Raw genomic sequence first — 72089 nt, forward strand, 5'->3', positions numbered from 1 at the left:
TTGTGCTATGTTGTAAAAAAAAACATAAAAGCATGCATTTTGTGGGGGAAAAACTGTTTTGAAAAGCTTTAGGACGGAATATTGAGTCATAATATGAATTGAGGGCTGGAGTAGTGATGCAGTGATTTGAGCACCATGCTCTGAGCCTATGTATGTTCAAACGGCAACCATAACTGACAGGGCATGGGGAGAGCTTCATCCAGTATTGGATTGAAAAAGAGCCGTGATTTTTATTTAATATTTTTTTATCCAATTAAGCTTTCATTTAGTCAATAATCTATTCTCTATTTAGCAGATATAATTTAAAGTAACTTTTAACTTGCAATTGTGCTACATATATAAATACAATTGATGTTGTATTTTGCATTTTATTTACTTTCGGTTAAGTTTAACTGAGTGAGCTGAGTAATACACACAGTGTTCATGAAGGTGTCATTATTACAGAATCATTATTTCTACGCAGGTTTTTTTCAAAATTAGTTTCATCTGTATAATCCTCCACAGTCCACGATGGCGTTGGCAGACTTGTGGAACCAGTCTTGATACACGTCATGATAGATAGTCCCAGGTGTTTGTCAACCATCCCAGATTGCTTCTGTTACTTGTGCTGTGGAAGATAAGTTAAGCTTGTCAGTTTAAAAATGTAAAAGTAAGGAATATGCTGCCAACATTTTAGTTGCACAATTCAAACTGCAATATAATATTTTTTGTAAACGTGGATAATATTTGACGAACACCCTGTAGTATACTATTGTATGCACCATCAGAATGGATGCCGATATTAAATCGTCATAATTTAATTTTGCTGAACTCCCATTTATTCCGATTCTCTCTCATCCCGTAAGTTACTGGATTGCTTATGTGCTCTTGCTCAACGTATTTTTGGAAATGTCCTCGTGCGCTCCAGCAGAAGCAGCAGCAATTGGGACCTCCGCAAAGTTGTCATAACTCAAGCGCATAAAAAACGATAAATTACCGCAATTTTATAATGGGCAGAGTGGCCTCGTTAAAAGAATAAATTGGAAGCGGAATTAAGGAAGTCGATTCTGGTGAGTCCTTTGGGTGAAGTGGCGCAAAGGGGGAGAAGGGTAGGCAGAAAGCCAGGCCTATGGAGAGGCCTGTTCCCTGTGACAAATAGTCACACTTGCTTGTTCCATTTAAATGCAATTTGTGTCAAATGCAGCATTGCCCTTGAGGAGTGAGCTAGCATAAAATGAGCTTTGCCCATTAGTTATTGGACAAAAAAACACACTCCGTGCTGCTGATGTTCTACATGTCAGCAGGTACCACTATCGCTGCTAACCAACCCTTTCTGTCGCCTCATTAATGGGCCACAGATTTAATATTGACCACAGTATTTTAAATAATCAGACGTTTCTGCACAACATGCGTTTACATTCAATTTTGAACCTACAAGCAAAGCACATTGAGCTGACAAATGAGCATCCGTGTGTGGAAGGTGGCCGTAAAGAGCTTTTAAATATCTACCAATGTAGGTACACTGCAAGGCTATAATCCTGTGTTCACCCACTGAAGGGAGATAATTGTTGAAAACTCAGAAGTCATTGTTCGAATGTATTTATTTGCTCCTTTGATAAATCCGGCTCCTACAGCAATAGGAAGCGAGTCTTTGCCTTTGGATATGACGATGGCCGGTGTGGTGTGACACATGGAGTTGTGGCTTAATTGCTGCTTCAACCTTGAATCTCATTTTTTGCATCTTTCCCATTGTCTCTATGTGGCTGAGGAGCCTAGTGGTCAGCTCATGACATATAGCCACACTATATGTAATTAGCTTGTTCAAGCAGATAATTACGTATGGTTTCATAGACATTGTAGCTAAGGACCAGTTGTGGATATTTATATCAACACAACTGACGGTGGTAGTATTGCCTTGTGGGGGAATATGAAGTTTAATAATTGACTTTCAATTACTATGAGTTTCATGGTCTCTATTTGCAAAATAGATAATGCACCTCAACAGGCTCATACTTAGTTAAGATACATTAATAAAACATGGTAATTAACTACTCTGTGCTGCTTATATGCTCCCTCACTATATATATATACACAAACACACAAGAATAAAATAATTATTTTCAGGTCATATGCCAGTGAGTAGAAATTCAGTATATCTGAATTCTACATTAATTTCAGTTACAGGATGGACATTGTAACTATTCCACCCAGTTATCTCTGCTGCTGACAATAATCCCATCACTGGTATTTCTGTGCGGAGACATAAATGATTTAAAGGCAAAAGTGCATTTTTATAAATGTACCGTGAGGCACATTTTGCATCAAATTTTGAATGAAAATTTTATTGCCTTGGTTTTTTCTTTTCATCCAAGACACTCCGATGATTAATTAATGACACCAGGCATAGTTCCATTAACAAGACCACAGAGACAAAATTAACATACATGATTTACAGATGTAACATTACATGTATATTATATGAATACCGTGTGTATATGCAGTATGTATAAACTTGAATTAGTACTGCTTCAGTGATCTTAAACGATTTTAATTAAAACACATTACAAGAAAACTAAATTAACACTAAGCAAACAACGTAAATCTGAAATTGTATATTCAAAAGTAAAATTATTACATAACATCTAAAGCAATGCAAACGTTTACTTGACAAGGAGTGGAATGATGAACACTCCCTCTCCAGGGATTGGATGATTTTTTTTGCAATTTAGGGCCCATGATTCACTTCTCTTGTTAAACATTGAGGTGTCTGGTAACACCCCCACAGGCCATCTGGGAGACATAAAGCCATTAGAGTACGTACAACACACCGTCCGTCGTACATGTGTAGTGAGATACTTCCGAGACACGTCGAGTAGAAGGTTTCTTATTTATTAAGAGCACACTGAGCGATACATTGTGAAACACAGCTACACATAGGCGATCCTAACACTTACAGCCTCATCACCGGCATACAACTACGCAGCTGTCCGACTAGCGTAGCGACAGTGGCGGAGAGGGTCTTGCAGCAGATCAGCCACGTGGTCGGAGAACGAAGAGATGATGACGGGCAGTGACGCAGCCAGAACCCAGGACTCCAAAGAGGCCCAAACCTCTGGTTCGGTCCTCCTTATATCTGCCCCGGCGCAGCCACGCTCCACCTTTGGCCACGCCCCCTTCAAGAACCGTCGAGCCGGTTCCCGGAGCTTCTCGACTGACTCCGACTTTCACCGTTACCCCAGATACTCCTCCCTTATAAGGCATTACGTAATGCACCCATAACCGCAATTACCACTCCAGGCCAACAGGTGTCACTCTGTCATTACACATGTACACACACAGCCACTTTTTTTCGATCCGTAGCTGGATGAGGGCCTTCCCAATGCCTCTGTACATTGTGAGGGTCATTTAACCACATGTCACCACGCTGGTCAAGTGTGGGTTGTGGAGCTTACATATCTAAACGGAATCTACAATGTAACAAATGGATTTTTCTGCACTACCTTCTGCTGCTCCCCTCATAGCCCCACAGGTGCATCGTGCACAAACGAACTGTGCATAATGCATGGTGGTCTCCCCATTCAAGCATTATCCAGCCAGAGCGCTGCTTGGCTTGAGAGATCTGAAGAGATCGTGGTGCATTCCGGGTGATTTGGTTATAGGCCACACCATCATTGTTGGTGCCGGCTCACTGCCTGGCTGCCTTCCTGTTTGTCTGTGGTTTCTTGTGCCTCGAAGTCATTCCCTTTGTCTCTTCGAGAGTGAGTGAATACTGTGCGGCACGTTACAAATTTAAATCATCATCATAATTAGGCGGTATGTAGAACGAGAACTGCATTTTTGCTGAAACTGTAGAGGCCCTACTCAGAATTCAAACAAAGACTTTGAGAGGTTTGAAGTGGAGCAGCTAAAGCATTTTTACCCGTTTCAAATAGAATGGTGATAATCTTGTCCGTAAATAGTTGTGACCCATTCAATCTCCCATGCCAACATGCATAATGGGATCTCAACTATTTTATCCGCCCCTCATAAAGAACTGTCAGGGGAATTTCTCACGAAGCAGATCCTGCACACGGAGTTTATTTTTAACTCCCCAGTTCTTCAATTTGGAATTGTGCTGGGAACTGTGTTATGGTTGTTGCATAAGGTAATGCGATGGATGCATTGTTGCTTATGGAGTAATGGCTCACCCACTCAGCTATAAACCTGGCAATGTACATTCTTTTTTGGTCCTGGGGCCCCCTTCACAAACCTGTGCTGAGCAGTGTGTTGAAGAATAGTGAAACAATCCTCATGACTGACAGCATGGGGAGGTCTTTATCTAGTAATGGGTTGACAAAGGACTGCACTTTTTTAAGTTAGTAGCCATGCGTATTGGAAATTGCAATATTCATAATTGCCTGAAGCATACACATTTCCTCAAAAGCCTATGGGATAAATAACCATAGCTTACATACACAACCAAACTTCCAATTGCATTTTGAGGTTTTCATTAGACAGTGCTGTTCTCCTTTGGTGGCCTCATTAAGAGATTGTGAAGAGGGCAGTCCTGACGGATCACCATTGCTACCGATAAGCACCACCCAGAGGTGTGACTCCACTCGCCCGTGTGCTAACTGCAATGTGGAACACACGGTGACAGTGCGCCAGGCCCCAGAGGTCAAAGTATTGAATGTTTCCAGTACAGAGGGTCACTGGAGCAGTGGCACAGGGCCCCAAGAGTAAAATATGTTTCTCCGACGGCAGTTGAATATCTCTGGTGTGTGTTTGTTTTCAAATGCAAACAGCTGCCGAAGGTATTTCCATATTTATATGGCGGGCACCAGTGGTGTTCAGCTGCGTAATGCTCCTCCAACTGCAGCTGCATAGGCAAAGTACGCTGCAGTTACATATCGATTGTCATCATAAGTTATTATTTACTGCCCTTTATCAGTTCAATGCTGGACGAAGGCATCTCCACACCGCATCGGGACGTTGACACGGCCCATCGGTAGCGGGTTTTGCCGCTTATTGCAGAGGTTTGCGGATTGATGCTGGCAGATCACACCGGTTATTACCGCGGCTGTGATGACCATCAAATGCCCGCCGTCTGCTTCACGGAGGACGTTAAAGATCCGCTGACATCATTGGAATCGAGGGTGCTGGTGTCACAGTCCAACATTTTGCCAAATTCTTAGAATTACACCGCGAATTACTCAATTTAGATGACACATTACTACGTCACCCCCTATTGTGAAACTACTGCAGACTGTGTTTGCGACGGGTATAACAATCGCGATAGCCTTGCGGCCCAAGAATGGCACGAATATCAAGTGCGCTAAATTAATTATTACGTCAGTAAGTTGAGTTCGGTGACCATACTTCAGTGCTGGGGGGGGGGGGGGACAGAGCTGGTCTCTATGTCACTCGCCACGTTAGCCATGGCCCAGAATCTAACTCAGGTTTCCGGGTTCAAAACACAATGACCGGACCACTGCACCGTGCGTGCTCAAAACCACGTACAAATGTGCTCAAAGTAAATACATAAATATATCGGGTTATGTGTTTCGAATATGTGGTGGAATTGACTACTCGTCTAGAATTAACAGGCACTCCTAGTTTTGCATTGCAATTGAATTGGCACAATGGGCTTGTGCGTGGAAGACAAGTATGCACCACGTGTGGAGTGTGAGGGCGAAGAGAGTGCAGTCGAGAGTGTGATGTCGAAGGTACGTGTGTGTGTGTGTGTGTGCTTCGAATTAATCCCCGGGATTTTTAAGCCCCCAATGATGAAAAACAAGGTCATATAACAAGCGGCTCTCCTGTGTTAGCAGCTTACTGTGAATTAATCTTTCCACACCGATGGTTTTCGTTTGCCCACTGATGAGAGCCTGGTGTTTATAGTATTGGAAGTGGCATCCGATCGCCATGGGCCCATTGCTTTTAACAGCTTTCAGATTCTATTATCATGAAACACATAACATGGCTGGCAACATTTGTGCTTGTGTGTGCAAATGTGCGTGTCTGTGGGAGGCGGAAGTGTAGTGGTAAGCGCGCTGCACTACGAACCCGGTGACCTGAGTTTCATTCCGGCTCATGGCCAACACCAGTGACGATTATCTGAACCGGTCTTAGACCTCCCCTCGTCCGGCTCTTGGCCAACACCAGTGACCATTATCTGAACTGGTCTTAGACCTCCCCTAGAACAACTCAGCCTCACATGAGTACCTGGTGTGGCATTTTGCTGGCCACCGACCCTGTCGTGTGCCATTATGGCTTTCGTAGGTGCTCGCTAACAGCACTAGCTCCAACAATCTGTTGACGCTATATGGGGCATCTTTGTCTTCATCCTATTTTTGGTAAGGATGTTTTGTGTGTAGGAATGTGCTTGAATGTTACGTGTGCATACGTGTTTACTTTTATACTGTGGTGCAGTGCCACAATCCAGTCATCCAAGTTCAATCCCTGGTCATGTACCACATGAGAGGCAAATGGTATGTGAACATGTGGTGGTCGCCTGTAGGTCGATTCATTGAGTCTTAAAAGAGAGAAAAAGGCAGCCAGGCATGCTCTGAATCCAACCACTCCCACAGGTGCCATTCCAGCCTTAATAGGGACACTTATTTAGGTTAAAATGGGCATTCTTTTCTTCGCGTGGATGTGCAACCCCGTTGCTTTTATCCATTACAGGTAGTACTATAATGACTTTACTTGCCAAAAATGCGTTTGGCAACTGCGCTATATGGACTTTAATTGGACATTCCGAATTTAATCAAAAACGTTGCCTTAGAATATGCACAAAACATGCTCACTGTTTCTTCTACAATGAGGAATCCTGTTGTGGCACTAAGGCTTTTTTTATTTGAATAGGTTACTCACGTTTCCCGAGAAAATAACTTGGCACTTTTTCATCTTGCTGGAAAAAATGGGAACATAATTGGCCTTCCATAAAATGTATTCTAGTACAATTAAGAGACACGTTTCTCATGACATAGTTAATGTTGAACAAACGAAAATAACACCCTGACTATATTATCTGAATTTCTGAACAGTCTCAAAGTTGTTATTACAGAAAACTCCAAGCTGGAGGCCAATTAAGTAACCACAGATACTGAGCTTCCAGCTTGAAAGAAGTGGCCCAGTGAGCTATCAACCTGATCACCAATTAATTTTTTTTTTTACGGCTACCTCTCGTTTTACGCGTGGGTTGTGTTCATAAAAAACGGCACGTAACTCAAAATCGCGTAAATTTGACGAAAATATTTTCAATAAGAAATAAAGGAAATAGTTGGGAATCGGCAAAGTATGCTATTATCTTACCCCAGGGCACATATGCCCGCCCACTTCGTTCTGACACCGAGACGTTTTATGGCACTACATGTTTCGTGCTTCACATTGGTGCTCTCTGACCCCAGGGCACATATGCCCCGCCCACTTCGTTGCGCCGCAGGAGCTCTTGCTCTTGTGCCACGCCCATTTTTGAAACCTTTATAAACGGTTGCCTTATGTGACCATCTCCCTCTTTCCTCCTGAAGACGATCGCTCGTGTTGTGATTGAAACGTCGTGGTTTTTTTGAGTTTTTCTTATTTTTACTTAATTTTGTATTACCAAAAGAACCAAGAAAAAGTCTACATTATAGACTGCCAGTACACTTACTTAGTTTAATAACCATTGTTACCAGAGGTGTGGACTCGAGTCATGTGACTTGGACTCGAGTCAGACTCGAGTCATGAATTTGATGACTTGCGACTCGACTTGGACTTGCATAACAATGACTTTGTCCCACCTATGAGATGTGGACTCGAGTCATGTGACTTGGACTCGAGTCAGACTCGAGTCATGAATTTGATGACTTGCGACTCGACTTGGACTTGCATAACAATGACTTTGTCCCACCTCTGATTGTTACAGTCTACATTATAGAATGCCAATACGCTCACCAAGCTTAAAAACCAGGCTACAGCCTACATTATAGACTACCAGTACACTCATTCCGATTAAGAACCAGGCTACAGTCTACATTAATGGTTTTTATCTCTTTATATTATAACTTTTATTCACTTTATTATTTTTATATCTACATGACTTTCCCAAAAGAACCAAAGAATACAAAGAATATGTGACGTCACATCAAAATGCGCAACTTTAAATAAATATCAATTAAATACAATTGTTATAACAACACTAATTTTGATTCATTTTCATTATTATCTATTTTATTATTTAAATTTACTAAGGTCACCTTTTATTTATTCCATGAAGCAGCATTTTGCTTCTCCATAGGAGAATAGAGAAGCATACATTTTGTAAATTATTTGAATGCTTGTTATTAAACATTTTGGTTCTAATGATTTTATCAGGGCTTTTAATTACGTGGAATTAATATTTGATTATTATAATTGTACTCTACATTTTGCTTAGTTCGACTACTAAATTTAAAGTATTTTTTATAGTCATAATCAATTTTAATATTTTATAATTATAAGATAATTTCAATATAATATTCTGAACATCTGCAGTTTTAGTTAGACGATTAATATTTTCAAGTGAATTTTATGCTAAATTTTAGCTTTCCAACGCCTCCTTTTTAATACGTGTTTTCTCCTACAACATCAGAGTGCAGCGCCACATTAAATGCGCACGACAATGACAATAGTTTAAATTGATTTGAAGCATGTTTTATTTTCAAAATGGAATTTTTTTGTGACGCCGTGTGACGAGGGGGGGAGGGGGGGTCAAAAATCGGCCAAAATCGCGTGACGTCATTTATGGACGGCCCCTTAAAGAAAGCAAATAATAAAGAAAGTAAAACAAAAATATTTTAACACGGAGTGAGATGTTTACCGGATATTGTTAAGCAAATGTGTGCAGAAGACAAAGTTCACGTGGACAAGATCTTCACAATGGTGCCCGCGCTTGTTGTTGTAGTACTGTACCTCAGGGATCGCTACTGAACTTTGCTGCCTGACTCACGATCAGCACGCAGCGCGTTCTGTACACCGTGGCCAACGCGCATTACAACAATGTGTAAATTAATATAGCGCGCTATTTCAAAATCGCGTTTCGTAAACGTGTGTAAAATGTGAAGCGACTGTGCTCTATCTTTGGTGGAGCGGTGGCACAGTGGTGAAAAAACCGCGCCATTCACCCAGTTACCTGAGTTTTAGCTGGTTATGGTTATAATCAACAGTGAGTGATAATATGAAGTCGCTCTGGGACGCCTGTCTTCGCCAATGTTCACTGACCAGACTGGTGAAGCGTGGTAAAACAACCCCGATAAACAAGAAATCATTGGTTACCTTCAGTGGATTGACATAGGGATGCAAGTTATCATGATTCATTTATTCCATCCGGGATCTTTATAATAACATCTGTAAATTACAATATAACATGTACAGAGCTTGAATGAGGGCTATCTAGTATTGGACATAACTGGCGTCGTCACTTGTATCTGTCCGTGATGAGTACTAGCGCTTTATTGTAAGTTCTCGGTGTTTGATGGTAGCTGAACATGCTCCTGAGACAGATATTGCAGTGGCGTCGGGAGATGGGCAACTAAGGTGGTGATGAGGCTGTAAGAGTACTTCTTGTAGGCTACGTGGTAACTAACAAATCAATATGTCATCATGGCCAAAGCCTTTAATACCTCAACAACTCACCAACACTTTTTACTTTCTACCAGACCATGCAGCTGCTGCACAGTCGACACGCAGACTCCAAGATCTGCCCTGACGGTATCCTCTCACCATCTGGTCTTAGGGCCTCCCTTGGTCGCCAGACTCATGGAGACCACTCCAGTGCCGCTCTCAGGAACCAGCCCTCCCCCATCTCGCTCACACGTCCTACCCAGCATGATCTTTGTTGCCTTAAACTCTCCTGAAACATATTCTTGGTTCTTTCGGTAAAGTCACGTAGAAGGGAAATAATAAAATTATATAAATATAAAACAATTAAAAAGCTCACGACGTTTCGACTGCAACACAAGCAATCATCATTAGGTGTGAAATCCACAGCAAGATTTTTTTTAAAAAGTGGCGGTTTTTCTTAACGTTAGCACCAAGGACAGCGATTTGGCAGTTGGTCAGATGGACGAGTCCATCTATGTTCGGAAAAGAGGAGGGGGGAGCAGAAAATGGAATACGGTCTGAAAGTCACCATAAGCGTGAACACAATCAATTAAGACCTGAAATGGTTGATCAAATCCTTCCAATGATTGCTAAGCCAGAATCCATCTTCTCGGTTGAAATTGTCTCTGTGTTTGTATATGTGAATAGCCTCATGAACGAACCTCTCATGGTAGCCAGATGGCTTGCAAAGAACCTCTGTCTTGGAGAAATCAATGTCATGTGAGCCCACTGAATTATAACAGTGATCTGCCACGGCCGAGGTGTTGGTCCTTCCGTGTTTTAGGTCTGCTTTGTGCTCACGGATGCGGTCAGAGACATGTCGTTTGGTTTCTCCAATGTAACTACTACCACAGAGGCAACTCAGTTTGTAAACGCCAGGGTACTGTATGTCCCGAATCACATATTTTACAGACGGAACCAGATCACGGATTTTATGTAATATGTTGAATCGGACCTGGATCTTGTGTTTATTCAAGATTTTGGAGATCTTTTTTGTGATGCCCGCAATGTAGGGTAAGGTGATAGTTTTGAATGGCTCCTCAAGAGGGTTCTTCTTCATGGTTGGAGTGATGGCTTTGCGGATTGTGTAGTCGGAGTAACCATCAGCCTTAAGAGCTTGATGCACGTGCTTGAGTTCATTGGCAATGTGTTCCTGGTCAGAGATGCATTGGGCTCTATGGTGCAAAGTCTTGATTAGGGAATTCTTCTGGGATGGATGGTGGTGGGAATCCGGTTTCAGGTAAGCATCCGTATGGGTAGCTTTCCTGTAGACAGAGTGGCTCATTGAACCATCAGGTCTCTTTGTATTAGGACATCCAAAAAGGTAGCTTGCCATCTTTTTCGACTTCCATGGTAAATCTGATGGCTGGGTGTATGGAATTGATGTGGTCGAGGAATTGGTCTAGAGCAGGCCGGCCATGTGGCCAGATGACAAAAGTGTCATTCACGTACCTCTTCCATAAGGTTGGGCACAAAGTGGCAGTCTGGATGGCGTCAGTCTCAAATTTCTCCATGAAAACGTTGGCTACAACCGGAGATAGGGGGGAGCCCATTGGGGTGCCCTCAGTTTGTTTGTAGAAAGTTCCATTCCAAGTGAAGTATGTATTGGTTGCAACACTTGCCTGCCAGGTTCCCTTCTGGACTTCCGCTTTGCTTATCATGCCTATCCAACCTTCCGGCATTGTAGAATGAGGCAAAAGGAAGGAACACAGCAGACATCTTCTGCAGTGAACTTCTGTACACACACAGATGCGTGTGTCAATGCGGGGAATGCAGCTGCGATCAAATGTGTCTGCGTTCTGCCCACTGGTGTTTAGAATTCCACATGTCCATTACAGGGGCGAGTCTAATAATAGGGCTATATTGGTAGATTTCATCTACCCCCACTACCCCATCGCTGTATGTATGTTGAACTTCTTTCGCACCGTATGTAGTCAACCGTGCCAATTGTAGGTACGGGGGAAGGATAACAAACTAAACACAAAAGCAGTTCTAAAGAAATGAGTTTTCAAGCTAGATTAAAAAGTGCATAGCTCCAGTGGCTTCCTAATTTTAGAAGGAAAAGCGTTGCAGAGAGCTGCAGAAGTGCACCTGAAAGTGCGCAATGCAGTGACCATCTTTGTTCAATGTCTAGCCAAAATTCTAGATTTGAAGCTTTCGTGACTGCAAGGATTCATAATCTTAGTTTTTTCGGTAAAGTCACGTAGGTAAAAAATTTAAATTTAAATTAATAAAAAATATATATATATTTTTATTAATTTTAATTTCAATTTTTTTACCTACGTGACTTTACCGAAAAAAGTAAGAGTATGTCTAGCCAAAAGCCGCTGCGAGGATGATCGGAGTTCCCGTATTGGTTTATAGTCCTTGACAACATCAATGCTGTTTTTCAAGTTGCAGGACGAGGGGTTCAGTACCATGCAAGTCAATGGTGACGCTGGGCAAAAGCAAACGAAGCAGCATCTTAAGGCGCCAATAATCTGAAGCAGCCATATATTGAATTTGAGTATCAAATAAAAGAAGCCTCTAATATCATGTAAAATCAAAGTCTTAATAAAGAAAAGCTAATTTTAGATTTGAAGCCTTCCTGACTGCAAGGATTGTTTTAATTTAATTCTAGATTTGAAGCTTTCGTGACTGCAATGATTCATATTCTCAGGTTTTTTCGGTAAAGTCACGTAGGTAAAACATTAAAAGTAATGAAAATAAAATAAAACAAAACAAAAATAAAAATAAAATTCACGACGTTTCGGAGGCAACACAAGTCTCCGTCATCAGGTGGGACCGTCACAGCCAGATTAGCTGCATCAAGTGAAGCAATGATTCAAGATGTAATCCCTTATAAGCAAGTTGAAGGGGGGAGGAGAGGGGGGGGGGAGTTCATCAGAATGTGGTAGCCAATGAATGGAACGTATCGGGAGGGAGGGGGGTGGGAGGGGGAGGGAGCCAACAAAACATTTGGCGACGGCTTGGACGCGGCTGCTGCGCACGCCAACACAATGGGCAGAAAGGGGGGAGGGGAGGTCTGATACACATGATAGAACAGAGGAACGAAAATGCCCATGTTTATACCAATGCAGGCTGAAAAATGAAGAGAGTACTGTTAAAAATAACAGTACACTATTTTAATAACAGGCACTATTTTAATTTACTTCACCGAGTGTTAACATCCCCAGTTATTTTTAACAGTACTCTCTTCATTTTTCAGCCTGCATTGGTATAAACATGGGCATTTTCGTTCCTTTGTTCTATCATGTGTATCAGACCTCCCCTCCCCCCTTTCTGCCCATTGTGTTGGCGTGCGCAGCAGCCGCGTCCAAGCCGTCGCCAAATGTTTTGTTGGCTCCCTCCCCCTCCCACCCCCCTCCCTCCCGATACGTTCCATTCATTGGCTACCACATTCTGATGAACTCCCCCCCCCCCTCTCCTCCCCCCTTCAACTTGCTTATAAGGGATTACATCTTGAATCATTGCTTCACTTGATGCAGCTAATCTGGCTGTGACGGTCCCACCTGATGACGGAGACTTGTGTTGCCTCCGAAACGTCGTGAATTTTATTTTTATTTTTGTTTTGTTTTATTTTATTTTCATTACTTTTAATGTTTTACCTACGTGACTTTACCGAAAAAACCTGAGAATATGTTTTAATTTATTTTATTTATTGTTTTACCTAATTGACTTTACCGAAAAAACCAAAGAGTAACAAAAGCTAATTAATTTTAAAACGCCAAAAAATATCTGCTATTGCCAGTCATAATCTCTATTGTCTAATGTTTTTTTGTGAAAAGTTCACTTATCTCACGTTGTCAATTCCCCTTCTGTCACCTCACTAGCATTGTATAATTTGACAATGGGGGGGGGCCCAATAGGCTATGACTACCTTTGATAAGAAGCCTATCCAGTACCATAATTAATACAAAAAAAAAGTATGCCAGCGCTGTGCCCCGTGGCATGTTTTCGCTCCTTCCTCAATGCTACAACTCAGTAACATAACGGGTTTCTGATCGACATTATGGGGTCAGAAAGAAATTTCTCTCGATTTCTAGTAATGGCCCACTCGCAGTCGATGCTTGTTCTGACAGCGACGAAGTGAAAGGAAATGTATAGGAATCCAGTTTTAGATTTTGGGCTTTTTTGTCTCAACATACGTTGTCCAGGAGATTAAATATGATGGGTGCAGAGTGGAAGAGTTATTGGTGTTCATGCTCTGCACCACCATATCAATGATTCGAGTGCTTGTCCATTTTCCTTTCATATCTTCCACCAAAAATAAAATGCCTTCTTTGTACAGAGTATATGTGTCAGCACATCCCGAGATGTTGCCCGTTACAACATGCGTTTTTTAGGTTCGTCTGCCAGACAGTTAAACGTTGACTCAATTAATACAATTTTTACATCACGCCATCAAACACCTGCAGCAAACAGGCATGTATAGAGGTGTAAACACAATGCAATTTTTTTACAACGAAACACATCACTTAGAGTTCAACATTTGAAAAAATAAATGGGTTTGCCTCCTCAGTGTTTTCTATTTTGCAGTAGCATCACTATTTTGTTACTGGCTGATGTTCATGCCATCGGATGTACTTTTAGGAATTATCTCTTGGCAGGTAAATGCCCGTGGGTGAACATAACACTGGCCAAGTAACTTCTAGTGGGGGAAATGAGTTTTGGTTGGGTTTGTGATTAATGTATTTTTTGAAGGCCTGTTCAGCTGTGAGATTGAGAGAAATTTGTCAGTAAGCTTAACCTACCATTTTATTATTATTGTATGTAGTTGCTTGAAATGAAGCTCTTGAAATCACCATTACTATAATAGTTTGTGAGTCCGTACGATTTGGCAAAAGATTAAGCTTGCCTGTAATTATTCAAATTATAAGGCATTGCAACCAATTAATCTGATGGACACATTTGAAAACACTCGGCTCTGAACAGATCTTGCTGTTGGGATGGTGCCTATGAATACAATGGATGACTTGAATACAAAAGAGGAGCTTGTTTAATGAAACGATTCACGCGGAGTGACTTCAATACAGTTCTGTTAGCGTTCTTCAAAAGCTCGCTCAATGCTTTTTAACCTACGTTATTTGGCAATAACAATGTAAGGTCACTAACGTATTCTGCAAAGCCTTTAGTCCATAACCGAGAGAAAATTGCATGTTTTTATTTTTACAAAGCGCCTCTATTTACTTAGGACACTATGTTCAATGTTATAGAGATAGTTAACTATATTATTGTATCACAATACAGATTTGTTAAAGGAGCTCTCTGTACAGTACCGCACTTGAGAATGTCAGTGAGGGTACATCTGTCGACAGCAATAGAAAACGAATCGTGGATTACCGAACGACACCGATGCGTTAAAATATACATGAACATAAGAAGAGGCGTCGGAGACATTTGATTGTCACAAGACCAAAACACGCACACACAATAGGACAAAGTGTAAACTACATTACGCATTCAAGAATTGGTATTTGTATTGTCGACAAGAGATAGTAAATTCAAAGTATACATAGCGAGATAGCTGAGCAGCTTGCTCACTTATTCGCTGGATTAAGTACAATAATTCATTACAAAGTGTACATTTTAAATCGCAGCTGAAAAGACAGCGCATAAACAGAATTACAATAACTCTTAACGCGCGTGCAGTCCTCCTTTCACGGTGATAGGGAGCGGAGGAAAAACGTTGTTTATCCTATTCTGAGTAATTGTAATTCAGCTGGAAAAAAGGATTATTTCAGCTAAGTGGGTCGTCACTGGTTGGAGACCCATATCGAGTCGTATAAAAATCGACTACTACATTCTTTGCTCTGCTTGTTGATACTTTGGTTTTAGTCATCCCTGTTTTTTTTCCACATGCAACTCATAATTATATTCCAAATGTTTAATCGTTGCCATCATCATCATCGTCATGCTTATTTATATAATTCGTCATGGGACCTACTTTGCCAGTACCAAAATATGAGAATAGGTTTTCCCCTTTTTTATGGCAACAAACAGGTGTTAAGATGTTAAAACACCAAACTGAAACCTTTTACAAGGAAACATGTCTGCATTAACCACAATGCGTGTGGTCAGAATGCAAACAAAAAACATACTCTGATAAGATATGCATTGTCTGTGAAACTGATTGGTCCACACCAGAGACAGCTTTCTTTTGAGCCGAGTCTCAAAACGATATAATTCGTTTTACAAACCTTGCTTAAAGTGTTGACTATTTAAAGTAAATACAAAAGCACAATTAGATGATGGAGGCAACCACATTCAAAAATGATTCTCCCTGAATATAAATAAACACATTAATTTGACTAAAATACATTTGTATGTACGAATAGATACATACAAAGGTCCCTCTTGCCAGGTAGTTTGCTGGAGATATTTAGTGAGTACCTTTTTACGTCGGATATGATACATTTAGTGCACTGTCAGTTCCACACCTGGCCTAAAGGAGGACTAGGCCAGGTTAATACCTTCATCTCAATTGGCAGCGGTGCACCCCATATAGAACAATACCTGGATTAATGGGAGTATTAACATAATACATTGTCTACCACGTGTGAATTATTTTACATTACTCTGTGTGTGTTAATTACAAATCTACGATTTAACATTTAATTACGTGCTTGATCTGCTCATATATCATTTACTCCTTTGCACATTTACAATTGCTGTGCCAACACAAACAAAACAGCATATGTTCAAACAATGCAAACGCCTATCAATCAACACTCTGGCATACAGTTGAACACGTAGTATGCTTTTGCGACCAATATCCATAATAAAGGGAGGGGGGGGGTTATTCGAATAGATCGCGTAAATATAAATGTGTCATTAATCACCTGATTAAGCTGGTTGTAATCACCACTGGAACGTCGTACTCAAAATATTAATGTTGTGGCTTTATTCTCCAACACACCGGTGTGCTGAATTCGTGGCACGTTTTGTTTACGTGACAAATCTTACTAATTGGCTGTGTAGGGTGGTGGTGGGTTAACGACAAATTTATATTTACATGATCCAACCCAAAAAAACGTTATAATGGAATCCAGTTTTCCTTCCACGGCATGAAAATTTTCCATGCAAATATTTTAGGAAGTGACATTTATCACTGCTGTTTGTAATATAATATGCCAATCTACTTTATCGAGGTAAAGGAGAAGTCTAGTTAAGAGAAAGTTGAGGATGACACGTGAAATTTTTGCCAAGATTTGCACTTACAATAATACTTTATTTTTTTCCCCTTATAACAAATAACACCCGTCATAAATTGCCTCATTCTATTCAGTGGAACAAACAAAAGCAGTTAATATAACATTATGGTTTTACTATTAAAACCTCTAAGTACAGTATTTTCTTTTTTCATAAATGGGGGAAATAATTTCAAAGTCAAGGTAGGACATTATGTGTGTGTGTGTGGCACCATTGAAGCCTTTAGTAATCTCAGACATCCATCTTTCCTTCAGTCACAGTGGATGATAGCCAAGCATAAAAGAGACCAGCGACCTTTGCCGGTCTCATAATAACTATAAAGCAATAGTGCACTGCTGATAGCTTCCAAGCTCACACTTGTGTTATCTCAGAGTCTTCCATTTGGACACATAACTGCTTGCTGATAACTATGCTGTGGCTTTAAAATGGAAGTTTTTTGGGGAATTTTGAATGGCTGAAATGCAAGCTGCTTTGAGATAGAAATGCTTCTGTCTACTGAAAAACGCATTCACAAAAATACAGCATTATTTGGTTGCAAATCTATTCTGAAATATCAGAAATTTGAATGTATTTATACTGGAGCAATCCGATGAGCTGAGAGCTCTTTTTCACAGATGTCCAGACAATTTACAAACCAGCAAGTAATGGTGTTGATTAATACATTTACATACAGCACTGACAAGTGACAATTGATGGATAGATCCCTAGTTGGATTGAATGATTATGCGTACAGGGGATTGGGAGAATATGCAGGGGGTATAGGTTGAAGGATAAATAGATGGACAAGTCAATGGATAAATGAATGGATATGTAGATGAATAGACGTATCGATAGAGTAATGCAGCGAGCGATTGATCATATTGTAGCAAAAATATTAATAGGTGGCAGAAAATGTAGGAGAATAAATGGATGGGTGTATGGCTAGATACATGTGCGTATACTGTACTTTAGCTGGGTAGTATATCACAGTTTCTGTAATATCCTGCAGTAGATTTTGTTTGGGACCAGGGAGACCAATTGGCCCAAGGGACATGGCATATCGACTATCTGGTTAATTCGCTTCGGTGCTCGCAAGCGCTATTTTGCAGGCACTGAAGACCGTATCGACTGCATCTGGTCAATTCTTAGCACATGGTTTATGTTTGCACATGGGTGCTCACCTGGTTTCATCTCTCTCCGTCTTTCCCCCTAAAGGCGTCCCTGCAAAAATTACACAGTGCACTTATGAGCTTTGCTTTGTGTGTGCACTGACCACACTGCAATCTGTGCCAGGCGATGCCAGAATGCAAGCTGATGCATTTTCTTGTTGGCTGACCAATGCCGAATTATAATAATGGAAGCACTTTTTTCCGAGCAAGCTCAGGACCCCAGTAAACCTGAATGCTATGGACACACAACATACATTCATTCATTCCGTTCCAAATTTTTCAAACGACCACTCCTCAGTCCTGACAGCGATTAGGATAAGAGTATATATTAATTTATTTGTGCACTATTCATATTCTTGGTTCTTTCGGTGAAGTCACGTAGATAGAAAATAAAAAAAATGAGAACAATACATTTACATAATGAAAGGAAAAAACCCACGACGTTTCGATCACAACACAAGCGGTCTTCATCAGGTGGAGGGAAACGAGTGGGCAAGCCTCCAAATGCAACTGCTTACAAGGGCAGCCAGCGCAAATGTAGGAGCAAAGCACCAGAAGTACAAGTAGTGCGTTAGAGAGGGGGGGGGGTAGAGATAGGGGGAGAGAGGGAGGGGGATAGAGATCGAGGTGGAGCTGAAAGGCGAGGACACAGTCCAAGTGTGTTAGACAATGGGGGCAGGAAGAGGGTAGAGATAGGGGGGAGAGAGAGGGGGGTAGAGATATGGGGAGAGAGGGGGTAGAGATGGGGGGGGGATTGCACCTAGCTACACCAATCCACACTGCTGGTAGAGGTAATTTTATTATTATTATTATTATTTTATATCTACGTGACTTTACCGAAAGAACCAAGAATATAAATTCCTGTAGTCACAAAAGTTTTAAGTTAAAAATTGTGCACTATTGCCAATGGCTGCCATTCCTGAAAATTACATGCTGAAGAGAAAAGTACGTCACCAATGCAATCGTAAGTTGAATTTCTTGACACAACTACAGCTGCAACTTGTATCTGTAAAGCATTCATTAGCGGGCGTATCATATGCCGCTGTATAACAAAGGCAGAGAATGTGTGTGTTTGAGTAAAAATATCAATTAAAATTTTCACAAACATGATGCAACTGCCTTCATATCTAGCGTGTTAGTGCAGGTACATGAAACGGCATTGGCTTTTTATCCTCTAGTCCTGAATTACCCTTTACAAATTACTTTTCTAAGCTGGATCACATTGGTTCAAGTGCGTGTATGAGAGTAAGGCTTACTATTCAAATTATAATTTGAGATGAATTACTGCAGTGTAAAAGGTTTGCTTTTTTCCCCCTGCACAGACCCTAAAAAAGACAGCATGTGGAACCATTGCACCCAGCTGACTAAACATTAACGCATGCATTATGACACATTCGTGGTTATTGAACAAAAATTAGCACTTACGCACACACGTGCATACAAAGACAAGTATCCCCCGTGTAGCAGACTGTTGGGGAAAGCTCTGTACGTGAGGACCGACGAAGGCTGTCACGGCACATGAAGGATTGGTTGGTCAACGCCACGCCTCGCTGACTTTGTGTCCTGAGTGTTGATGTTGACACACCACACTCAGAACTCATTTAAGGCTGAGATGTAAGTTATCCTATCAGAGGTTCAGGACGGTTTTAGATACACTTGCCACCTATGGTATCTATGGCCAGGAATCGAACCCAGTTCATGGGGTTCGCAGCACAAAGAGCAGTCCATTTTACCGCTATTCCATACCCACTGATCCACACACACACTTAACAATTATTGTTCTTTTGTATCAGACAGAGCCTTTCGTGATGCATGAGTATAGCTAATGCCTGGGTTGTGGTTTTGTATATGTGTTATCTATGAATTTGATATAAACTGGCACATCACTGAACATTTTGTAAAGTTTCTGCCTCTGTGTGTAATCTGAACGAGTTTCATAATCAAAGTTTTTGGGTTAGATCGCGTAAGTATAAATGTGTCGCAACCCTCCACCACCCGACACGGCCAATCGGCATAAAATGTGTCACGTTAACAAAACGCCAATTAGTTACTTCTTCAGCCCACCGGTGTGTTTGAAGAGTGAATCCCCAACATTTAGAATTTGAGTACGACGTTTCACTGGTAATTACATCCAGCATCTTCGGTAGATTTGCCAGAATAGTGAAGCCATCCACCTGCTTCCGGTCTTAAATAGTGCAGGATGACATCACAATTGTTGAACCCCATCAGGTTTCAAGATCAGAGGCGGAGGTGGGGAGGGGGTATTGTAATTATATAATAGATTAGTAAATATCAGTTAATTAGTATGTGATTTCTCTATAAGGAATTGTAATATGTATTGTGTGTTACTTTATAATACGCTTCAACATTTGTGTTCATTATTATTTTTCCCAAATACTCTGACATTATTAAGTTTTGGCGAATTATTATAAAAACATTTTTTAGAATGAACTATAACATTTTAGAAAAAATAACTGACCAAATGAACAACTTGTGCAAATATATACGCTCGCATTTTAAACAGGCATGCACATCCACAGCGCATGTACAAATCTGCATGCCGTGTGAAATTTTAAAGAAAGTACAAATGAGATGCACTCCTTCGTTTTGCACAAACTTGAGCACGTCAAACTCAAGGATGAATACATTTCATGCCATAAACGTGATGCAGGAGATCTTTATTAGACTTGCTACATTTTTAGATGACTGCTGACAAAAATAGGAATTCCCATGCAAAATCTGAATGTTAATGCATGCTGTCTAAACAACTTACAAAACCCATAATTCAGATTCTAATTAGTTGTGGATAAAAAAAACAACGGTAAAAATATCAAATTCGACATTCTACAGAATGAGCAGTGAAGGGCGAAGATATTAGATACAAGCCACATTACATTTCCAATATAATCCCAGCGATATTCGCATGCGGTGTTGGAAGGGCCACCTTCATTTAGAGTGAGAGTCAGGACCTCATCCCGGATAAAAGGGGACAGATTGCATGGTGAAAACAAAGGACATTGTCCAAACATTCCGTCTCTTGGGATTTCCCGTGAGTCAACAGCCGTTCCGAGTTCTTAACCTTGATGGATGCTAAACGACAAGCTGTCACAGAAAATAAACAAGCAGTAGACAAAATTGAACGTTAGGTGAGCGCGTTTCTCTTTGTTTAAGAAAAGGAGAATTAAAGTATTTCGTGACCTTTTTTGTAATTTTCTGTATTTTACACTATTTTTTATCGTTTTTTTTGCATTGTTCGCTGTTTGTGACTTGCCCAGACTGGACAACTGCAAAAACAGAGCTTCACAGCTCATCAAATTCCTCCGCCAGTCTGAATAAAAATTCAGATTTTCAGAAATGTTCCAGAAGAAATGGCGCAGCCTCTGTGCACTGGTTTAATTATTGAATGTAAATGATTATAAAACACAATAGACATTTGCTAAATGACAATTTTCAAGAGCACTTGGCAATTCATATGAACTGTACTTGTAAACCTGTGGTTATATTAGCCGAGGCACTGTTGATCTTCGGTATTTTGTTTTAAGTAGTGCCATAACTAAAGTCTAAGTGGATGAGTGCTTCGATCGTTTATTATTACAATTGAAGTGAGAAACCCATTCGAGTTAATAAATATATTGAAAGGAAATTCCTTTAGTGAAAAATAAAAGTGCAAGCTTACAAGGAACAGTGTTTGAATGAACTCTTAAGCATAAAACAAAAAAATGACGTGAAAGAAGGTAAGATTGTGAAAACAACGCACTTATCTTAGCAAAATACGTAAAAGGATAGCTTGAAAGCAGAGAATAGTACAATTACTTTACTTATTTAATTGCAATCGACTACATTGAGAATAACAGAATAAAAATAGGTGCATTTGTCTTTAAATGTTATGCAATTTAAACTGCCAGAATAATGTGTAATTATAGGAATGGGAATCAACAATTTTGAGAGTTTTGGATATGATCATTTGTGTATCAGTGACTGAAACAATTATGTTTGCACTTCTCCGTCATTGATTCAGTACGTGAAATGAAATGTGCTCTGGTACAGATAACAAATTAAGCTCATATGTCAGGAGTCTTTTGTAACTGAGTCTCAGCAAAGAGATCCGAAATTTGAATCCAAAATTATTTGGTGAATCTGCTCCATTAACAGTGGTGCACAGCCACAATTAACACAAATCTCAACACATTCGTCAATAACACTGCTTTAAAATGGAAACATGTGTCATGTCAGGAAATGGTCCCTCTTAATAGTACATACATGAGAAAGGGTCATTGCTCGAAAGGAAACCTATTATATATTTTCCTTTCAAGGCAGTGTTATTGACCAGTTTTTGTTGTTGTTACATTTGAATCCAAGGTAAAGGTGCAATCCTGCATTTGTTTGCTCACACCAGTGCTGGAAGTGGGGACTCCACGAGAGACAACTCCAGGGGATATTTGGCCTACTCTTCCACACTGGCCATATGTCTTGGAAGAGGTAGGAGCACCACGCATGACCTGCCAATCGATCACCCTGTTCCAGGTATCTTCTACAAAAGTGTGATTTAGCCACATTGGGCTACCATTAGCTTATACATGAAGGTTTAACAAATATATAGTTTACTGGACATACCAGCAACATTTTGTGGATCAAAAATTGTAGAGCTACTTCTTTTTATTTCCGTACCAGACAATGCCAAGTGATTCTAGCTGGATCTGCTTGCTATGGCAACTTGCTGGTCCAGTCACATGCTGAGCTTCTGTCATCACAATTTGCCCATCACCATCAATGAGTGCATTTTCCCTCAAGAGAGACGCATGGCTGTGAATCAATGTATCGAGCAAACACACTCGCAGCACACAAGTAAAAATGAGGAACATTTTTTGGTACAAAAAATCGTTCCTGTAAATGCGGCAGAAATCTTGCAGGAGTTTGTCTGGCTGGTGTGCATGGATACTTAGATTTGTGTAGCTTATTTAAGAACTATTCCATATTTTCAACAGTTAGTGGTCCAGTCAATTGAGGCACTTTTGTGCACATTCTAGGGCTATCTTAGGACAATGCGGAGAGAACAAATTGTCATAAAATCTAGCCTTTTATCTTGTCTCCAGAAATGCTCAATGCTCAATGCCATCATTAATTCTCCTTTGTTGGTCTGAGTTTTTGTAAATACCTCTGTACCAACTCTCTTCCGACGAATACAAATATTTGTAAAGGCATTTTTTCCATTGTTGCATTTATTCTGGCAATTAAATCATTGCCAATTGCATTATTATATGCTGGAATATGAGCTGAATTAAACGACTTGATAGCATAATTTCTTAGCTCATTCTGAATGTTTAACTTTTTTGAGGGCCTCATACCAACATAAAATAATATCCTGTACTGTTCAAAGCAGTTCATCTGTAAGCTTAATGTGCAATTGTAATATTTAATATGGAACCAATTTTGTATCAGATGTATACTGACTTCAACATTGTTATGTTACTCCTTTGCATTTCATAATTTGTGTTGCAAGCCGTATATGACAGAATGTTGAGGGTCTCTGATGTTAACTGCTTCCTCACACCACCCAGGCGGTAATAATGATGTCTGAAGTAAAACAAAACCTACGCAATAATTCAGTCATTGTGCAAGTGTCTTTACCTGCAGATACATTTTAAATGATACTCAATCCAATATTTAATATGTTGCACTTATAACTGTGGGGAAACCGTGTGCTGTACATTTTCCCAGCCAAAAAGCACACCTTAATCTCCCTGAGCCACATGTGGATCGTGATTACTGTAGGCTGCCTCGGTGATTGCATCAGTCGCATTTCCCTGATAACAAAATGCCCCTAAGGAGGCTGGAGCTGCATTGCTTTTAAAACAACATTTATCTGCAAGGAAATATTTGCCAAAAATGTATCCACAGTCAAAGCAAAATATATTTGGCTCTTACTGCAGACCTTATATTGTGTTGTTACATAAATACCATGCAATGGTTGTCAAGAACATTTATCTTGTTATGCAAGTGTATGTTCACTGTGTGTTGACCCCTACTTTATATTGAGTGGTATGGTATCTACAAGTATTGAATAATTAACCAGTGATAAACCTATTAGGGTTATTAATTTAACATATAATGGAATGTAATTGCAATAGATCAGAACCTTTTGTGGCTCACCTTTGAATTCACAATTTAGAGCATCCAATTAACGATTGTCCCAGCCTTTTAATGCTTTTTAAAAGCAATATCCAATATTATACTAATTTCCTTGGCCCTGAAAGTGACAAGATTCCCCATGCGGATGCCTTGTCAAATAATGTCTTGCAATTAGATATGCTGCTGTCATCCCTCGTCAAGATCTGATAAATCCTTTAATTGGCATGTGAAACTCAGCTGTGTGTGCAGTATTTGCATACATTTGTTTAAATAATAAACGGATTATTTTTTGGTGATATCAAACGATCTCGGCAAGTCAGAAGGGAAAATAGTTGACACCTAAATTGCATACGCAGTGGAGCTCAAATTTGTTTTAATTTCGTGCGGTTGCAGTTGTAATCATATTAAAACTTATCTGAGAAGTGTCAGAGTACAGTCCCACGACACTGCATATGCCCCTCCGCTCACCCTTCATCAGCCACACCAAATCAATACGTGCTTATCATCACATTGTCATTAGCCAGCCCTCCTTCCATTGCCCTCCTACCACATGTTTCCTGCAGCAAATCTCATGTCCTGTTTGGATCAGCTCAAAGTTACACGTTAAACCTTGGCGAAGGTGAAGCAAACGTGTCATTATTATTAATTTCCTGCTCAACACTTTTGTGGAACAGTCTTTTTTGGTTTCATCACTTGGGCCATTCACAATTGATTGCCTTTTTAAATGTAGCAACAAATCCTGTGCTCATATAACAAGGACTGAATGATGGACAGACAGTATGCACTTTTTAGTTTAACACGTAGGCTTTCGCGATCAATATCATCAATTTTTAGTTTTTTTTAAGTTAGATTGTGTCAACATGTAAATGTGTCGTTAAACCCGCCACCACCCGACACAGCCAATTAGTAAGGTTTGTCACGTAAACAAAACATGCAAATTCGTTACTAGTACAGCACACCGGTGTGTTGGAGAGAAAATCCACAACATTTACAATCTAAGCACGACGTTTTGCCAGTAAATACAACTAGCGTCATCAGGCGACAGCCATATTTATGGAAAAATCCTCCAGTTTCGTTCCTTAAATAGACGGATAGATGTGATGACGTCACTTGTGAGCCCTTATTGTGTGAAGGGGGCGGATTAATGTTTAATAGGCAAACCTCTACAAAGCATCATTGCCTCTAACCAAATCAATCTAAATGCACCCTATCTCATCAGATATTGGAAGCTAAGCAAGTTTGAGCCTGGTCTTGTCGAGCTTGCCTGGTGCTGTAGTAGTGGGGCTGCAAAGTGGCCAGGAGATGGCAGTGGTGAGTGTTCACCTTTGTACGCATCGGATTTATCTGGATCCTCCAGTTTATTCCCACTCGCTAAACATTCATGAATGGTATCGTGACCAAAATATCCTAATGATGGACCCTCCTCAGTCTTGCAACTCAGTGAGGCTTTCCTGGGTAAATATTTGTAATTACTCTGTTATCATTACTACTACAGGAATTACAGTTATAATAAAATAACATAGTAATGTATATCCCGTTCTCAACTGAATGCTGGGTGAAGGCCTCTTGATACTGTGTTGATCACAGGGGTGGTTTGACCATGCCTCACTATTCTGGTCAGTTCAGGTTGTTGAGGTGGATAGCCCAGGTTCAGCTGAGATATCGCTCGCCACTGGTGTTAGCTGTTGCTGGGAAATAACTCAGACTGCCAGGCTCATCGTGCAGTGTGCTAACCGCTACGCTGCTGCCCCACCAAGGAGTAATTATATTCCATTTAGCGTTGCAATGGCAAAAAAAGTCACGCACATTGTGATTAGAGTCCCCATCAACTTTAAAAAGAAAATGCACGACAAAACGAATCGTAAAATTACACGCAACATGTAAGTCTGCAGACTACAGAATTTTACGGGGAAAACCAACATAGCTGTGGACATCAAATAGAGGGCATATGCACATGTATAATCTACAGATAATTCTAATTGGCAGAAGGTGTGACATTTAGGTGAAAATATCAGAAGGTTGTTTTGTAGCTTTTTGCGATTAACGTTTAATAGACCATAGTTGCAACCTGTTGAGCCTGGCTGCTAAGATAAACTTGTATTGCTGTTTGCGAAAACGTGGGTTTCGACATGATACTCTGTGGCCTAATCATTTCCTACCTAAGTACACATTATATAATTTAACAAACTATGCCAAAGATTTTGATATCCCTTGAGGCAACAGCAAAATCTGATAAACGTGGGATAGATATCCTGCCAATATTGTCTGGCCTCCAAAAGATCAAAGAGGAACTGCTATAGGTAACGCCTGCAATAAATGTAAACTGAGACCAAGTACATCAAAAACCATACCAATATGCATCTAATTTCACCACACTCAGAGGCTGCATGACCTTAACATCTCATTCTAGTAATCGGCCAGCGGTTGGCACATGATCCAAAGCTAGTGTACGCAGGGCCACCAGATTGCACACTCACTTAAAATTACCACCACACCAATACCAAGCAGTTTCCGAAGATAAAGGGGTATCATGAACGAACTGGCAGGCTCCGCCTGGGAGAGCCGTTACGCAAACACCACACAGCTATCTGGAGAGTGCGGATCACTTTCCTTTCAGCTGAGAACGTTGACATCTAACTGTGGCAGATGGAAATTTGAGACAGCCTCTGCTACCATCAGGAACTCCCACATAATGATTACTAGGCCGCACGAGCAGTTACCTGGATTTCAGCTCCCACACCACTCAGGGCCAATGTGCTGGGGTGGGTCCTGCATCATAAAAAATCCCTTTGGCCTACCAAAATGCACTTTCCCGCACAGCATATCACTGTTTTGGTGGCCCACAGAACATCTCAATTGCCTCCCACCCCATACCATCCTAGGGAACCTGGAGCTGGACCTGATGCCACCTCTGAGGACAGATTAACAGGTTCAGGTGTGATGTCCTTTATGTGACAAAACTTGCCATGCTGGGAACCTCTGGGACAGCCCACTGTGGTGCAATGGAAGAACCTCTCAAGCGCGTGCTGGTTGGCTGCTCCTTCAATGCATGACTCCCCAGAGGTCCTCCTGCACTCAACACTGCTGAGCAATTACCTTGCTTGTATTACTGCATTGCATTTAATAAATTTGTTTACATAAGACAATGTGTGTTTTGGTGAGGCAGTTGCGCATGGCATTAAATATGGGCATTTGCTTTCTTAGTATTCCATTGAGTGTGCTTCAAATTGCACAAAATATTGTGCTAATTTTTCCTGAAGCACGTACCATGCGAAACTGCAAATCCTGTTGCTGTGGGCACTCAAGACACACGGCAGTACGTGTCTTCTAGAGCACAAAGATAAGGGCTCGGTAATGAATATGCAGTGTATACAGCCACAATGAAGAAAAGTGCCCCACACCCATGGCGTGTAATTAATGCATAGATATCAAGCCTCGACAGCTGCCTCAGCGTCCGTGGACTTAATAAATTAGAATAAAACTCACGGTGGCATTCCTGCTGAATTTGGCCGCCTGAAGATTTCCTGGTAGTGTGAAAAGAAGTGTGCTCCACATGCTGTCAACTGCAAGCACAGTTGGCCACATTTGCACCGTGCCGAGTCTCATTTGAGTAAAATCCTTGCAGCTCAATACGTGTGCCAGGTACTATTGTGTATAGTAATAATGCTGTTTTAGCTTCCATTTTCTACTATAGATTGAATATCTATGGAACCTTTTTGCCATTATCCAAAATGATGTAAAATAAGAATAGGTTTTACCCTTTCTGGCAATTGCCTTATTTTTAGTAATTTCCAGAGAGGGTAAATACCTATTTTTTTCATCATTAATATATTGAATACCTGAATGAATGAAAGAAAATTAATTGTGTATGCCTATACAGTACACAAATATACATATCCATTGCGGCCTTTTAGACTGCCGGGGCAATTGTTGTTCACAAACGCCGATTAAGGTTGCTGCATATGTTTTCCCAGTTGTGCTGCATAGCTCTCTGCTGTTTAGCAACCGAATTGTTCACATTGGTTGTCTTGCATTACCAATAGCTATGTAACAAACAAAAAACCGTCAAAACGGTTTCCAATAAACATTTTATGAAACGAAGGCAGTTGGCTGCAATGGTATAACGGTTTGCACACCGGATTGCAATCTAGAGGTCACCAGATCGGTTCCATCTCCAATTCTGTCCATCCAGAGGTATAAAAGGGTACATCACAATTAGTCGATCAGCTGATTGCGTGTAGTGGGGTAGAGTGTGGGTATGCCCATCGTGAAATAGTCGGTGAAATACCCCTTAGAGCTCTGGCGAGGCCCTTCTGCCAGCAGTAGCGTGAGCAAGAAAACAATTGCAGGATGTTTTCCTTTATTTTATTCTTTGTTGAGCAACGAGGGCATAGTTCCGTGCCGCCATACTGTTTGCATGTTTGCATGTTCGCACGTGCCAATCGGTCCATTCATTACTTGTGTCCCACGGGAAACAGTTACCATTTTTGTCTATTTACAACTTGCCGTTTAACAGCCCTAGTTTTCAGGAGGGAAACTTTGGACACCATGCTAAACAACACGTGGTATAACCAGAGGTGGGACAAAGTCATTGTTATGCAAGTCCAAGTCGAGTCGCAAGTCATCAAATTCATGACTCGAGTCTGACTCGAGTCCAAGTCACATGACTCGAGTCCACATCTCATAGGTGGGACAAAGTCATTGTTATGCAAGTCCAAGTCGAGTCGCAAGTCATCAAATTCATGACTCGAGTCTGACTCGAGTCCAAGTCACATGACTCGAGTCCACACCTCTGGGTATAACCTACAAACACCTCGGAGAGCCATTTAGGTTGGCATGGCACCTGCTGTGGTGTGGTTACCACCATGTCCAACCTCCTTTGTGCTCCCTAAACGTTGGTGAGACTTTTATGAAGACGACGCCCTTTACCAAATGAAACCTCATTGCATCTCAACAACCCTTTTAGGAGGGTCCTACATTGGCATGTTTTGCCAATTCCATGAGTGGTTGGCATGTGGGAGGAATTAAAGTATTTGCAGAGAAGCCACACACATGCAGAGGTAACAAACACTCAATGATTTGCACAGATAGTTGCAAGAAACGATGGGATTGCTCCTGACTTTATGGCCTATACCTCACAGCCCAAGCCTGTTTTTAGATGGTTTTCTTATTCAGTGTCCCATCCAAACGCTAATCTGATATGTTTGAGTGCATTCAGAATAATTTGTCGGAGGCAGGTAAACGTCGACATCATGTGGAATATTAGGCTGAGTGGACCTATGGAAGGCTTATTCAAGATACACATATCACATAGCACTGGTGTTCTTGGCTAGAATTTGAACTCAGGTTGCAGGAATTGTAGGACACAGTGCCATCAGGCTATCCTTCTCCACACCCATAAGCACACAACATAATTTATGTATTTACCCATTCTCAATAGTGATTAAAATTATTTCAATATCATAACATGTACATATATACAGCCATGTACAATTTACAAGGGTTACTAAAAATACATATTAATTTCTTGCACCACCTGGGTCCCTTTTAATGGCATTCAACCATTACAAGAATATATTACAGTACAGGCAAATGCTTTTTCCATATCAGAGAGGCTTTTGATATATTATATGTAAAAATAATTACGCTTAAAAAACGGTCATTTCAAAACACCAATACAACATCTTTAAATTAGCTATGGTACATTATTATATCATCTCTATCCATTTTGTATGATGTCATGTACGCTAATGTACAATGTAATAAACCTGCTGCCTTCACCATCTCCTACCTTTGAGGCATAACTTCCCCTGTATCCTTTAATAAATAGCTGGATAAGCCTCGGGTAAAATATGAACATTGCAAATTGAATTCTAGAGATTTGTTATACAATAATATTAAAGCTCTACAAATTGGGTTGTCTTTTTAATACAAATGTGGTGAGGTTATTTTTCACAGTCTTGTCACCATAAAATAATACATTTGCTTTTCCCCATGAAATTAGCCTGACCCAACTCTTGAGGGTTGAACATGTATGTGTATATTGGATGGTTGACATCTGCCTGAACCACTCTTTCAGAGCGTAGATGTGCGTTGTTCGATGTTAGGTGGGTGTAGATCACCGAATAGCTTCACAACGGGCATCGTCTGCCAAGGCCACTCTGTGACGTGCCAAACAAAGCTGTTAAGCATTCCAAAAGTATTTCCCTTTGACCGTAACACTCAGGGGTAATTCGCTGTAAAATTAATAAATACTTATAATATTCAAGTTCGCTAATTTCTTATCGCCAATTATTTATAATTTGCACCGTGTAAGTAAAGGTACAGAGCAAGGAAGCAATGTTAAGATGACAATGGACCCTGTAATGTGATGCATTTAAATCTTGCAATTTGTTACTCATTTCACTGCTGGTGAAAGGGTCCGCTAATAGAGTGAGTTCTAGGGAACCTCTCTAGATTGCATTCTTGGCCTAATCTCCATGCTGGCCAACTATCTTGGAAGAAGTGAGAGTACCCACACTTTACCCCACCACTCACGACTTAACTTTCATTTGATTTAACTATGGTGCACCCATTTCTACTGTATATTTTACTGGGTGGACAGAGGCAGGGGGATTTAAGAAGCGCGCCCATTGTTTCCACTGCCATGCCAGGAGATTGAATCGAACCGGTGACTAATGGGTTGCAAGTCCACCATTGCACCACTCCAGCGTCCAAACATATATGTAGGGTATATCTCTCTCCCTCTTAGCTGGGTTAGGTCAAATTATACAAACCCTTAGTATTAAGGGTTTGCTATGCAATCATTACTGACTTGGATTCAATCATCAACATATTTTTCTTCACAATCTGGTTTTATCTGAGGTGGTAGTCATTATTCAGTCAAACATCTCAGTGCCGTTACACTAGCATGAGTCACACTGCGACATAAGGTTTTGGTGAAGCTCAGCAATAGACAGGCATCAATGTATGTTAGAGGCTAATGCATTTTGATTTGTAGTAGTAATATGAATAGACTTCAGCCCTTTTCAATACACTTGCTGAGTGAATTAAGTATGTTGCGCAATGGCAACTTGGAATAGTTATTGTTATACTACGTGAGTATGAAGCTTATCTGCTTCATGAAATGCCCAGTCCAAGGATTTTACTCAAATGAGACCCGGCACAGTGCAAATGTGGCCAACTGTACTTGCAGTTGACAGCATGCAGAGCACACTTCTTTTCACACAACCAGGAAATCTTCAGGCGGCCAAATTCAGCGGTAATTCCACCATGAGTTTTATTCTAATATGGTAAAATTTCAGCTCTTTGTCAATCCACTGTTGGATTAAGTTCTCCTCTTGCCATATCGGCCATGGAGTTTGCTTGACCATAGTTTACTACACTGACCAAGTGCACATCAGTCATGGGGTTTGTTTGACTATAGTTTGCCACACTGACCAGGTGCTGGTTGGTGAAAGGGGTGACACTGGACTGGATCAGATACCACTTGCAACTGTGGCTGAAAATCTCACTCTGGTGACCAAATGTATAGTGCAATGTGTTTTTCACTGTGGCACTGCTCCACGTTGTTAGTATCATACCACTATAATTTGTCCAACATGACTCATCGGCAGTGTTATTTGTATATTTGAATAAATGTCACATTTGCAGTGTGGGTTGAGGGGATATCACACGCAGTTGGAGATATATTCTTCATAGCATTGGTTACAAACAGCAATACAAATAACATGGACATTTAAATAGCCAACTAAACTAGCACAGCAAAATAAAATTGACATTTATACCACGTAATAACTAGAAAATGAAGGAGACACGTTTAACTCCTGAAGAAAACTTAAGATTGTTTGGAACAATATTCGACAGCATAGGATCAATTCAGTAATATGAATGCTATTCTAAAAGTATACAACATATCTATAAACATGTCCCCATGTGATTAACAAGCACGCAGTAAATATTGTGGCTGCACAAACTGACCAAATGTCATCTTTTCACGTAGAAATGAAACATTTTTTTTAGTTCATGAGCCTCTGGGTCTTCCAAATCAATGTTTCGCAACAGCATTTTAATTTCTGACATTGCTAATGAGACCCAGAAGGTCGAGACTGGTCCAGAGTACGCCTGTTTAAGCAAATTCTGCTGTGAAACATTGGGTCCAGAAGGCCCACAGGCTAATGGACTGAAAAAGTATATATTATATGCCGAGCAATGGATTTTTTGGTAAATGAGAAGTTTTATTTTCGTATTGGCATTCAGTGAGGAATTAGTCTCATGATTCAAAGATATTTACTTTCCTAAGTACACATTTTTTTTGTTCAGCTGTTGAACGCTGGTGGCTTTTTGCCGAGGAGCGAGTTAGTGGGTGACACTGCTGTGCTAAGTTGCCCGGCCTGAGCGCCATTTTATACGGCACTCTGCAAAAGAATAAGATAAGTAATATTTAAACACACTTTTTTTTAAACACGCTTTAATGAAATGTACCGTACGAGTAATGGCAGAATTCTACGACTCCAGGAAGTGGCCCCGAGGCTTGCCATAACCAAAGGGGCCGTGGTGATTTACAGCCAACGTGAGTTGAGCGTGGACAGTTAGACCCAAGGCGAAACATAACATATACAAAAGATGGTTTAAATGTTTATTTTTTATTTTTAATGATAGAATATTGTCATCAGTATGACATAAGTATACCAAGTTTGCAGTCGATACCACATTGGGAAGTGGGTTAAAATTGCGTTAGAAGATTCGAGGATACGACAACAACAACAGACAGAGTGAGTTAATAAAATGCGTGTAAAAAGATTGTTTAACAAGATTTATATATATATTTATTATAGAATATAGTATTGTCATCAGTAAGACATGAGTATACGAAGTTTGCAGTCGATACCACATTGGGAAGTGGGTTAAAATTGAGTTACAAGATTTGAGGATATGACAACAAGAGAGTGAGTTCATAGAAAGCATGTAAAAAGATTGTTTAAAAATAAATATTTTTTTATGATATAATATATTATTGTCATCAGTAAGACATAAGTTTACGAAGTTTGTAGTCGATACCACATTAGGAAGTGGGTTAAAATTGAGTTACAAATTTTGAGGATACGGCAACAACAACATCAACAACAACAGACAGAGTAAGTTAAATAAAAGCGTTTAATAAAAACAGTCACATCGCTTAAGTCCAAACCACCATCGCCAGCTTTTTTTTGCCATTAGCACGGCCAGTCCCACTAAGTTGAGACAAGCGGCGAAATCTTTCCCAATCCCCATCACTTAGCGGGCAGACCGGAGGTGGCGGTGAGCATTCCCTGATAACCTCGGCACCACCGCCGCGTCCACCCTCCTGCCACTCGTCATAGGTGGCTCCTGAGCTGCGCCGTGGCTCCAGTGAAATTACCGTGCCCAGTCTTCTTCTTCTTCTCGCGTATGCCAATTCTGTAAATTGTACGTCCGGGGTTAAGTTTGTGAGCCATGCGATAGCTTAGGGAGTAGCGCAACTAATACTGCCAGAAGGATAGGCATAGAATGCAGGTTTAGGTGGCCGTGGTCACGGTGGGTCAGCTTTATTGTCTCGCTCGCGAAAAACGTGTGCACACTCACCGGCTGCTGTTCAGAAGCGGCTGATAGATTGAGCCACCACAGTTTTCTTGGCAGAACAAAACCCTGCAGCACAGTGTTGGTATCCTGTTATCCTGTTAGGAACTTCGGCAAATGAACCACAATAACTTGCTGATCTCGCCAAGGAGCATAAACCATCACGCGAACTCCGCTCATCCTCGGAGCAGATGCATTTGGATAACCGTCGAACAGAGATGATCACCGCATTGCGCACTTTCAGATCCACTTCTGCGGCCGATATTAAGAAGCCACTGGAGCTATGCACTTACATCTAGATTGACAACTCATTTCTTGAGGACTACTTTTTGTGTTTAGTTTGTTGTTTTTCCCCCGCACCGCCGATTAGCATGGTTGGCTATGTATGGTGCGAAAGAAGTTCAACACACACGCAAACAACACGGCGCTCGCCAGCGGTCTGAGTTGACTCCGCTCCATCCAGTTGTCTGGCATGGCCATCCCAGATTGTTTTCCAGGATCTCATAAATCGATTTCAAGCATGTGCCCCCCCCCCACCCACCCAAAGTGGCGTGGCAGAAGATGCCTGACTGGTGGTGTAAAATGCCCACGCGTGGATACCAACCAGTGAAGTCGGGTCGGTTTTTATTCACCACCATTTCCTCCACCAGCGAGTCACTCCGTTGTTGTTCAGCATTCTTGAGTCACGGCTTGGAACTCCAACGCACATTCAGGAGTTCTTTATTATAATGGGCCTGCAATCAAACATCACTATCATTTTCAACAATCTACACATGGCCTTTAGAAGGTAACCTATATAAATCTGTGACCCCTTTATAGGGTCCAGAAATAAAATAATATCCATTTAATGATGTTATTGCAATCGAAAGCAATTGAAGAATATATATGCGTCAAAATGTCAATAATGAAGCTTATTAACCCTGCTCCTCGGGGGCAGTTGAAGCCACTAACGTTGAATATTTTATAAGGGTAATTTAACCTAATTTATACTGCAGCAGAAATAGCACAATATATGTAGTAAATGTGACGTTTTCTCTGAATTACCACAAAAGTATAAATTCATTGATGTTTGGCTATAAGGTGCTGGTAAATTTATCTTGTAAATAGCAATGAGCACTGGAATTTGTCGTGCATGTGTGCTTTGCAATTATTATTTTCCACCCCTGCGGATTTAGGACACTTTGCTAAATGTGTATAATATAAATGTAACAGTGTGTAGGCACGATGCTATTGGACATCATCAATGGTTGTGGTAAGGCATAAGCCATATATTTATGCTAAGGATTGGTTTTATATTTCCTTGAAAGCACTGGAGAATAGAGGAGATAGCTCTCATGCTTAAGAACGGTGAGCGAGAGAGAGAGAGTCTGAAATACAGAGAATATGAGGAAGCCTGTTACTGACCATAGCAGCAAAGGAATTTGAGTGACTTTCCCTTGCACAAAGATTGGTGAGAGGTTGAGAGACGCGTCAACTACTGTTGGAGGAAGTGGGAGGGAGAACCAGATAGACTTCATCCAAGTTTCTCACTTCCCATAACCTGTCACTGGCACCTACTTGTGAATGCAATGAAAAGCAAGCTCCTGCTGTTACCTTAACGTTATATTACCAGCAATTATGAGCAATAACCCAAAACATTTTATTTTTGGGGATTACGTTCCTTATTCTGGCTTCAATATTAAAGTGATTTTTGTTTAAATTGGAAATATAGTACATCTGTAAAGGTGTATGTGTACGTTTACAGTGTGTGTAGGTGTACGTGTGTATATGTCTTGGCAGGGAACGGTAGCACAGTGGTTAGAACACTGTGTTACGATCCCGGCAACCCAAGTTTTATTCCCGCTCATGGCCAACACCAGTGACGATTATCTGGACCGGTCCTGAGCCGCTACTCGCCTAAATCAGCCTCAAATGAGAACCTGATGAGATGTGTAAACATTGTCACGAGGGAGACAAAGGCGACTGGGCGTGGTGCTGGCCACCCACTCCCTCATGTGCAGTGCTGGCCTTCATAGGTGCTCTCTAACAGCACTTGCCCCAAACGTTTATATGGGGGATATTTGATATTTGTCATTGTGTCTCACCGAAGTTAAATGCAAGCAGGCAAAAACATAAGTCTGCATTTGACTTGTAACTTTGGCATTTCAAACCTTATCAGAGCCAAACCCTTCATACAAGTGAAGTTCATAGAGGCCATTCGTTGTGTTAAATATCATTTACCGAGGTCAGTTTGTTTAAGGTCAACATGGTTTTTGGCTTAGTATTCGTAAAAGTGCTTCGTGTGGCTGGGCATCACTGTTAGAATACCCATCTAGATTAATTTGCTTTGCTCATTGGAATATGCTGCTAATGATACTGACCTTAGGCGGAACAAGTTCATACCTTTGCATGGATGCAAATGTATGGTGATGGGTTTTTTTCGGTGCAGAGAATATTCTGGATATCTCATTAAGTTGTCATGCCTCTGCCAGACTCAAATTGATGGTGAGCAAATGTCGCATCTTGACAATGATTGCACATACTTTTGTATGTGTGGTGTACAGTATGTGAGAGTTATGCTATTTTTTATATTGTTCATTTATTTATAAATGCCTGCTATACGGGCAAATATAAATACATATTTAAAGATTACAGAATTTGACATGTGTGCATGCAAATCTAGGTTCCTGGGGGTAGAGTGGCGGCAAAGTGGTTAACGCACTGCACGACAAACCAGTTGACCTGGATGATTCCCAACTCCTGGAGGAACACAATGGATCAGATAATAAATGCAAATTAGAGACGTGGCGCTGACTTTTGAGAAAAAGTAAGTTGGCTTGGACAGGACACATCTCGAGAAGGGATGAGACTGGTGAAGGAATGGCAGCCAAGGGAGGGAAGACTTCTCAGAGGATGACCTTCGAAGAGATGAAGCGATGAGATTTGCTCACGTACGGGAGTGAGACGGATCATGGCACCACAAGACCAAGTGGAATGCAAACCACCATGGGGAGGCCTTCATCCAACGGTGGATAGATCATGACTGTTGATGATGATGATGATGATGAATACACTTTTTTATTTACCAATGAAAACCTCACTCTTGCAAGACTTACTTTTGGGAGGATCCTGCTCTGAGGAATTTAAACCAGTGCCTATTTATTACATTTCGATTTAAAGCTTTCGTGACTGCAGAGATTCATCTTCTTGGTTCTTTCGGTAAAGTCACGTAGAAGGGAAGTAATAAAATAATAAAAATAAAACATAATAAAATAATTCTCACGACGTTTCGGCTACAACGCAAGCAGCCGTCTTCAGGTGAAGAATGAGACACTGCCAAGCTTGAAGCTTATATATAAACTGGGTTGGAGGTGGAAGAAGAGCGCCTTAACAAAAGAATGTGCATATCAAGAGGAATTTAGCATATTCATGGGAACATAAAGCAGACCTGAAACACGGTAGGACAAACACCTCAGCCGTGGCAGATCACTGTTACAATTCAGTGGGCTCACATGACATTGACTTCTCCAAGACAGAGGTTCTCTGCAAGCCATCTGGCTACCATGAGAGATTCGTTCATGAGGCGATCCACATATACAAACACAGAGACAATTTCAACCGAGAAGATGGATTCTGGCTCAGCAATCATTGGAAGGACGTAATAAACCATTTCGGATCTTAACTGATTGTTGTTCACGTTCACGGTGACTTTCAGACCGCAGTCCACTCACTGGCATTGACTGTGTATCTTGTGTTCTCCACAGGGAATGCATTATTTTCTCCGCTGCGGGTCTCCTTTCACAGCTCTCCCATTGACATGTTTTATTGCTTCTACATACTATTAACATTCCCTCCCTTTGTTAATGCTACCCCCTACCCCCTCCCTTTGATGCTGCTAATCCTGCATAATGCATGGGCATAATATTACTTTGAAACCCCCCCGCCCACCTCCTACGCATTTCCCATGAACATGCTAAATTCCTCTTGATATGCACATTCTTTTGTTAAGGCGCTCTTCTTCCACCTCCAACCCAGCTTATATATAAGCTCCAAGCTTGGCAGTGTCTCATTCTTCACCTGAAGACGGCTGCTTGCATTGTAGCCGAAACGTCGTGAGAATTATTCTATTATGTTTTATTTTTATTATTTTATTACTTCCCTTCTACGTGACTTTACCGAAAGAACCAAGAAGATATTTATTACATGTTGAGTGCCGAGTGGCAAAATCTCGCACCGCACAGCTAAATTATGATTTGATTTGAAATACTGTCTCATAAACGCAGCTCGTTCCCTTGCAGTGAACCACCTTCTCTGCGTAGTCCACCAACCCTACTTCCGCACTTGGGAAAAGGAATTGAATGAATGCTGGATTTCATCATCAGCCATGATCAATCAACTGCTGGCAAAAGGCCTTCTTCTGAGCCACTGGTAACTCCCACGTTCCGGCGATGCAATGATCTACCTAGCACTTGCACAGGAACTCGCTTAAATAAGACTGAATTTACATCAATGTCAAAACTAATTTTAAAAATAGCCACCACAGCTTTGAAAAGGAGTAACAGTAAGCGAGTTTATCTCTGACAGAGGGATGGTGTTTTTTTTCTTGCGTAGCTTTGTTTTCTTTTCTATCAGCATGAAACGTCAGCACTGCTCGTGTTGTCAGTTACGATGGCACGGTAATGCAAAACAATGTTACAAACAGCGACTCCTTATGCCACCTTCACTTTTAACAGCTGTGCCCTTGGTCGTTTGATCTCTGCAACGGTTGTGCAATCACACATTGCCGAGATTTATTCCTTGTTATTATTTTACATTTTACTAAAGCTGTGTTTTTTTTGCAATGGTATATGTTTTCAGCTTATGCCGGTTAAGAAAGCAGACGATGCATGCACACACACACACAAAAACAACTTTATGAAGCATACAATATGACACATGCCAGAATTCAGAAATCGTGACATACAATATGAAATGTGTGTTTTAGCAACCACCTGCAAGGCCTTGTTTCATTTAAATTATAGACAGCTGCTGTCCATTATTCCTAATGGCTATGATTTTCATAAAAAATGTTCTACTCTGTTCATACACAAGAACAAAAAAAAGGTTGCACTCGCACAGATGGATGAAAAGATGCATGAACACACACAGATATACAGGACCAATAATCCTTTTTGCCATTTTGGCAGTCGGATAACAGGAAAAGAAACAATATGGATAAGCGACATGCCACCAGTATTTTATGTCAGTATTTTACAAGTCCTAATTATACAAAGCCGGCTGCAGTGAATTAAACACCATATGGAGCTCATTAAAAACATTGGATTCTTGGTTCTTGGCATGCAAATAGTTATGCCACCGCGGCTCATTATGATAATATGGTTCTTTCAATTTTGCAGCACGGTCAGATGCAGACTGCATGCTAACAGGCAGTGTAACGCTATCCAGCAGCTTGTGTTCAAGTTGTATTTTTATCATTGCTTGTCTTTTCTCCCTAGTGCATTCCAATTGTGCTCTACGTGTCATGTCGTGTGAGAAAGACTCCGTATAGAAATCCCAGATAGTAGTGTACCTCGCGTGTTAAAGAACAGCCTGCTGAAGTGAATTTTCACAAGACGTCTGAAAACCCATTCAATTGAAAAAACACAGAAGAGAGCACACTTTCCCACAAATCTCAGCTATGAGATTGTCCCATGGTTGTCAAAACTACATGCTTTTTTAATTCTCAGAGCCAGAATTTAGCCAAATTAAGTGCAATCCTAAATTTAATATGCTGAGGTTTTGTTTGTGGGCAGTCATTGTTTACTCAGCTACGTCCGCTAAAACACTACTCTTGAGAACCTGAGTTTAGCCATGGGTGGCTGCCGAGATTTTAACCGAGGATATTAAAAGTGCCATCTCAGATCTCTAAACTGAGCCAGTGTGTCCCCTCCCTGTGTTAAAATCTGAGTGGCTCAGTCAGACTCTTTCAGTTAACGAAAAAAATTATATATATGCAAGTGCCCTGTCTTGTGCCCACCATCTCCCAGACACATTGTACCATGTCCGAATGTGTTTTTGTTTACTATATTAAGCCATTCAAATTGTATTTTTTGAGTTATGTGGCCTGATCAAGTTCAACGCAGATCTGTGCCCCTTTCCTTATTCAGTCTCATTGGCATTGACATGATCTGAGCGTGTGGCTTTCCAGCTTCGCAGACGTTAATAACTCCTAGATGTGGTAATGGCCAGTGATGCGTTGCATACAATTTACCACTAATTGGCAGTTATATGGACAAAAACTTAAATATGCATATCGAGATATTGTAGTAATGTTAAAATCATGCTGGATATATGTAGGTTGTAACAGTGCATCCCTCACAAAATATATGTAATTTAAAATATATATCACGTACATATTTAAAGAAATGTGAATGTAATTGTACAACCCTTTTGTCAATCCACTGCAGAATAAAGGCCTCCTCACACCATATCAGTCGCAGGGGGTTGTTTTCACCATATTTCACCAAGCTTTGTCATTGCAGCAGTGAATAGGGTGTTCCAGGACTGGTTCAGATGTTACTGAACACGGGATTTGAACTCTGGCCGCTGAGTCCATATGGCAGTGTGCTAAACACTGCACCACTGATAACCCCCACTTGAATACTGGTAGGAACCTCCTGGTTACACCAGCCCACAGGGGATTATTGTGTCCGTCGTGCAGGGAGGGACTGGGTGGGGAGGGGCTGGGTGGGGAGGGGCTGGTCACCCCGTGGTGCCCTTATAAAACTCAACGTTTAACCTTCTCACGCCGGCTTGTGCCCGCCCTCATAGTCTGCCATATTTGCGGAATACACCAAGCCGCCGTTGACCCTGGCCATTGACCGAGCAACCCAACGTTCCTACCAGCTCCCTCCGCAGGAATGTGTTAAGCAATACTATAATAATAATAATATAGCAATCATTTACATTTTTTTGTCAACCCACTGCTGGATGGAGGCCTACCCATGCCGTGTGAGTAATGGGTGATGTTTGACCAGGGGCGGTTTCTTCATTAGGGCGATTGGGCGACGCACCACCAATGTCATTCAACCACAGAGTCACGCTAGCCGTCACTGTGCCTCTGGATATAGTCCAATCAGCGTCATGCTACGTTCTGTGGAGTACCGCCTCTTTTTGGGCGATTTCCCTCCAGCTGAGAATCGCCCCGAGTGGTCCCATAGACTTACATTCAAAGATGTTTTTTTTCGAACGGAGGCGCTGCAATGCATTCTCTATGGCTTCCGGGAGGGCTCGCCCTAACGTGCTTACGTCATCATACGTGCTTACGTCATCATACGTAAGCACGTTTCATCCAACAATATATTTTGTCGCCACCTAGTGGAATCTTTAATAAAATAAACTTGAGTGGTTTGTTTTAATAGTGAGTATAGAAACAAACAAGATGTATTGTAAGAGTCACTTTATTTTTCATTAATATTAAAGAAGTGAAGTTGCCTTTACATGCTTAAGCTGTTAATTTATCCATTGCATGGGTGGACCTTATCCTTATCAATCATCCAGACATTTGCCCCCCCTGAGAGATTTTGCAGGAGCCGCCACTGTGTTTGACCATACTTCACCACGATGGTCAGTGCAGGTCAGTGAAGGAGGGGGTCGCAAGGACCAGCTCAGTTATTACTCACCACTGAGGTTAGCCGTGGCCGAGGATTGAACTCATGTGACTGAATTCACAGCACAGTGCTGCAATCTTGTGCCACTGCTCCACACACCTCCCACTTTGCACAGAGTAAAGTCGCTAAGAATGAATAAGGCAGGAAGTCTATAATGAATCACTTGGCTTTTCAGTACAAACATATGTCTATTTATCTTCATAAAGTATGTGATAATTGTCCTACTACCATCATGTCATTAAGTAATGTACGTTAAATATATTCAAGAAGCACAACATTTCTTCTCAAGTTACTTTGGTAGACCTCTTCATCGACACTCAGCACACATTAGAAAAATAATTAAGATGTGCGCAACGCAATAAACTAGAGCCAGTTGTATGTGTAGTGACATATACTGTCACTATACTGTTAGCGCCAGCCACTATTTCTGGAGTGTCGCTCGCCGTTTGATTGTTACGTGTGGGGGATTCAGGTTCTACTGAGGCCGGGTGTGCGCGTTCGGCGTGTCAACGGAATTTCTTTTGTGTTTTCTGTTGTTGGTGCTCTCGCTGCGCCTTATGTTGGTTGGCGCGTTCACAGTGCCTACTTAAAACCCCCCTCCACTTCCCCTTGCACAGCTTGGCATGATTTTCAGCCAGGAGGGCTGTGTGGAAATTGAGGAGTTTTTTTATCTATACATTTTTTTCCTCTCTCTCCCCTCTGAATTTTCGAGGGTTTACCAGCCAAATTGGCTGGATTTTATAAGGGGGGGTTGTTCTGCCTCACGGCAGGTGTGGGGGTGTGTGTACACAAGAATTTCCTGTTTTGATGTTGGGTTTGCTCACGTGACCAGAAAGTTACGATTTAAGATTCTCAACCACGCAGCAGGGTATCAGCCATTACACAGAGTACAAAATGGTAGCACAAATAGCGTCCCAGTGAAGACATGTGCAACTGTTCATTGTGGGACTTTAAGAAGCATTGTCTGTAAGTTTGTTTATGTTCGTATAATACTGGGAATGCTATTATGATGTTAGAATGACCGTTATAATGTTGTAAATGCCTTTATAATGCTGTTAAATTGTTATGATAAAGTATGAGGCCTAGTTAACAACGAAGCTTGCCACTTGCCTTATTGTGAATGCTACTTGTAATTGAATAAGTCGAGTCAGACTTGTACCCATGTAACCTTATTGTGATCTTGAGAGGAAGGATGACGAAATATCTCATCCACAGTTCAGTGTTATGTGTAGTGCTGTGCATTTAGGCTGCAGTATGGTGATTACACGATGCGCCCTTATTAAACACAGTAGCTTATTCTCTTGCATAGCTGTTCAGTACTAATGTAGGTGCCTGGTCCATCCTGAATCTATTGTTGAGTTTCATGTTATCTAAGACAATGTTATGATGCTGTAGTGTTCATTCATTGTATTGATATTTCCAAGTATTAACAGATGCTGTATTTGTGCTGTGTTTTTTCCATCAGTTTTACCTTGTTCAATTCATTAAATACGTTTGGAGTCGGATGTTCACCGTGGCTCTGAAGGTTTATTGAATGCGAGGTTATCTACTCGGATAGTGGTGCAACGCAGCACACAGCGAGGCCGAGACAGGGGTAGTGTGGTGACATATACTGTCACTATACTGTTAGCGCCAGCCACTATTTCTGGAGTGCCGCTGAGCAACGGGAACCTCTCTAGGAGGCTTGAGGGACACGTGACCGGAAGCCGGGAGCTCCTGACTTGATATAGTAGGGGGCGAGGCCGCGGCCATAGAAACAAAGGGGGAGTCCTGAGAGGGATTGGGGTTCGTTGTGGGGATCATCTTGAGAAGCCGTCGTACTTCGCTCTTTGCTCCTCGTTCGTCATTAAGTCATAGCCTGGGTATCGTGGGTCAGGCAGCATGTGTGCTGACTGGCCCGTCCGCTACAGTTAACTTACATGCACATAACGAACGGTAGAGCCACACCTAGCTATAGAATCCAGTGTTGAGAGTAGGTTGTTTATTAAACGTGTTGCCTCCAAGTATAGTGTGCGAGCCTTTGTATCTCACACTACATATGCATACACAATTCGGCAGTAAGCCACACTGGTTTTACAATTGTCAACGTGCATGGCCATGTGCTATGGGTAGGAACTACTAGAGGTATGACTACGCATCAATAAAGTATTATTGATTCTTAAGCTCAATAATATCCATCAATATTGCATGCCTATGCATTTTTTTCAATTCACATTTGTTGTACAGCATGGCAGAGTATGCCAAACACCCTTGAGAGGAGCTTTCTAGAGATACCGTGAGTGGGGCATGAGGGCCTTCTCCAGGGGAGCTCTCAAAAGATACCTCCAGTGGACGAGGCCCTTGTGCCAACAGTGGCATGAGCAAGCAAAAGCAGGGCTGCAGCTTAACATTTTTACTTTACCTCTTTTATGTGATAGCTTCGAGAGTTGCGTGACTAATACTGCTCAGTCCGCGGGAGAGCCGGCGTAGGATGCAGGTGTTCGCGATATGGTCCATTGTCTGGATCGGGTGGCCGCAGTCACACTGTGCGTTGTCTTTAATTCTCAACTTGAGGAGGTGTGCACAGCGACCAGTTGTTGTTCTGAAGCAGTTGATGGAGCACCATGGTTTTCTTGACAATTTATTGAATTGCAGAAAGTGAGGGTGGACTGTTGACACCTGCGAACTCTATAACAAAGTTAACCTATCGATGTGTCTTCATTACCATTATGGTTCATTAGCAGATGCAATTTATACTCATTTGTCACTCGTTGATGCTGATTCCTGTTTCAAATGAGGAATTAGGGCCATTAAAAATAAATAAATAGCAATTAAGGGACAGTAATCAATTTATGCGGTAAAATCAGAAATTAAACTAGATTTTTCTAAATTAGCCATTGCATACATTTTCATCAAATGAGGCACATGTTTTGGCATGTATGTCACTGCCCTATAGCATAACACTCAAGTATAATTTCAGAGATGTAGTATTGTACATGTAAATGGGTTCATTTATCATAAAAACATATTTGTACTCGTATATTTTTTACAAAGTTAATTGGGAAAAGAATAACAAAAGATGTAGAGGCCAACCGTGAGAGCAAGTACGGTTTAGGAAAGGCTTCTCTACTATCGACGGTAATATATCAGATTGTGGAAAATAGTGTAGTGACATTGAATGAGTCACTGTAGCGCATGCCGTTGGGAGATTGGTAGACAATATAATTAGGGGTAACAGCCCATTCTACCAGTTGCACCTGTGGGCAAGGCACGGAGCCCTCTGGGGGATCTAGAGGTGTGCTGGGGCCGAGGGCGGAGCCTGGCCACGCTGTTCAGGATATAAGGCGAGCTCTGACTCACAGTCAGGGCTGCTACGATCTCGTCGTCATGATCTTCGCCCTCTGCAAGCTGTGGGTTTGGCAGCATGTTGGCTGTCCCGGCCCGGTACATAGTTATCCCCTAAGGCTGTGAAGGTTGGAATAAGAGAGAGAGAGAGAGAGTACCTCCTACTAGTGTCTGTTAATTAGCACACTACACTTGTAACAATATTAAAGATTATTGCAATCAAACCATAAGCTAGATATTTTGCAACAACTGGAGGGATTGTACAGCTGTATGTATGTAGAACCCCTTTCACATCGCACGTAGCGAACTGTGATTATCAGAGGTGTAGGGGGAGGACAACAACCTGAACACAAAAAAATTGTTATAAAGAAATTTGTTTTCAAACTGGATTTTTTTAAAGCTACTGGGATAATAAATAAATATTCCCCATAAATTACCAGCCACTAATTGTGCTATGACTGCTGCAAATTCCTGTACATTAGTTGTTGACATTGCAGTCTTTTACATTCACTTAATAGCAGCGGCTTTCAACCCGTGGGTCACACCCTGAAAGCTGCAGGCTGTGGCATAGATACTGTGCAGGGGGAATTTTTAATGTGCTCAGGGAATGTCAGCGCCACGTTGCGGCCCCAAAACACTTGAACACACAACATGAAATACATGCCTTGCTCAAACAAACATACTAATATGCACCAGCAATTAATGGCTTGCTGTTGCAAAAAAAAACGTATATACAACATGTAATGAATGCCTGACTACACTGCATTGGCTAGAGGCGTGCTCATGCAGTTTTTGTATTTTTGCTAACTATCAAAGTGTGCGGGGGGGAAGGGGGGGGACTAGTGGGTCTTGATTAGCCAAAAAGGTTGAGATCCACTGTTTGACAGCAAGGGCCACGCTTTGGAATTCTATACAGAACAGATCACACAGTGACAGCAGCAGCAGCTTATTGTTGCAAATAGGCTGCATTGATTTAGTTATCTAAGATAGTCATATTTTGATTGTAAAGGATACATTTACCGTTTAGTAATGATGCAATTGTTATATGTGTAGTGTCATCGATACAGAGGCAGAGTTTCTAGGAGGCACTTTCTTTATTAACAACTTTCACGGTTTCGTCCACACACTCTCTACAGTCGCTCAGCATAGTCTGTACATTGCACTAGCCGTCTAACACTGACGGCACTGACTGAGATAGCTAACTACTATTCTTCATAGCGCAATATCTAGCGGAGACGTTTAGCGGCAACGAGACGAGTCCATTCCCAGAACCGGCAGCCTCGAGCCCCCGCTCTCGGCTCCTTTTATGTTCCCAGCGCAGCCTGGCTCCGCCCTGACCACATCTCCCTTCTCGAACCCGCTAGCAGGTTCCAGGGGCCTCTAGACGGGTTCCTCCGTGACCCTTACCCTGGTTCCTCCCCTCTGCCCACACTGTGCACGCCCTCACAGGGTGTGTACTATCTGTCCACCCCAGTTGCCGCTGCTGTCCACAGGCCGGCGCTATTACACTACATATGTATTAGTTAAAATTTGTACATATTTCTGTAAAGAATACAAAATGTGTTTTCTGCATACATTTTTGGGAATCTTTTCTGTATATAACCTTAAACCACCTTGAAATTAGATGTTTGTCTCGATTAGCCCTTAGCTGGCAATATATACATGTCATCAATGTTTCTTACAATGTTTGTGTACAGGGCCCTGGTGTGGCATATTATTATTATTATTGTATTTATGGTAATATTGCATTTCCTACATCTCCTCTTAGCACAGTTGGCTATGTACGGTGTGAAAGAAGTTAAACATACATACATACTGGAAAATATAGTGGCGTTATAAACCATCGTGTATTATAAACTTATTGAATACACACTATTTAAAAATGTGTATATATGTGATAACAAGCGTTTTATGCTTGATTCAATTGGCATACTACAGGTGCATGATGTTAACAAGTTTAATTGCTAAATAGGTGTTGTGGTCTGGCATATTTTGTGATGTTATTCAAAATGTCACATTTAACATGAAGGCAGCATTTCTCGAGCGCCATCTCAATCACCGGCTGCAAGGTTGAAATCATATTCGGCCGTCTTAAATGAAAAAAAAATCAATCATATGGAAGTAATAATGCATGCGGTGTCCTCTAATCTTGACACATACGTAATATGAATCGGTTTCAAGGAGATTCACAAGCCACATTTAAACTGCTCTGTTATAAGCACGCCCAAGCTTGCTTAGTGAAAATTAGTAAGTTCCTGCTCATTATATTTTTTAATGCATACCAATGTCCCTGGAGGGAGTCGTAAACACAGGTAAATTAACATGCAAAAAAAATCTGCTTTGTTTTTAAAATGTTCCCTTTGAATAGTTTATTAGCTTTGTGAATAACCACATATTTCTGTTTTTCTTTATTTTCTTGTCTAAATACATGCATACAATTAGTCAAATTAATTCAAATGATAGTGTTGCATTTTTTTCTGATTTAATGGTCCAGCTGCGACAACTTCAATCCAGCACATTGTGATGCATCGGATATTCCCTCAAGGAATACTATTAAAACATTACTATGCAGAGATGCATTTCAGATGATCAGCATGAGACCTGTTATAAAACATAGCATTCAGAACACAATAACACGCTTCAATGTATACTATATATATACGGTACATGACACGAACTTATAGGGGCATACAGTTCATGTTTGTTTTAATATACTTAATACTGTAGCCTGGATTGTATTGGAAATCTGAATCAAAACAAAGCTGATCCAATTTATAATTCCACGGAATCAATCAGAATCAGTCAATTAATCTACTCCAGCAGTTGTATTAGATCACCGGATATGATCTCTTATTTTCGAGATGAAGACCTCCCAAAGTTATCGCCATCTCTCGTGGATTACTCATGCAACAAGTCATCCAATTCCTGCCAATGAGCCAATCTCATTGCTCCATCTCCATGGTGTATTCCTTCCTTTGGCTGCCACACCATTATCAGTCCAGCAACGTGTCTTATCCACGCCCACATACTTTTCTTCACAGTTAATATGATCACTGGAGTTTGAATTTGTCCTCAGGTCCATGTGACAGTTAATTTTACTGACTGTGACTGGGATGCAACTTTGCACGTGATTCAAAGTATAAAAATTGGAGTTACAAGGTTCTACAGGCCAGGACAATGCGACGTACTGTTTTTATATTCTATATGTTGACTGTATAGTACTTCGTCATTCTACTTACTCGCAATTAAATATTGATCATATTTCGATGTTTCCAATGTTTATAGTGATTACAAATACGGGCTTGTTTTAATGCATGGCTCACTTCTTTGGACTTTGATTGAATTAAAATAGATTTTAAGAATATAGATTCGACAAAATCTGATGCATCAATTTAGTTACAATCCGATTTTCGTTTTGGTCAATTACGATTGTAGTGATGGTGAGCCAATCCCTAAAACCAAACAGATTGCATTGGGTCAGGGATCTTGCAATTTCCAATTATGATTCAATGTGATGGTGCACCCCAATTCAAGTATAACATCAAGTCATTACAAAACATAACTCGGTGGCTGTAATAATAGTAATAAAGCCTAATATTGCCCTGTATAGACTACAATGCATGGTGTTTGTGATTGTATCGGCAGATTCATTTTGGAGCTTATTACGGGATATTATACTAGATGGCGGTGAACAGATTGGCGGCCTGTATTCCACATTTGCTTCACAGCTTCGCATTTCCCCGCTAGTTCTGTCCTTGGTGATCATTTATATTGATCTCGTGTAATGGTGCCCAGTGCACATATTGAGGCACCACTATGTGTGCCCCAAAATGCACCAGCACATCGTTACTCGAGTAATTTAAACAAGCTCTATACATCAGGAAACATCAAACATGTAGTCTCTGTGTGTGTGTGTCCATGGTCAATTTCTTCACATATATGTTCCATAAAATTGTGACTTTTGTAAGACTGGACTGAACATGTTTGTTGCTTCATAAATACAGGCATGTGGAGCATATTCATCTCGTCTCCAAACACGAACATCTGAGTTGTGGGAATAAAACAATGAATATGGAATTTGCTTCTTCAGGAAATCATCACTGAGTTTTGAGATTCATTAGCTTTTGGATGTTGCATGTAATATTTGTCTGATACCCTTTATATTTTTATGTTTTCAACAACAGTACACAAGTAAAAGACACCGGGATTCACATCCTCCAAATGACCAATTCATGCACACACATACCGGGGGTTTTCCAGCTGTCGTCTAGAAAACATATAAAAGCAGGCCGGAGTAAGAGAATGAGGGAGATAAATCAGAGGCGAGAGTAATAGAAGAAAGCAATGTGAGCAAAGGAAGCAAAAGCTGATCCCTGCTTGCGTACTTTGCATGGAAGAGGAGATTGGTGTCACCCAAGAAAGTCCTACACTGACAGAATGGCAACGTATGACGTGGAATTTCCAATGCACATCGTCTCATTGTGATCCAATCTCAGTTGCGAGTCTAGAATACACCGGTTGTGGATTGCAGTGGATTTAAAACTGATCATACCACTTGTGTTATGATTAGATATACATGTATTTTGTTATTGCTGAAAGGAAAATCAAAACTGCAATCTTTGAACGCATATTCGTTTTTTGGCTTCTGCTTACAAGTAGGAGCATTTAAAACCCCAGTTACAACTTTCATGTGGGTTTGTATGGGTTATAGTCATTTTTAAATCCTTTATATTAAGTTCGCTTGCTTGCTTGCTTGCGTGCTTGCGTGCTTGCTTGCTTGCTTACGACCGTGCAAATCTTTCGGTCGTTTTTAAACCCACTTCCCGTGATCCAATCGAGCTGACATTTTCCACACAGACTCGTTGTGCGTGACAATTTATTTTCGTGAAAAATTTTTCCAAAATTTTACACTTTTTAGGGAAATTTTTTAAAATATTTAATTACCAATTGCTTAATTCTGGCAGACAATCATCTGACCCATAGGTGGCAGCCATCTCAAGCCAGAGGACGAGAGGACTCTAGCCGCCACGCATTTAAAGGATTTAGAGTGAAAAACTTTGTTTTTACGGGTTAATTTTTTAAATCCTTTATATTAAGTTCGCATGCTTGCTTGCTTGCGTGCTTGCTTGCTTGCTTACGACCGTGCAAATGTTTCGGTCGTTTTTTAACCCACTTCCCGTGATCCAATCGAGCTGACATTTTCCACACAGACTCGTTGTGACAGACAATTAATGTTCGTGAAAAAAAATTCCCAAAATTTTACACTTTTTAGGCAAAAAAAAATTATTTTACATATATTCAAATAGAACTCATTCTTGGCTTTGGCTGAACGTCACAGTATAAGAGCCCAGAGCGTAACCCCTCCACAGGCCGTGGCGGAGTAGCGCAGTTGGTAGCGCCCTCGCTTCCCATGCCAAAGGTTGCGGGATTGATCCCCGCGTCCTCCACAGGCGAATATATTTTAAATCCTTTATATTAAGTTCGCTGCCACGCATATAAAGGATTTATAGTGAAAAACGGGTTATACTTATTACCAGATGCAGCATTGCTGTAAAAGCTCTCAACACAGTGAAACAAACATGGCGTGTGATTTGAAGCTTGGAAGGTGACATAGGTAGGTAGAAATATCAGAGAAGAATATTCTTTGGCAGTTATGACCAGTGCTATTTTCCTCCATTACACGTGGCATGTGAGGGTCACATAATTGTCTTGATTAGTTGTTTAGTTGTTTGAATAAAAATGTACTGACTAAAGACAGTTTGTTTGTACCCTCTATTTAAGCAGGAGATGAAATAAACTAACATGAAGTATAGCCACTTTTGCAAGGGTGACCTGGGATGCATATGCGGATATCTGCCTCCCATTAGAGAAGCCTTCACTTTTAAGAATAATCTTGGCGAGATAATTTGTCATTGGATGATAATGGGATTTTAGTGGGGCCAGCAGGTCACCACAAATGTCCTTTATCAAAGAGCACCACACGATGTTTAATGTTCATGCAGCAAATGTGACCTCAGCTTAAAGTCTCATCCAAAAGGACAGCATAACTCCTCCATCAAAATAATGGACTTTGAGAATTCGCAGTGCTTTAAAAATAACCTTTCATGTTAACCAACCTGGTGTCCTGCTTTGGATTTTTATGGAATTACTAGCGGTAAATACCCGGCGTTGCCAGGGTCTTAATTTTTTTTCAAAACTACTTAAAAAAATGTAACAGCAGTGCGTACTGACTGTGGTGGTACCTGCTATGATTACAGCAGTGCATACTGCTGTGGTACCTGCTATGATTACAGCAGTGCATACTGTGGTGGTACCTGCTATGATTACAGAAGTGCATACTGTGGTGGTACCTGCTATGATTACAGCAGTGCATACCGACTGTGGTTGTACCTGCTATCACGACAGTAGTACTGTATATGCTGACTCTATATCAGTATGTATCGACTGTATAGCACAAATTACTCACCTAACAGAGTGGTGTGGGGAGGTCTAGTTCCGTGCAGAGCCTTCGGCCGCGCCTAGATTGCCCAGCTGGCTGAGGTGGCACCTTGGCAGGTTGGGGCTGAGCTGCTACCCCTGACCCCCCCCAGCCATGATCTCCCTGGCCGCTCTGCAGTAATAACTACGGCCTATAGTGGTAGCATCTAGCGACTGTATAGTAGTAATAACTACACACATTGGGGTGGGGGGGACATCACACACTGAATCATTTACCTGAGCATTTAGTGTATTTTTATAGCATTTTTAACACGAAAGAAAATGTCCCCCTCACTCCCACCGAAGGCGTGCCACTTGGCATGGGTCGCCCCCCCACCAAAGGCGCATGAGTTGGTATGGTCGTGTGCGCGTGATAAATAAATAAAGGTCTACAGCCTATAGTGCTAGCATCTAGCGACTGTATATATGAATAACTGCATGCATCAGGGTGGGGGGGGACATCACACAGTGAAGCATTTACGTGAGCGTTTAGTGGATTTTTATAGCATTTTTAACACGAAAGGAAATGTCCACCTCACTCCCACCGAAGGCGTGCCACTTGGCATGGGCCGTTCCCCCCACCAAAGGTGCGTGAGTTGGTACGGTCGTGGAGGCGTCATAAATAAATAAAATGCAAGCACACAAAAATCGCACTAAATCGCTAATTAAACTAATTTAAAGTTGACAGGTGTGAGAAAGGAATAGCGCTTGCTGACCGCGGGGCTTACGGCGTGGTGCCTGGCTATTTTTTGTGTGCGTAAACCCCACCGTTGGAGAGCCAAGCACGCGACCACACAAAAACCCACACACAAACCCACAATTTTACACTTTTTTTATATAGAAGAAGATATGGTGGATAATTGAGTGCCAGTGAGATGTGTGCAAATTGTTGGTTCCAATTCACTTTTAGTGTGCAGTGGACACGAAATGTGCATTGGACACCAACGGGCTATCTGCTCATGGATCGGGATGATTCACTTTTCATATTTGGTTTGCAGGAGTGGCTCAATATAAATCCTGCTGTGCACTGTCGAGCAGGTAAACTAATGTGATTCCCAGTTTAGACGATATAAAATATATTCAGAACCATGTGTCACAAAATGGGCATCGTTTTGTTCATGGGCAGAGCGCCTTCCGTTAATTTAATAGACAACAAAATACTTCCCTTGTCTATTGTCTGGAGTAAATACACTTGTTCATGACCCTGGGTTAATTCTCCAAAGTACACGTGGAATGCATGGCATATGAGTCAATTGTAGAGCCATGGCATTACAAGTTGATGTAATGCAGTGCAATCATGCTTCCCCGTCTTTTTTATGGACAAACCCTTAGGTTTTTCAATTTGTATTCAGCGCAACCAATTCAGCTCTCATCATTTCTACATGGAGAGAAATGGAATGGATTTCTGCATAGTACAAATTATTCCGACAGACCATCCTCCCTGTGTAAATGGTGTATTCACATGGCAGCTTTAGCCTTCACCATGACAACTACATTATCGTGATTGACTCAACATCTAAGTCACCAAGTAAAGGAAAGTTTTTATAAGAGACAGAATAATCAGTGATAACTATCTTCCAAAAATATCATATAACCTGTAACCCACTATTCACTGTTCCTTCCTTACGGCATCTTGAACTTTCTCTTATTTAAAAAAAATGGTTGATTCCTGGGCTATGCTATTTTTTTGCTACAGAGACCTACGTAAAATAATTTCACACATTTTAAGAGTATTTCTCTATCTTGTACTATGATACCACACTATTCCATCAGGATTATCATTTGTTATTTGCCATTAATCCACATTTTGCTGCTTTTATGCTCCTATTACTATGGTGTCTTCAATCACTTTTTGTTTTGCATCCCTCTGCTGCTGCCAAACTTCTCATCTGCTCTCGTATATTAAACCGCATCTTTCCAATATTCAATTTCCTCCACTGCCCAATCCCAGATACATTTTAAGATCCCACTCGTCATCTTCGAGATCATCCACAGACTCACCCGTGCCTGCCTCTCCCTCTCATTTAATCGTATTCCCCTTCAAACACGTTTTTTTTGTCAAAAAGTCTTTGCTTCTTGAGAAGTCGTTCATTTTCCTTTGCTCCTTCCACTGTCTGGAAGTCCCTTCCCTCAGCCATACGTGCTGTAGAGTGTCTGCCGCTGTTCAAGTCCTGGAACCAGCACGTCTACAACAATTCTCAAGCATCTCCAGCGCATCCAAAACTGCCTAATCCACACGGCGCTCAGCACTAGTCACGACCTCTTTGTCCGGTCCTCAGAGCTTCTCAATCAACTTCACTCGCTTCTAGTTTACACACATTCTGGGTCAACTGACCTATCTATCTTCGCCGTCTCATCGCGCATTCCATCTCACAACCTCCAATGGCCTCAAGTGGCCTCCTCGTCAAGCCATCTCTCGAACCAGATAGGGTGAACGTCGCCTCGCTGTCGCAGTTCCAGTAGTCTGGAACTCAATGCCTCTCTTACTGCACCGCACATCGGCTTTGGTGGTGCTCTGCTGTCAGAACCTGGATACTTTTTTTTTTAAATGATTCTGAATCTATCTCTTTTCTTAAATAAATAATCAAGTATTTTATTATTTCTCTGTCTATGACTCTCTTTCTTGCCGCTGTTTCTGTACAACAACTTGAGATTCTTTCACATTTAGACACGACTGTATATGAATTCTATCTGTATACGATCTCTTTGACAAATCATTGAGCTCTGTCTATATTCCTATAGGATTGCTATACTTATAAATATTTGTGGCAGGTTGCAATACAACCACCTTTGATTGAACAAGTAAGACATTTTTATAACGACAAGGAGATCTTTATCACTGTGGGGACATTTCAGACTGATGATGGATACAATGTTCTTGTATAACACGTAGGCTTTCGCGACCAATATCATTAATAATAAACTTTAATAAATACAACATAATACATTTTAATTACCACAATAGACAGGAAGGACAAGTTCAAAGGGCTTGCATAATGCACATGCATAATGTACGTTGCCTCAGTAATCCCCCCCACATTGTGCAAGAGCGCAGCTGCGTGGTCACCACATCTACGCCTCTTTTTAGGAACGAAACAGTAAGACTTCTCCACAAATCTGGCTATCGCCTGATGAAGCTAGTTGAATTACTGGCGAAACGTCGTACTCAGATTGTAAATGTTGTGGCTTGGCTCTCCAACACACCGGTGTGCTGTACTAGTGACGAATTGGCATGTTCTGTTTACGTGACAACCCTTACTAGTTGGCTGTGTCGGGTGGTGGCGGGTTTTAACGGCACATTTATATATGTACGCGATCTAACCCAAAAACCTCTTATGCACATTGTTCTTGCTTTAGCTGCACCATCTCACTTCTGAAGTTCATGGCTGGTGTACCCCAACTGGTTGTCATGAGAACTGCTATGCCATGCAGATTTAATATGTATTTCTACACTCTACATGGAATTTAAAAGGTTGCTGGGCCAACATTTTAATCCCACACAGTGAAAGTCATCTTGCGACCTTTTCATATCACCGCAGACTCTTCATATCATTGCTTAGACAAAGGTAATGATGGATTAATAAACATTTTGAAAGGTTTGTCCACGGGGAATCAAATGGAGTCAACATGGATTGTGGTTGTCTTTCACTCGGTTTTACCCCATGGTCATGCGTGTGTGTATGAACCATGAATGATACTGGGAGTAACCTCCTGGTTACACCAGCCCACGGGGGATTGTTCTGTCCGTCGTGCATTCCAAATATGGGAGGGGTGGGGCTGGGTGGAGAGGGGAGGGTGGGGAGGGAGGGGTTTGGTTGGGAGGGTAGGGTGGGGAGGGGCCAGTGGTGAGGGATGGTGGGGAGGGGCCAGTGGTGGGGAGGGTGGGGAGGGGTCAGTGGTGGGGAGGGTGGGGAGGGTCTGGGTGGGGAGGGTGGGGAGGGGCTGGGTGGAGAGGGTGGGGAGGGGCTGGGTGGAGAGGGTGGGGCTGGGTAGGGGGTGGGAGGGGTGGGGCTGTGTGAGGAGGGGCTGGTCACCCCGTGGTGCCCTTATAAAACTCAACGTTATACAGGTAGGAACAACAGGTTTCACACTGCCCACCAGGGATTATTTGTATGTCATGCATCGGAATGCAGCCCACCCATACCCCCACCGAACGCCGAGTAGGGCCACGATTGGTTGAGGATGTCGGGGAGGGTGGGGGGAAGGTAAACACGCCCAATCATCCAACTTCCCTCCCCCAAACGCCGAGCGGGGCCGCCATTGGTAGAGGTGGCATGTAAACACGCCCACTCATGCAATCCCCTCCCCACCGAACATCGAGCAACGCCGCGATTGGTTGACGATGTCGGGGAGGGTGGGGGGGAAGGGTAAACATGCCCACTCATCCAACTGCCCCCCCCCCTCTCTGTCCAACCAAGTTCCTACCTGCCCACTCACGCCAGCTTGTGCCCGCCCTCAAAGTCGGGCATATTTGCGGAATACACCACGCCGCCGTTGACCCTGGCCATTGACCGAGCAACCCAACGTTACTACCAGCTCCCTCCGCAGGAATGAGTTTTAGTGTACGATCTCAGCAAACCGGTGGAATACAAATCGTACATCCTCCCTCACACCTTCCATGAATAATCTGTCTTTTTTTCTAGAGCACAAAGACTTAGAGCATGTGGTGTAAATCACTAGATAATAAGCGCAAGTAGGAGTTAATAGGATGCATTGGGCTGTATGTCAAGAAACTTACTCAACGGGAATCACCATGGAAACAGCCCGTTAAGGGTGCTTAAATTTTTTTTCAATCGACGCAGCATCCAGTTTAACATCCCCTCCCAGGGGTGGCATGCTATGCGATACCGTGCCAGTGCCATAAAGCAGAGAGGTGACAAATTCAAGGTACACGATGGTATAACGGGAGCGTGATCAGACTTGGGATGTGTGCACAAACAACTGCGGCAGATGTCAGCTGGACGAGCGATGCTGTCTGCAGGAAAGGGATGAGAGATTGTGGTGGTCTGCCACTTGCGTGGGGCCCTTAGTTGAAGACAGACGTATGCAGTATACTCCACAGTAGACCTCTTTCTCTATTGTTTGTGACTCCTGTTATTCGTGGGACCTAACAAAAAAAAACTCATTTTTTCCGTGAGCCTACTCTTCTTCTTGTTGTGTACGAGTATCCTCAATTTCCCGCAGGTAAGTCGAGTACATTTGAAAATGACAAGTTCTGTAATTTTCATAATCTCAGTCACCGTGGATCAGAGGAGGTCGAATGTCAATCATTTGTTTACCCAGGAAAGCCTAGTTGAGTCTGAGTATTCATGTTTAGGACAAACCTGCTTTGGGATAGTTGGCTCATTTTTTTTTCTTTCATAATTTTGTGTTAGACGAAATCAAATTGGTGGAAAATAACAACCCATAATTGGACAGTACTCGATCTCTCTAAAATTATTTTCGAAAACATGATTGCTGTACTGCCCCCTATATGAGCTAAATGTAGTATACATCTTATGTGCCAAGTCCCTGGATTATAAAAGTGTTCGATCACCATTGGGACAATTTGAGAGTATGTATATTCACATATAGATTCCCCCCTACAGGGAGACACTACTATATTCGTTCATGAATATATGCAGACTATAAACCTTATGAACGTTTTCCTGTAACCCGATAGCCTGAGCAACCAGAAGGTTCACACTATGGTAATTTTGGCCTCAAATAAAATATTGTTACTTTTTCTTGAAACTGTGACATTTTTAATGAGCCAGGGTAGTTTATTTTTAGAGTACATGTAATCTTCTCAAAAGTTAATATATTATTTAATCTATAGAAAAAACAGGGGTTACTGATCCTGTTGTTAAAACAATATGAGGTGTAAATGTGCAGAAAATGTCGTGAGAGCAACTGACGAAAGGTGAGAGACAAAGTTAAATCGGGGTTGGAAACCGAGAGTAGGAAAACGAGGTGGTGGAAGATGGCAAATAAAGTGGCAGCAGTGAGATGACATCACATAGCTCGGAGGCCCACTATTGGACAAGAACAACGAAGTTAAGTAAGGAATGGAGGAAAATAGAGGGTAGCCCTTTGCCCAGGAATGGAAGATTGCAGGCTGACAACAACTCGCATCTCATGGCTGCGCACATCTTCATGAATGGAAAAGTAAAGACAAGCCATAGTGCGACTGTGGCCATGCAATCCGAACGATGGGCCACGTAGTAAACCACTGCGCTGTAGTCTGTACTCCTTCAATGGAGGATTAGTAACACTACACAGAGCGTTCTCCGAAAAACCCTCTCGTGGCGACCGGACCTCAACATTCGCATTGAGCTGCTGAACATATTGACGTATACAAGAAGAGAATAGGGCAACAACAAAATGGCAGTCTTGATACATCATGGAACAATTAGGTGCACGAGTCGTTCGTTTCAATAAACGTGCAAAGGAGAGGACCCACTGGGGTTTGGGGATGGAGGGTTGACGGGAGAAGGGGAGGAGTAGGTATAGCATGAGACAATAACTCCACCCACGTGCTCATTCGTATGAATGTGTGCGTATGCTGATGCACAGCGGATAGTGAGAGGGCCAATTGCATAACACCGTGGCATTAGACACGAGTCAGGGCCCACATGGTTATTCATATTCATGACATCGTGCGTGCGCGTGACATCACGTGCTTCAGCATGAATGTTTTTAAGATTGGCGTATGTGGCATTGTGCGTTCATTGGCAGCATACAAGACTAGAACAGCCAAAATAAAGTGAATTAGTGAGATAATTTCACTGCATGAACCTCATTGGCTCCATTGTTACTTTTGTACTCGATGATGCCCATATAATCTGCACTTTATAAGCACGACTAACTTCAAAATGGTTAATATCTGACTCCTCGTCGTGTATTTGTCAGCAAAATAACATCTGAATTTGCATAAGCTGAGCATGCAAGTTACACCGTGTATGTTGTAGATTGCACTCTATTAGCACAATGCATCAATAGTGAATTGTTTCCATTGTTATGCTATCCACCAACCAACCCCAGCCCTCTGAATAGCCCGGCCGAAAAAAAAAGTTCAAGCAATCAGAGAGAATAAGTAATGTGTTAACGAGGTCGATCGTAATTGGGCAAAGTGCACACAAACGAATTGTACTGCAGGCACGAGTTAAAATTCGGTATGATGACAAGCAGTACTAATCGTGGCCAGATTTTCAATCTCCCAGGGCACAAGAGTGCTCTGTATTGGCTACTATTTGATGTCATCGAAGCTGTCCGCTAGAGCCTGCCCTAAGCCAAGCCATGGGTTTTATTTCAAGACGTGCCCAATCTGCATTGCACCTCAGAGTTGTAGTGTTCTTTGCTTAAACACCACTGTGTGACACAAGTGCGCAATCTTACAGATGGCTTTGAATGTGCGCAAGGGTTTGCTTATTGTTTACAGCAAATGACATTGAAGTAATGTAATTCAGCGTGTCACATTGGGTATAAAAATGGCCCGCAGGGTGATAAAAAAAAAACAAGTGTTTAACAGCAGGTACAATATAATCTGTGCGAGTTCATTGATTTATTACGCACGTGTGCATGTGTCCAGCCCAACACATTGAATTCAAATAATTCTGGGATCTCTAAATTATTTTACAAGCAAAACAAACCTTTTAGGCTGATGAAAATTCAAGGATAGAACAACAACAAGACAACAATTATTGTCCGAGTAAATGCCTCCTATATTATTCATTGGTTGGGGAAATGGGAAATTATTTTTCTGGAGCTCAGCCCATAACAGCTCCAGTGGCAAAATGTTTTATTTAGCCCTGGGAAGTGCTTGTCAGATAGAGGCATTTATGGACTAGCGAATCCAACAACAGGATACGCCTGGCTAAATGCACATCAAGGTTAGATATTTCATACAGGCAAAGCATGGAGCATTAGGTCAGTAAATAGGAGTGGGAAATTAATGGAACATGAAGGCAAACAGCACAGTATTGTACCTAAAAAAGGCAATTGTAGCAACACACAGAATGCCTGGGAGAGCAATAGTTATAAAACACAACCTGGAACGGTACCGATTAGGTAACTGCGACACTTTAGTAGGACATGCTTTGTGCTCACTAGGTCAAACTATGACACCTTAATGGAGATTTTAATGCGAGCAGGATGAGTCACATGGACATAAAGCACTTACTGTACTCAGTTTATGTATGAATCAAAACAAACATTTTGAGTGCAGGGTAATAAAAGTACTGGTACATACATGCACTTCAATGATAAGAATTACCATCCATTGGTTGATTCATGGATGTAATGCGGGTCTCCACACGCCATGTCAGTCATAGGGGTTGTTTGATCACGCTTGTGGGGAGCGGTAGTGTAGTGGTTAGCGCGCTACGCTACGAACCTGGTGATCCGAGTTCGATTTCCGCCCACGGCCAACACCAGTGACGATTATCTGAACCGGACCTGGGCCTCCCCTAGGTCGACTCAACCTTAAATGAGTACCTGGTGCAGTATGTAAATATTGCCACCAGAGAGACAAAAGCGGCCGGGCGTAGTTTCTGGTCACACACCCCTCATGTGCCATGCCGGCCTTTATAGGTGCTCGCCAACAGCACTTTCCGCAACAGTCTGTTAAGTCTATACGGGTGATTTTTGTCTTTGATCATGCTTGACCACGTTGGTCAGTGCAGGTTGGTGAAGGGGGGTAGACCCAAGAACGGTTTAAAAATCAGTCGCCGCTGATGTTAGCCAAAGCAGGGAATCAAACTCCGGTCACAAGGTTGATCGCGCAGTGCATAAATAACTGCAGCACAGCTTCATCCACACGTGCTTATTCACTTCATTTTCATTGCAATAACCCCTGACACGAATACATTACAACCAATGGTCGGTCTATGGCACAGGACTTCTAATGGAAATTATAATTTTAGATCGGTGGGACATTTTTTTCCACAATTTTGTTCCAAAACATGTTTTAGTTCATTCTTCAGGTTGTGTCACATTCTGCAAGCAGAGAAAAAAAAACACAATTGTCAAAAAATATATACTTATTAGATTATATAATGTGACAGCGTATAAATACTGTAATACATTTTTGTCCATTGGAAAGCTTCTCGATGTGTGTGTGGTAGTTCATACTTGTCATTCATCCATCTGCATTCAGGGTTGGTGGATCACACAAAGACGGAGACAATGTGGTACATCGGCTTACATGGCGGCACGGTACTTTCAATAGGATGTACACAGCAAGTAAGGCGCTGATCCATGTGTAGAGTTTGTTCGTTTGTTGAAACTTCATATGTTGAATAACTTATAACATTAAATACTTTGAGGATGTGCTCCCAGCCTTCATAAAGTACTATTTAAAACTATAAACACTTCATAACTTACCATTCATATTGTAAACAGGATAATTTATATTGAAAATAACATAATAGTTTACACTGTACAATATTATAAGAAGAACAAAAACTGACATAAATAAAATAAACAGTGAAGAAACGGGATTTTATTGTTATGTCCATATTGTAATAAACGACTGGACCACGATGTCTGGCTCAGTGTCCTTTATTATTCGGTTCGTGCTGTACACCCACACGGCTGTCTTTACTCTGTAGCTTCTCCACGGTGCTGACTCCAATGTCGGCCCGATCCACAACAGCAGCTCCGCTGCTGTTTCTCTCACACAGCCCCCCTTGGCTGTACTCTCTGCTGCTCTTCTCCCTCCGCAGCTCTCACAGCTTCTTGCTCTCTCTCTCTCCCTCCGCAGCTTCTCCTGGCAGCCACACCGCTGCCTCTATCAAGCAGCCCCCTCTCTCTCTCTCTCCGCAGCTCCTCCTGGCAGCCACACCGCTGCCTCTAACTCGCAGCCCTCCTGGCTGTCTCCTCCCCAGCTGCACACCACTCCGCAGCTTGCTCTTATCTTCGGGGTTGGCTCCCGATCGCCGTCGGCGCCCCCCCTTCTCCACACTTGCCCGCGTGGCCTCACTCTTTTCCGCTCACACCCCGACTACCTTCCCCTTCCGGTTTACCCGCTTAAAGCCCCGAACCTTACCCCCACGTCACATGACTCCACCCCCCGTGACGTCACCTCCGGAAGGTCGCTTACGCCCGCATTACACCACCCTCCCCCGTAGAAAAATCCCAGCCGACCTCGGCTGACCAATAGCAAATCGTAATGCGGCGAACCGAGCTTCCCCCCCTAAAGGACACTAAGCATATAATGTAACAACAAGAACAACAACAACGCAATGAACATCAACGATCGTACAAAAGCATGCAATAAATACAACTGTAAGAAAAAATTAACAAGACAGCAACAATCAACGAAACGTAAGCGATTTGGAACGTGTGCGGGTCGCCGGCCCGTCCCGGACGGTCGGCGGCCCACTCGCAGAACGGGAACGCGATGAAAGTCGAGGAATGACAGGGGGTAATCCCCCTGTCGCAGCTGGAAGTCCACCGACGTCCCGTGTCCCTAAAGAGTTAGTCTTGGGCTTGTCCTGTGACCGTGCCCGCAGCTGGGTCGGAAGGGCTGCAGGGCTCGAAGGTCCTGCAGACCTGGCAGGCGTCCTCCGAGCAGGGCCCCTCGTCCCCCGCAATGTCACGGCCGGCCTGTCTGGAACAGGTACGACAGGCGCTCCAGCGAGATCAATGGACGCAGGCAGGGGAGAGTCAGCAGCAACAGACCCCGGCAAGGCAACATTGGGGGATGACGCATCATGTAAGGGAGCAACATATGGTTTCAAGCGCGACGTATGCACAACCCAGCGACGAGACCCAATCTGGACGCGTGCCGTCTGTGGGTTGGGAACCGCAATGAGGCGTACGGGACCATGCCAGGGTTTGTGCAATTTCGGCGAGGTCCCCGGACGTACCTGTGGACAATGAAGCCAGGCTAGGTCCCCAACCTTCCAAGGGCACTCCCCCTCAGACCGTCGCGCATATCGCTCGTTCCGGGCCTGGGCTTTGGCCGTAGCCACGCGGGCATTCTCCCGCGCCTCCGTGACTCGGCGAACCGTGTCCTGAATGTATTCAGGAAGTGGTTTACGAGGTCCCTTCACCCCAGTTCCCAATTGCACATCCACCGGCGGCACGTTTTCCCGACCATACATAAGGTAAAACGGCGAATATCCTGTAGCCGCATGAGGCGTCATCCTGTACGCCGAAAGCACCCCGGGGATGTGCAGATCCCAATCTGATTGTTGTTCACTCACGGTATGGCAAAGCATGGCAGACAATGTCCTGTTCAGCCGTTCAACCATACCATCCGTCTGCGGATGGTATGGGGATGTCCGTACTTTCTTAGTCCCAAGGCCCGCGCACACTTCCGCCAATAATTTAGAAGAGAAATTCCTGCCCTGGTCCGTGAGGAGTCTCTCAGGCGCCCCCTTATCCATAATATACCCAAACAAAAAGGCGTCGGTAATGGCCGCGGCCGACTGATCGGGCAACGGCCAGGCCATCGGCCAACGGGAGAGGTACTCAACCCCTACCAGCAAATATTTATTACCCCTCGCCGATGGTGGAAAAGGTCCCAATATGTCCAGTGCCACCAATTCATTGACTCGAGACACCTGAATCGACTGGAGAGGCGGCACGTAAGGATGTTTCGGCGGCTTACGTTGTGCACACGCAGGGCACGCGCGCACGTGCCCTACGACATCTGTCGCCATGCCGTGCCAAAAATAATGACGTTGCAACGTCAACAAGGTCTTCTGCACCCCTAAATGTAAGAGAGTGTCACAATGGAGGGTTCTAATCAACTCGAACCGCAAGGACGTTGGTACCACCAGGCGCCAACGTTCCTGGAACCCCTCCCGCCACATAAGCAGACCATCTCGGAGAGCGGTTTGCGGCCCCACAGCCGTACTCGGACTCCCATTGTCCTTAGCAGACCGCTTCCGCAAGGACACCAATGACTCATCCATCATCTGTTCCCGGATCCAGACAGACCGCGGCAGATTCAAAACCCCGTCAGCCGGTCCCGGTTCCATCGGAGTGTCCGACTTCTCGACGGCCAGCGTGAGCGGCTGAGGGGGGTTTGGAATCGGCGAACACCTATGCGTCCCCGACTCACATTTACAAGGGCCGCGCCGCGGTAATCTGGAAAGTGCGTCAGCGTTCGCATGGCGCACACCCTTCCGATGTTGAATTTGGAAGGAAAATTCCTGTAGCGTGTCCAACCAACGTGCCAACTGTCCGGATGGCTGGTCAATTTTAAGGGCATATTGCAAGGCCGCATGATCCGTACGCACAATAAAAGAACGACCGTAGAGGTATGGTCGAAATTGCCGTAGGAAAAAAACAACCGCCAATAGTTCTCTGCGAGTGACACAGTAGCGGGTTTCCGCAGGAGACAAGACTCGGCTACCATACGCCACGACACGCTCTACACCCCCTTTAGACTGTGATAACACCGCCCCAATACCTGTGTCACTCGCGTCCGTATCAAGAATGAATGGGTGATCGAAATCGGGATAATCCAATGTTGGGGCCGTGGCCAATAGATCACGCAGACTCCGAAAGGCCGCCTCCTCCGGCTGTCCCCAAACAAACTTCCGTCCTTTACCCGTAAGGAGATGCAAGGGCCTCGCAATCGTCGCAAAACCCGGCACGAATCTTCGGTAATACGAGGCAAATCCCAAAAACCGCCGAACATCCCCCACGGTGGCCGGAGTCGGCCAATCCCGGACGCACGCCGTCTTTTCCGGATCCGTGGACACTCCCTCAGCGCTCACAATGTGCCCCAATAGCGGACGGACCGTTGCAGTAGGTGACATTTCTTTGGTTTGAATTTCAATTTGGCAGAACGCATCCTCGTAAACACTGTCTCCAGCCGCGTCAAATGTTCATCGAATGTGCGGCTGAAGACAATGATATCGTCCAAATATATAAGACATGTCTCCCACTGCAACCCCGTCAAAACGAGCTCCATCAATCTTTGAAATGTAGCAGGGGCCGCATTCAATCCCATCGGGAGACAGTTGAATTGAAATAACCCCTGCGGCGTACGGAATGCGGTTTTCTCCCGTGAGGACTCGTCAAGGGGAAGCTGCCAAAATCCCGAAGAGAGGTCCAGTGTGGAAAAGAACTTAGCCCCCGACAATGCGTCGAGGGAGTCATCCATACGCGGCAGAGGGTACGCATCTGCCACCGATATCTTATTCAATTTGCGGAAATCAACACAAAATCGCAATTTGCCATCCTTCTTCTTAACCAAGACGACTGGAGCGCCCCATGGGCTGTTAGATGGCGATATAATGTCCGCAGCCAACATGTCTTCCACTGCCCCCCGTACGTGTTCTCGCTCCGCAGGACTCATCCGATGCGAATTTAATCGAATAGGGGCAGCATCGCCCGTCTCAATGTGATGGTAAAGCAAGGAAGTGCGGCCCAAATCCAAATCATCGGAGCTGAACACATCGGAATATGTCAACAACAATTTACGCAGCGCACCACGTTGCTCCATGGACAGGGAAGAATTTTCGTCACATAATTGAGCAACCCAACGATCATCCGAACTCCTTGGCTCGGAAACCCCAGCAACAACTCCCCGGCTATGTGGACAATCATGGGTCGCAACCGCCGTAGTGGCATGTGCCACAACCGTACCGGCCGGGACACGGACGTTTTCTCCCCCCGCATTAAGCACCTGTAAAAACGGTAATTGATCCGGCCGGACGATGGTCTGTGCCCCCACTAACGCCAACCCGGTTGTTATCGTGGCGGACGGTGACAACAAGACCCCTACTGCTCCTAGCCGATCAGGCAGGGGCTTCCGATACCGCAAGGGTATAAGCATCTGTGTACCAGGTGGGATGTCCACAGATGCGACGGACAGCGCCTGCACTTGTACGGCCGAAGCAGGTCGCCCCCAGGGCGACGGCAGAAACGAGATTTGACGGCCCCCCGGCAGTTCAATACAATTCTCATTGATTTTGATCAAAATGGGCATCTTAGCCAAAAAATCGGTGCCTAACAAACAAGGAACCGCCAAAGATCTCGATATCAACACAACACCCGAGGCCGACACATCCCCAATAGATATCTTAGCATCCACCTGACCCACGATGCCCATGCTACCCCCGTTCGCAGCGACGCACGACCCATAAACCGGACGCACAGCCCCCGACGGAATGCCCAACAGATGGAAAATGACATCCGATATAATAGTCGCAGACGCCCCCGAGTCGACCAAAATGCGCACGTCCACACCTTGTATGGACCCCGGTACAGTGGACGAACCCGTAGCGGCCGCGACAACTCTCCGTGCCAATTTGCGCCACTGCGTAACTGAATGACAAGGCCCCGTCGATGGCCTTTCTTTAACAACAACAATAGGATCGCGCAACACAGGTGGTGGGTGAGGTGGAAAGCCTTGCCGAGTGTCTGGTGCGTGCCGACATGCCTGTTTCGGAGGATCTTTAGCCGACTTGACCGGTGCCGAGGCCTCCTGCTGCGGCGGAGCCGGGAAGCGGGCCCAGCAGTCTCTGGCGTAGTGGCCCCTACGCCCGCAGCGGAAACATTCGGCCTCGTTGCGCCGAAGCGCAGGCCTCGCCTCCTGACGGCCCCGTTCTGGTAGCACCGCGCGCGGTCTCGGCCCGCCGCGTCCCGTCCATGGAGCGGAGGCGGCCGTCAGTTGTTGAGGGCCCCGGTCATCCGGAACATAGACGGCCTGCGCAGGGTTCCATCCCAGCGCATCCCCATCTTTGACGGGCCCCCCCGTCCACGCCGTCACTTGTTTCCAGCGACGGAGGTTGAATTGCGCATCGAGACACTTAGCAGCCATCCGGGAAGTTAGCTTCTCATGCCCACACACAGGCATGGGGATCCCTAGATCCCGAGACAGCTCCAACATTTTCCCTAATATGAGAGGCTCAAGCAGGTCCTGTGGCGTCTCAGGATAAGCTGCCATGGCCAGCTCCAGCACCGCACCCCTGAACGCCACGGGCGACTCCTCTGGTGCTCGTTGTCGTTGAGCGAATCGCCGATGCGCATCATCTGGTGGCTCATAAGCATCGGCCATTTCTTGAAAAACACCACGTAAAGTTGCCTTCTTATCGGTCGCTATGGAACGGAAGAATCGGACAGATTCGTCGTCCAGGAGAGTCGGCAACACCTCCAAAGCCTCCGCATCGGTCCATCTTGCTGTGCGTACCGCCGCCAAGAAGCGGCAGGCGAACGCGCTCCAGTCCCCACCGACGGAAAATTCTTTAACCGTTGTAAGGTGGCGACTCCGACTCCTCTTCCCGCCGTCTTCCAATGGTGGTGGTTGTGATGGCAAATTCAAAATGGCGTCGGCCCGCGGCGTGGCCAAGATGGCGGTTTGGCGCCACGGAGCGCGCAAAATGGCGGCCTCTTGCCGCGTGGGCAATGGCGGCGGCAGGACAGGCAACGTGGCGGCCCGCGGAGCACCACTTGCATCATCCATCGTCCCTGGCGCGACGAGATGGCATAGATGCGCCAGGACGTCCTTAAGTGCCTCCAGTTGTACCGCCATCGCTTGCCATCGTTGATCCGCGTCTGATGATGTCGACGGACCCGCCACCGCGCCAACATCCTCCACTCCCGTTCCCGTGGTCGCCTCAGCCTGGCTCTCCTCCACCACCCCAACAGGATCCGTGGTTGGAGGGAGTTCGTCGTCGTCGGACGAAGAAGCCGATGCAGGCGCCGGATTAACTTTCTTCCTCACTTGTTTCGACATGCCGTTGCACTTCCGACACCAGTGTAATAAACGACTGGACCACGATGTCTGGCTCAGTGTCCTTTATTATTCGGTTCGTGCTGTACACCCACACGGCTGTCTTTACTCTGTAGCTTCTCCACGGTGCTGACTCCAATGTCGGCCCGATCCACAACAGCAGCTCCGCTGCTGTTTCTCTCACACAGCCCCCCTTGGCTGTACTCTCTGCTGCTCTTCTCCCTCCGCAGCTCTCACAGCTTCTTGCTCTCTCTCTCTCCCTCCGCAGCTTCTCCTGGCAGCCACACCGCTGCCTCTATCAAGCAGCCCCCTCTCTCTCTCTCTCCGCAGCTCCTCCTGGCAGCCACACCGCTGCCTCTAACTCGCAGCCCTCCTGGCTGTCTCCTCCCCAGCTGCACACCACTCCGCAGCTTGCTCTTATCTTCGGGGTTGGCTCCCGATCGCCGTCGGCGCCCCCCCTTCTCCACACTTGCCCGCGTGGCCTCACTCTTTTCCGCTCACACCCCGACTACCTTCCCCTTCCGGTTAACCCGCTTAAAGCCCCGAACCTTACCCCCACGTCACATGACTCCACCCCCCGTGACGTCACCTCCGGAAGGTCGCTTACGCCCGCATTACACTATGACCGGAAATTTAGAAAAGCACGAGTTATTTATTTCATTTCAATTGTTATTTATTGTTTACTTTATGTTTATTGACATTAAAATAATAATAATTCATTCATCGTTCGTTATACTGAAACTTGAATATTCGAATATTGAGGTATCGCTGTAACGGTTTTCTCGGGGCAATACAGTTTGACTTCACTAAAGGGGGTCCCCTGTGAATGAAAAGGAGAGCGCAAGATTGGAGAGGATAGAGGCAACATGAACCAATAAAAGTGAACCATTTTTTTTATTTTACCAGGTAAGGCCCACTGAGCTATTATTCAGAAGCGACCTCACCACAAATTATTGTTCAACGAAATGGCTTATTTTGTGGAAATGTATAGCATCCAAACACTCTAAACGCATGTTTCTAAATATGGAGGAAAAAAACGGAGGATCCGGATAAAATCCACGCGTCCACAATGAGAACGTGCAAAAATAATGAAGATTCGCAGCGATAGTTTACTTATGGGTTCATGTGGTGTGTATTTTACCTCCATTTACAAGAGTAAACATGTGTAATGACAGGGTGACACCTGCCGGCCTGTAAGGGTAATTACAGTTATAGTGGCATTACATAATGCCTTGTCATAAAGGGGCGTATCTGGGGTTAGAGTCAAGGGCGGTGTCAGTCGAGAAGCTCTGGAAACCATCCCGAAGGGTCTAGCAGGTTCTAGAAAGGGGGCGTGGCCAGAGGTGGAGCTTGGCCATGCCGAGCGAGATATGAGGAGCACCGAACCCTTCGTTCGGGGCTGTTAGCATGGGGTGTGGGTCCTGAGTGCGTCACTGCTCGCTGTTATCTTCGTCTTCGACCACGTGGCTGTTCTTCTACGGGCCTGCTCCTATTGTTGCTACGCTTGGCAACCAGCCAGCATGGCGCTGGACGGAGAGGGGCCACATGTTAGAGCAGCCTGGGTGAAACGTGTGTCAAGAGTGTCTCACTGCACATGTGCAGAGGTGTATTTGTAAAGGTGTATGGGCATGGATGGGAAACAAACACAAGGGGCTTGGTTATGGCCGTACACAGAGAAGGTGCTCACACCGACGTCCGCACCTGCATCCCCCACGGCCCCCCCCGGGGGCCGATTGCTATAAAAGGTGGTGAGCCGGAGGGCTCGAGGTCGAGTGTTAGCTTTAACCAGCGAAGAGTGAAGACCAGCTAGAGTAGGCCCCGGAACTCCCCTGGCTCGCTGTCCTTGTCAGGACCGACCAGGGAAAGCCGGTGGCGTGGCCCCGAGAGCCCAGACTGACGTTCTTATAAGAGCCGGTCTGGAGACTCAGGGTGCCGGGATCCCAGCTTGACCAGGGCTGGGATAGATAGCCTCCCCTAGCTCCGTAGTGGAGGACCTGGGCGTAGGCTAGCCGGGTTAGACATTGGGTCTCCCTGTTAGATGGGTGAAGGGGCCGATACCCCTTCAAGTGTTGTGTATCCCCGTCTCTGTACATAAGTTGGTGTTAATAATAAGTGTGCCTCCAACTACGTCGTCCGAGCCTCCTGCAACTTACTACACATGTAAACAAATATAAAATCACCACAACCGTTGCTCTGTTCACACGAGAATTTGCATGCAAACATGCCTTACCTGGTAAAATAAAAAGTATAGAGGTTTTTAAACTAGTTTTTGTAGGTTACTCCAGAAAAAAAGTATTGAGACTCCTGAGGATTTTTGGATAAGCAAAAGAACGCTCGAAACAAATAATACGCGTGTATTCCATCAGCATGGCGTCATGAATGAAGCTACCCTGCTGAATCCAACTCAAGCAGCATAGACCCATGAGAAAATAATCTGTGGTTTAAGGCACAACCCATGAACTGATTCACAGTCGGGGGAATACATTTTGAGTAAATAAGATGTTTTGGGGATACACAACGAGATATGAGTGTTGGAAATAGCTCTACTGTGCATCTTTTGGGGATTTGAGGATATTTATGGAGCGGTGCTTAATGGATGAGCGAGCTACTGGGGCTGAATGACCTTTGCAATTCCAAGTTCATGCTCATAATTATAATGGATTAAATCAATTACTATTGAATTATATCGATCACAATCAATCTTCTATTGACGTATACCACACTAATTTTTCTATCAGAAGCCTGTTAGGGCTCTACTTAAATAAATATGAAAAAACCTCAAGCCCTGCATGTGAATAATTTAACCTATGACCTCTTCCATTTGCATTCCTTATGTAACGGTTGATTACTTTTTTGATGTAAATGATCAAATGAGAGTTTGCCATTCAGTATATGTATAACAAATGAACAATTATCAACAGCTTCTGCATTTTTTTCTGCAATGGTTTGTTATGCACTGCACTGCCATTAATGAAGATTGCCATGAAAATCCAATTAAGACATTTTTACTTTCTTGAAAGTCAATTAATAATTAACGAATAAAAGTAAGTAATGTATCTAAGCGATGAGGCTGGGGTAATTTTTTATATCCAAAAGTGTTTAAATTATTGCATGATGAAGTAAATTCCTGCAGGAAAGAGAGAAAAACAAATTAACATTTGTCTCACCTCTGCTGCCTTCTGTTATACAAAAAAGTCACACCTCTTATTCAGTGTAATTAATAACTTAATACTATGCAGATATTTATACATGTCGTCCATGAAATAAGAAAATAAATCTGTTTTTTTTACTGTTCCTCATCATTACATGAGGACAACACTGGCAATTGGTTTTACAGTTAACACATTGCTGATGACTCAGTGAATACATTGTCTCCTCAAAATGACGTCGGGCGGGTTTATACCGTGGCCAACATGAAAGGAGATATTTATTTTGTGGGAACCCCTAAATATAAATACTTTGGAGAAATATAAATCACACTCATGAACCTCAAAAAATGAACAGCCTCCAAAGGCCTTGCTCTCTTCTTGTTAAACAAATTATTGGATTGTGCCTGTGCAGTGGTGCACAAGCACAAATCTACAACAAAAAACTGAACACACTCATCAGCATTCAGTCATAAAGTGTATGTGCAATCGCTGAGGCATGTGATAGCATCCTTGTTGGCTATATGTAGTTCTCGTCAACAGCACTGCCTTAAAATAAAAACTAAATGTTTTAGGCAACGCTTCTGGAAACGAGCCATCATTATAGCAAATACATACATTAATGTGCTATGAAGAAGGGCCATTGCTTAAAACGTCGCACAATTATTTATCTGTTGAGTTTTTTAATCTTGGGTGATTCATCTCAATGCAGCACAGACATGTAATTCGCCATACTATATAGTAACTACTGGATTGTGCATTCGACAATTGGCTTGTGAATTTTGGTGGTTTCAATCGTGTTTTTTACCTATCTTTTTTATCTCCATATATAAAGGCAAAGTTGTGAATGTGTGTCTGTTCAAAATATTTTGCGTACTTCCCGACTTGCAACAAACTGGAAATTTGCCATGTGGGTAATTTCCAGACTGTACACCATGTAAAAATTATAAAAATACACTTTTGTTTTTGTTTTTTTGGAGGGGGAGCTCAATAATGCATATTTTTTTGCATGGCAAGTGAGCTGTGACGTCAAATCTGTCACGTGACCCGCGCACGTGGAAGCGTAACGCATTGTAGTGTAGTGGTTAGCGCGCTGAGCTATGAACCCGGCGACCCGAGTTCGATTCCCGCTCACGGCCACCACCACCGGTGACGATTATTTGAACCGGTCCTGGGCCTCTCCTAAGTCGACTCAGCCTCAAACGACTAACTGGTGTGGTGTGTGAACATCGCCACTGGGGAGACAAAGGCGGCCGGGCGTGGTGCTGTCACCTACCCCCTCGTGTGCTGTGCCGGCCTTCATAGGTGCTCGCTAACAGCACTTTCCCCTACAGTCTCTTCCCTTTTTTTTCTCTTATCTATGAAAGTCTCCACGCGCGTGCTCTTGCGAGGGATTTGCCTCTCGAAGGGTGCCCTTTTCGTACAAAAACATTTGCCAGCCAGCACGCCCTAAGCCCCGCGGTGGGAATAGGCTATTCCCTTTTCACATACGTCACCTTTAAATTAGTATTTTTACCGTTTTTTAGAGATATTTATTAAACTTTAAAGTTAGTTTGCCTATTATTAATTTATTTCTCTTCGCCACGCCCTGGGTCACAACGCAGCCAGCTGCACTTGCGCACAGCGCCCACGAGGTAACGCCCAGCAATCCACACGCGACATCGCCCAAGGTAAGTCGCACACTTTTGTATTATATGCTTTCATTGGTAGGAACCACCTGGTTCCACCAGCCTACAGGGGATTATTCTGTCCGTGCGTCCGTCGTGCATCCAAAAATGGGAGGGGTGGGGCTGGGTGGAGAGGGGAGGGTGGGGAGGGGCTGGGTTGGGGAGGGTGGGGAGGGGCTGGGAGGGGAGGGTGGGAGGGGCTGGGTGGGGAGGATGGGGAGGGGCTGGGTGAGGTGGGGCTGGGTGGGGTGTGAATGGTGGGGCTGGGTGGGGAGGGGCTGGTCACCCCGTGGTGCCTTATAAAACTCAACGTTTAACCTACTCACGCCGGCTTGTGCCCACCCTCACATTCGGGCATATTTGCGGAATACACCACGCCGCCGTTGACCCTGGCCATTGACCGAGCAACCCAACGTTCCTACCAGCTGCCTCAGCAGGAATGTGTTAGATATATATGAAGACGTAAGTCCCACTAATTTGTCTTATAAGCATTTATCTCATTA

Source organism: Lampetra fluviatilis, chromosome 14 (genome assembly GCF_964198595.1).
Source record: "Lampetra fluviatilis chromosome 14, kcLamFluv1.1, whole genome shotgun sequence".
NCBI lineage: Eukaryota > Metazoa > Chordata > Hyperoartia > Petromyzontiformes > Petromyzontidae > Lampetra > Lampetra fluviatilis.